This window comes from Heterocephalus glaber, unplaced genomic scaffold, assembly GCF_053883595.1.
Source record: "Heterocephalus glaber isolate CG9 unplaced genomic scaffold, H.glaber_assembly_v1.0 deba00001613, whole genome shotgun sequence".
Lineage (NCBI taxonomy): Eukaryota > Metazoa > Chordata > Mammalia > Rodentia > Bathyergidae > Heterocephalus > Heterocephalus glaber.
The window spans coordinates 16841160-16913248 of record NW_028258384.1 but is presented as its reverse complement, the minus strand read 5'-3'; the positions used below and the strand labels follow the sequence as shown (position 1 = coordinate 16913248).

At 35.8% G+C, this 72089-nt stretch overlaps 1 protein-coding gene and 1 pseudogene across 1 annotated transcript; both read left to right on the top strand.

Annotated features, from left to right (window-relative positions):
- The first annotated feature begins 27001 nt into the window (after nt 1–27001).
- On the top strand, nt 27002–27956 carry LOC147822505 (coiled-coil domain-containing protein 158 pseudogene; annotated as a pseudogene).
- A 9223-nt stretch (nt 27957–37179) lies between these two features.
- Nucleotides 37180–69130, top strand: LOC147822504 (uncharacterized). Its single transcript, XM_087196574.1, is given in 2 exon segments — nt 37180–37213; nt 61622–69130. Coding segments are annotated over 2 exon segments (4320 nt in total). The 3' UTR covers nt 65908–69130.
- The last annotated feature ends 2959 nt before the right edge of the window (nt 69131–72089 follow it).

Genomic DNA, 72089 nt, shown 5'->3' with positions numbered 1-72089 from the left:
TTTGTGTATAATTTTAGGTGTTAATTTGACCAAATTAAGGGATACTTTGGAAGCTTGTAAAGCATTATTTTTAAGTATGTCTGTACTATAGTTTAAATGAATCTCCAAGTTCATGTTTTAGAAAGTTGATCTCCAATGAATCAATAGTAAGAGGATGGGACTTTAAGTGGTGATTAGGCCATGAGTATTCATGACTAGCTTACTCTCTTTATTGTGGTGCTGTACTATCACCCACTTTTGCCTCTTTTCCCTGTTCCAGCTGCTACCTTCCTAGTGATCTTTGATAAATGTAACTACTCACTACTTACTATGAAGTGTACCCTTGGAAATTTTTTCCTCACCATACACAAGAACTTGGATGATTTTTGGCTCATTCAACTGTAACACTTGGACATTAGAACTCCATCTTCTTTAGCTTTTGAATTCTGAGACTTGTACCAGAACCCTTTTAAATTCTCAAGCCTTCAGATTTAGACTGAGCATTAAACTGTCAGCTTCCCTGAGGTGTTCACACATGGACTGAATCATGCTTTCAGTTGCCCTGGTTCACCAACTTTCATATGGCCTATCATGGTACTTCTCAGTCTCCATAATCATGTGAACTAAATCATCTAATAAATATCTTTTTACATATCTGTATTTCTTTGAAAATATATATATATACATATATAAGTATATATACATAAATATATGTGTGTATATATATATATTATATTGGTTCTATCTCTATGGAGGACCTTGACTAAGGCAGTGTTTAAAATCAGGCATGGTTCTAGAGGAACAGAATTTTACTCATGACTTTCCTGAATTAATTTTTTTTGGAATTTTGTAATTGGCTCTTTAATCTAGTTAAAATTAAAATGTTCAATACTCTACTTGCAATAGTACAAAGACTGCAAATAGTCCATTATATGAACTTTTAATAAAGACACACAAACTATCTATATATAATGCTATTGTGATAGCCAACCTGACTCCATTTGTGTACCTGACTCCATTCTGGTATAGTCCAGTGATTCCGGGTGGTCACCTTCCCCTTCCCTTTTGGCAGTCCCCTCAGTTAATGCATAACAGACCAACTCAGGATCCTGTGTGAGTCTGCAACTATGTTATCTTTTCTACCTTGTAAACAGAAGACTCCTGCACCTATGTGATATTTTGTTTTAACTGAACTGTGTGAAACTTCCCCAACCCCCACTAGCTTAGCAAAGTTCTGCCCCTGTGAAGTTCTGCTTGTGCTCTCCCACTCCGTGAGCCCTCCTGGAAAAGAAGAGCCTTTAAAAGGACCTTGAAAACTGCCTTTCCTTTGTTCAGTGTCTTTTTGGCATGAGCCACCCTGAATCAGCTGGCTATGATAATAAAGGATGCCATTTAATTCAGAGTGTGGCATATCTCTATAGTTCCAACTTACCTGGCCATATTATACTATTAATCCATGACTTATAAAAGGCCAAGAACTTAGTAACTCTCTAACTCTCTATATGATACGTTTAACTATTTACGAAAAACTAAGAAATATAATAATGTAGGCTAATTGCTTCTAATATCATTGAACAAAGTGTCCAAGAAAGAGAAACAAATATTAAAATTCTCAGCTCAAGTTATCAATAAATAACATAAAAGCTTCTACTTATGCCCCAAAGAAGAAATTATATCACATAGCTTGAGTGTTAAAGTTTCTGGAAATCAAACATCATACAATTGGCTAAATTGAAATGAAAAATGAACTGTTATCGTCACAGGCTGTCTTATAATAAATAGGGAAAGAATGGGATCCTTTATTTTGGATGGGATTATCTGGAAAGAGCCTAATGATGCTGAATAAATTGAGCTCCTGAATTCTGGTGAGACTTTTTGATCTGAAAATGTGCCTTTCTTACTCCTTGAGATACTAGCATCCCCACCCCAAGTTGTAGTAGCCCCAGAACCCACAGTAGTTTCTGCCTTTCTGCTCCTTCTGAGATTAAACCTGAATTGCCTGAGGACATGGCAATAGCCTTTACTGAGAGAGTTGCCAAACCAAACAATGGTGATTCTCCTCAGAAACCAATCAATAAATTTTCTTTGCTTCCACATATAAAACTAAATTGAAGCCCAAAAGGACCTTAGAGGTAAGGTACCAAATGTGACAAAGAAAGAGATGTGCTAAATTATGAAAAAACTACTTGAGTTTTCTGATATATACAAGTAAAAATACAGGAAACAAAAACTGCAAAACTTAGTGACATAGTAAGACCCTATCTCAAAGTAAAATATACAAAACGCCTGAAGCTATAGCTTTGGGTGAAGACTCTGGATTCAGTCCACTGTATTACAAAAAAGTAAATTGCAATAGGGCAAGTAATACAAAATTAGATCAACCTGAATTTATTGATAACAGTCCAATCAGCATAGGTTTTGTATTTATTGTTGCAGCTTAGGGAGTTCAAAAAGGCTATAAAAATTTATTAGGTTGTCTGGCTTGTTGAAACAAATCAAAAGATGACTTACTGTGAATGAGCTGAAAGTACCTAATCTCTCTTCATTTTTCATAAAAGAGATTTAAAAGCTTAGAAAAATGGGAATGGTGAAGTGGATTTCTTACATAAAATCTACTCACCCACACTAAATGTTGCAGAATATATAATTTCTCGAGTAATTTGAAAAACACTTATGTGAGTGGAGCTTCAGTGTCCCTGAATAACTCCGTGACTGCTTTTCCACTAGATCAGATGTTACAAAAGGAAATACAGTCATTCAATTAGAAAATTTAAATTAAATGGTATAATTTGAGGACTAGAGTGTCAGAGATCAAGTCCTTCACTTAATCACTAAACTCAAAACGTGCATAATTAACACAAAGTGAAGAGTCAATGAAACAGAATTTTTGATATATTGTGCTAGCTCAAGAGACTGGAGAGATCAATGAGTGAAACAGAAGGACTTTATTTTTAGGTGTACACTTACTCAGAGTACTCCTGTACAAATACTGAGCCCTGAACAAATGAAAAGCTCCAGTTTTTTTATTCATTTGGTCAAAAGTGTTGGCATGAAGTTAGACAAAGGCATTTATTCACTCAGTGACAGCTTTATAACTTAGCCTTGAAAGAAAACTGAAACCTATGAGAGCAGGATGTCATAAGACTCTGTTTACAGAAACATAGTTGCCTATCTTATCTGTAACAGAGAAGATGTCAGTGATAACTGGGAGGAGAAGTCTGAGGTAGACTTGTTCAGTGCTAGGGAGGAAGAAAAAAACTTGTTTTCCTCTAAGTTCTGCTTTATTCCCCCCTTTGATGTTCTCTATAAATGAGTTTCAATACAGAACATCACCACCATTTATTTTGTTATTGTGGGGTGGTTCTCTACTGAGTAGAAGTCATTACCTGGCTAGAGCCATCAGCCAGGTGGTGGTGTGCCTGTCCACCAGAGTCTCCATGGTTGACTGAATGTTCTTGACAAGTAGGGGTAAGAAACAAAGGAGAATGAGACAAACTCCCAAGCTAATTAGAATTATTCCTATTAGGGTCATGAATCCTCAAAAAGGGGAAAACTAACCTCCAAAGAGGAGGTCTGAAGACCATCCTTCCAACTTTGGACTGAGACATGGGCTAATTTTTGAATTCTGGCTGTAGTTTCTTAGATAACCTAGTCATTGTCATAAATCTCTAGGCAGCAGTTAGTTAGATTGAACTTCCCACATACCCCTCCTTCTTGGGTTAGGAGGTAGTGTAAGGCCAGCCTATTTTTATAGATGGTATTTCTCATCTTCGAGGCTTGCTGGGCAAGCAGCTTTAGGTCTCTCACTGTGTCATTGGTAATAAGCTCAAGTACAGCCTACAATATTATGATGCAATTAAGCATGTTATTAGGAGTGTGGTTGAAACCACATTCATCTTCTGCCCAAGTAACAGGGCCATAGTATTAAATAATTCTCTCTGGGGGCCACTTGTCATCTTTCCAATCTCCTATTTTTATGACCTTTTTGGCTCTCTTATTGGCATCTCTATAGAAAAGTACCCTAGAGTCTGTCCCTGTCTCAAAAGTATTAGAAAGAAGGATGGTCTAGTTGTCCCCAGTATGCAGGCCCCTGACTATTTAGCTGGTAGTTTGTTTCTTTTTAATTTTAATTTGTTTTCTGTGTTCATGCTTGTATATTGCTTATGGTAGGTAGCTTTATCTCTAGAATTGAGGCTTCCCTAGGAAGTATCTATTCCTCAGAGATGACTTCTAGGTGTAGCTGACTCTTGTTCTTTGTGTCTGTCCCAAGATTGTACACCCCCAGTTTATTAAAGGTGAGAAGTCACTATCTATTTGGCCCAGCTCCCAGTTCTGGACTATGGTGATGATTCTGACTCTAGACAATCATTGTGTTGTCATACAAGGATGAACAACTTATTACAACAGGTGTGGCATACTGGCTAAAGTAATAAAATTAGCAGTAAAAATTACCATCAAGCACAGCCTACAAATTTAAAAACTGTGATAACTGCTAATTTGGTACTTTCAGTCATAAGTGTTGTTATATAGTTATATAAAAACATCCAACATAAACCAAGAATTTGTATGCAGTGAGTTTCCCCTTGGTAGAGTGATTTTACTCTGTGGGGCCAGGACTTTATGAAAGATAGGGGACAAAACAGAGGGATAACTGAAGATAAATTTAACAGAAGCAAAGCTGAAGGACAGAAGTTGATCACCCAACCTTTGGGAACCTGGAGAAAAGGACAGGAAAGAAAGAAATAAGGAGAAAGCAAAAGAATATTGAAGCAAACCAATACTAGAGACAATGTTCATTCACAGGAAATTATAAAAAAATCAAGAAAGACAGTTAAGGAAAGAGAGATACAGGTCAGACAAAACAAAATAATAAAAGTGAAAAACAAAAAAAAACTAAAACATGAGACAGAAAGAAAGAAAGAAAGAAAAAAAAATTCTCTGATGACCATAATTCTGTGGTAGTGTCCAAGTCAGAGCCAAACTCTGTTGGATAACTCCACCAAGTGTGCAATAGGATTACTGTTGGGTGTGGAGCTGAATTTGGCATTGAATGGGGGGACTTGGGCCAGTATTTAGCCATCAGCTTTCTGGATGCCACACCCATATCTCCTTACTCTATTTGTCTCTGTGTTGGTCTCCCAGTTACTCTTATCCCCAGACAGAGACAGCTTGAGGCTGCTCCCAGTCCTGTGTTCAGTTGGGTCCTCCTGGGCCTTGCACAGCCCCCTCTGTTCCACCTAGCTGGCTCATCTCACATGCTGCCCTCCTTGTCCCACCACCACAGCCCAATGCTGCTTGTACTGCTATTCACAAGTCAGAAGGAGTGCTCTATAGGATATTATTGTATTTAGTCATAGAGGAAAGATCCTACATAAAATATTAACAACCTTTGCTAGCAAGAGATGAAAAATATAATACATCCTAATGAAGTGATTTATCCTCATAATGTAAAAATGCTTAATAATGAGAAAATTGTTTAATGTAATTTAAATCTTTGACTAAAAAATAATTACAGGATTGTCTCAAAAATGTATGTGGATCTTTGACATATATCAAAATTTATTTATGATATTCTAGGAACAGTTTTAAGTTGATAAAAATAACTGATATTAAACAAGCCATGGATATAAACTATCATAACTTGTATTCATCATTTACATTGCCACAACTCCAAATAGGATCAAAACATATTGCTGTAACCCTGATGGCATCATGGCAAATTTTTAGAAAAGGCATATTATGGAGCTGTGTAACACCCACGTTTATTGTTTGAGTATTTCTATGGATAAATTATTAATTTTAATGTTATGAGTTGTATTATATTAAACAATGTGTACTTAACAGAAAAATAAAATATCAATAAAATAAAATATTAAATTTTTAATATGTAATGAGTGTGTAGAATAAGCCTCAACATTTTCAACATCAGTTGTTTACCTGCATACAAGATCTAAAATATAACATCAGAAATAAATTTGTACGTGAACTACAATGAAAATACAAGCAAAACTCTACCACAGAAATAATCTTTGCTTCAATTATCATACCGAAGACATGCTTCACACATGAAAACAGCATGTTCCATGCACAAATCTCACTTACACTGACAGCATGTGTGCTTAGTTTATTTTTCCTATTGGCAGGCTATACTTGTCACCTCTCTCATCTTCTTTTGTCAGGAGCTTCCTATTGTATTATACAATGTCCCAGATCAGGAAAATAAAATATCAATAAAATAAAATATCAAGTATTTAATGAGTGTTTAAAATAACATCAACATTTTCAACATAAGCTGTTTATCTGCTTATACAATCTAAAAAATAACAGCAGAAATAAATTCCCACATAAATTACAATGAAAATACAAATAAAATTCTACTACAAAATAACCTTTACTTCAATGATCACACCTAAGGCAGCTTTCACAAATGAGAACTGCATATTCCATAGATAATTATTGCTTACACTGATAGCACATGTATTTTGTTTTCCTGTTTTCTTTGGTAGGGCACACTTAACATCTTGCTGGTCTTCCTATTGTCTTAGGAGGTTCTTGTGATGTTTCACTGGTTTACCTGTCTGTTCCAGAATTTTTTTGAGGTGTTCTTTGATCAGATAAATACTGTTCTTCCTCTGTTGTAATTGATCATTTATCAATTCCAGTCCCAATCTCTAAGAAAATTTTTCTTTGATATTTTGTGCTTGTTATTTTCTTTCTAAACTATGAAACTATGCATGATATGTTTAGGATAGAGTAAAACACAACCATTGGCCAAAACATTGTATTTCAAGTGACATCATAGTTGCTGCATAACTCCTTAATAACGCACTCTCTGCATTACTTTTTATTTTTAATTAACTTTATTGGTACATTTTAGTTATACAATATAATGACATTCATAATTGGAAATTTGGACCTTTACATAATATCTCTTTGTTCTTATTTTTTCCCATTCCCCTGTCCTCCCTTCAACCCCTCTACCCCTTCCTATTTACAAAGACTTTTTTCCCATTTTTTCATATTCCATTCCCTTCTTTCCTTTCCCCTATTTCTCCCAATTCCCCTTCCCCTTTGCACCTTTTCTTCCTATTTCACATTATCTATTATACCGTTTCATCCTAATCAACATTTTTAGTTTCTCACACCAGAGAAACTATTTGGTATTTACACATGTCTGTCTTATTTATATCACTTAAGAGTATTGCCTCAATGTGCATCCATTTAGTTATAAATGTCTGTAATTTCTCATTCTTTATGGCTGAGTAGTACTCCATTTTTATAAGAGTCATATTTTCTTTATCCAGGATTCACTTGAAGAGCAATTGGGCTGTTTCCAAGTTTAGCTATTAAAACCTGTGCCACTATGAACATGGCTGCACATATATCATTGTGGTATGATCCATTTAATTCTTTGGGGAAGATACCCCGCAGGGGAATAGCTGGGTCAAATGGAAATTCCAGTCCTAGTTCTTGGAGGTATCTCCATACTGATTTCCACAGTGGTTGCACCAGTCTATACTCCAATAAACTCCAAAAAAAAAGTGATTCCCAAACCTCTGTATTTTCAGTGCTTGCTTTAATTTAGTTCAAAATCCTTAGACCTTATTTAGTTGTCAGTCATGAGGCCCTTTTCAGAGTGAGACCCTCTGCCCTACTTCTGTGTGCTTGCTCAAGATGTAGAATGTATCTGATTATCAGCAGTTCAAGTTAGGCTCTACTGTGAAACAGTCATTGAACTAATCAATGATTAGAATAGTTTTATTCTTCTCATTTCAGATGTAGGAGGTTTGTTATGGGAAAATAAGGAAGAAAAAATTCTGCTGAATAGTGAATGATGCCAATAATCCAATATATAGAGAGATTATATAGGGAGAATGAAAAACAATGATGACTGAAACCTAAAGACAAAATTATTAGACAGAGGCTTGAATTATGAGATGTGATCAGAATGTATAGTGAATGCTTACATTAAAAATTGACACATTGCCATTAATCCTCCTCAAAATATTCCCCCTCAATTTGAACACATTTATCACATGTTCTTGCCATTTTCTGAAGCAATTTTTGAAGTCTCATTTAGTTAGTGTTTTTACAAGTTGTGATCAAAAGCACTGGAATGCTGCTGCCATGTCCCACTGACCATAAAGGCAGGCTTGTAAGAATATTACAGTGTGTTCTCATCCACCTTATTCACTGCATCTGACAACAATAACTTTTGACTTTTCCCCAAAGTCAAAATGACCACAAAGAATAAATGTTTCAAATCAACTCCCAATATAGAGTCACCCAGGGCAGGGCAACTAAAGACACAGGAAAGAGAACTTTCAGAACTATTTCAGAAAGTGGCAAGAACTAATGGATAAGTCTGATCAAATCAAGATGTATTTTCAGAGAGACTAATGGCAATGTGTCTTATTGTAATATGTTTCATTTTTAAATATTCACTGTAGTTTTAGATCACACTTTGTATTTCTAGTGCTGCATGTATTTGTTCCTATTCTCAAATATTAACTGTGCTCCAATTGCCCATTTACATAGGTTTTATAAATTGCATCCATGTGATTATATGATTATATGACTTATTGTGGTTGTAGTTCAACTTTGCCTACACATACCCATTTATGGTGCACATATCCATTTATGGTTCACATATCCATTTATGTAAATTATATACAATGAAATTAGAACTAGTCAAAATTATCTCTGGTTGTTCTTTACTTGATACAGACTCCACATTCATTTTTGTCTTTCCATAGCTCAAAAGGAAGCGTAAAATTATTTGCAGAAGAAGATGGTTCTTCCAATCACTGCTACCTCTTATGAAGCTTCACCCGCTTTCTAAGAGGCATACTTTTGAGATTTCATGATTCGTTATGTGAATAAAATTATTAAAATGCTTTATCATAATAAAGGTAAAAAATTGATATTTATAAGAAAATTTTCTGAGACATTCAATCATATATATTAATTGAACTCCAGCTGTATACCAGGTAGGACATGGAGAACAAAGCATCTTTATTTCTAAGATTTAAAATTGTAAGAAGTAACAATTTTAAGGTAACCCAACATACCAGAACAAACAGATAAGTTAAGGTCAATACCAGTTCATTCATTCCATCCTTGCTATAAGGTCCCAGAGACTTTCTCTATTTCTTCCAAATTTCTGTAGCTCTGAACTCCATCCTTTGCCATTTTTCACTCTCAAACTAATGACAGGTGCATTATATTTTATTAAGCACTTTTTTGCTGCTGGAAGAAAAATGCAACACCTCTTTCTATTTTGAAGGCTTTAATGCTAAGTTCTAAAAAGATAGAAATTAAAATAGTAAACATGAATAAAGAATAAAAATTAAGAAACAATTGAAAATAATGTGATTCTAATGGTACATGGATTATGGCCTTAACTGACTTAATTGGGCAATAATTAGCCAATCCCTTGAATGCCTTTTCCCATTTTAATTTAAACAGGAGCAATTAATAAGGTTCTCCTGTTTTAGAAAGGAGGCCTACTGATTTGGAATGGCCAGAAAAATTGGCAAAAATTAGCAATTTTAGCCATCTACATCTTTCCTGTTGATCATTTTTACTTCCAGGAAACTATTGAATAAGGAATGTTCACTTCTGTTGATATATTGCTCCAATCTCATATGATTTTTAAACTTTTTCAATTTAGGACACAAGCTATTTTATTTCTCTAAATATATTATGTGATTCATTCCAGTATATAAATATTGGAATATTTACAGTGTATAAATATTAAATTCTGAATATTTCTATTTGAAATCTGTAGGGAGTCACAATCACTCTACACTATGGATTCTAAGGCTTCATGGAACATAAAATTTATGGCCTTTCCACAAAAGCCCTCTTCCCTGAAAATAAAAATAGGCTTCATTATTATAAAATAATATTAAAAACAATGTGTCCACTTCAGAAATTTTAGAAAGTAGAGAAAATCATTTAAAAATAAACCAAGGGTTAGGACAGTAGCCAGAGCTGCTTGTCACGGACAATGGGGCTATGATATCTGTGAGCCAGATGAATGACAGGTGAGCAACAGCAATGGGACCTTAAGTGGAGACCTGGGCTTTGGCTGCCCTACAATCAGACATGGTGGCTGGAGGGGCTTTGCTGCCAGAGAATGGGAATTCTCTTCACCATGATATGGAAGTTTTTCAGTCGCCAGGAGCACAAAGTTATCATCGTTGGTTTGGATAATTCAGGGAAAACTACTGTCCTTTACCAATTTTCTAGAAGGAAGTTGTCAATACATCCCCTACAATAGGAAATAATGTAGAAGAGATAGTGATTAATAATACATATTTTCTGATGTGGGATACTGGTGGTCAAAAATCTCTTTGCTCTTCCTGGAACACTTACTATACTAATACAAAGTCTGTAATAGTTGTGGACAGTACAGACAGAGAGATGACTTCTGTAACAAGAGAATAATAGAAAATATTAGATTTTGAGGACCAAAGAAAAGCTGGATTGCTGATTTTGTTAATAAACAAGATACAAAGAATGCATGACTGTAGCAGAAATCTCTGGTTTTTTGGATTTTTTTAGTTCTTTTATTGGTACATTTTAGGTATACAATTTGTTTACATTTATCATTGGGTGTTTGTACATGTACATGATGTATCTTGGTTCTTATTTTTTTCCCCATTACCTGTGCACCCTTCACCCCCTCCACCCTTCCCTATTTACATAGATTTCATTTCCATTTTTTTTCTCATAGTTTTTCCTTTCCTTCTTTTCCTTTCCCCTTCCCCTCCCTTCACTCCTTCATCTTTGGACCTTTTTTCCTATTTCAAATTATCAATTATTCATTTTAATCATTTTAACTCTTGTTTACACTATCAGTTTCTCACACTAGAGAAACTATTCAGTATTTACACATGTGTGTCCTATTTATTTGTCTTAAGCATATGGCCTCTATATGCATCCATTTAGCTATAAATGACTCTAGTTTTTTGTTCTTTATGGCTGAGTAGTACTCCATTTTATAAAAAAAACCACATTTTCTTTATCCAGTTTCCAGTTGATGGGCACTTGGGCTGTTTCCAAGCTTTAGCTATTACAAGCTGTGCCGCTATGAACATGGGTGCACATATATCACTGTGGTATGATTCTTTTAATTCTTTTGGAAAGATACCCAGCAGTGGAATAGCTGGGTCAAATGGGACCTCTAGTCCTAGTTCTCTGAGGTATCTCCATACTGATTTCCACAGTGGTTGCCACAGTCTGCACTCCCACCAGCAATGGAGAAGGGTTCCTTTCTCCCCACACCCCTGTCAGCATTTGTTATTGGTTGATTTCTTGATAGCAGCCATTCTTTCAGGGGTGAAGTGGAATCTCAGTGTTGTTTTCATCTTCATCTCTTGAATGACCGGTGATGTTAAACATTTTTTCATATGTTTATTTGCTGCATTTACTTCTTGTTCTGAGAAATGTCTGTTCATTTCAGATGCCCATTTTGAATTGGTTCTTTGAATTTGGGAGATCTGATTTTTTTCAGTTCTTTATATTTTAATAAATAATTTAGATATATTTATAATAAACTGATTTAAACATTTTCTAAAGAAGAAAATTTAATACCACTTGTTTGAAAACAAGGATGAAGTTTCCACCTTCCAATTTGCTTTCTTATTAGTTCTTTCCAAAGTATGTTATTAAAGCTGTGATTGATATTTTTCTTATAATAAATAATTTTAGGACATTGTACAGCCTGTGGTAAGTACAAAGGGAGAGGAAGACATTTTGAACTTTAAACAGCTTTATTATCGTATAACCCTTCCTAGTTGAATGTTGTTCTCTTCTTGTTCCATTAAGTCAAAATACAAATCAGCACATACTTTTTCCAATATTTTGAAATGTAATGCTACTTACCAAAAGTATTTTGCTTAAGGCTGTGTATGTATTGTGTATATACATCAGGTTCAAGTTAATGGCTTTCATTTATGTTCTAAGAAAAGCAAATAACAGAAATTAATAATAGCCTTAGTTTTTAACATAATGTGATAAGTACTGGCACTGATGTTAAAGTGCTGTTACGTACCTTTCTCCTATGTTATCTGTATTGTACTAACCAACCCCCTAAATCATTGACCTTCTCTTAAAAAAAAAAAAAAGAAATGAAAAAGCTTGACATAGAATACTGGTTTGTTTTTTTTTTGCTCAATAGCACACATGGAAACATAACCCAAATGAGTGCACTGTCAGATAATTGGCTTGGTTTTACTAATGGATGAAAATGCACAATGAAGAGTTACCACATTATTCCTTTTATTGGTTTTCTAAATTGCTGAATAAATTAGTAATCCATTAAACAGCTGATCATAAATTGTGATTAAAACTATCCAGTGATTTCTTCTGAATTGAAAACTATTGTATGAAACATGTCAGTCCAGAGAGGTAATATATATGTCAAGCAATTAAAGTGAATTTGAGAGTATGAGTAATGCATACTTTCCAAGCAACACTGGTCATTTCTTAATTTGCAAATCTTTTATTTTAGGAGTTGGAATAGTTTGAGATTTTGTTTCTATAAGTTTTTTATATCTTCTACTACCACATAAATGCATTGCTTAATAAAGTCCAATTTTTAATGATTTTGTGAATTTGATTGAGAAATTGATTGACATGGTATATTATTTGTATTTAAAAATAACTTGACCCAAAACACCTTTTATATTAGCATAGAGTTTCTTGGTTTGTCTTTTACTATCTTAAAATTAAAAATGTTTCTGTCATAATCATAAACAAAATTAACCTGTGTGAAAGCATATTTTTGGCTACTCTGTTCATGTATCATTCATGCTCTGAAACTTTAAAGAATAATTCAAAATGGTATGTTATATAATATTCAAGAAAAGGAATAATTAGTCTTAACATCAGCTTTTTAAATTTCAATGAAGGTTTTGGTAAGGAAGGATAGTACATGCAATAAAAGCACTGAAACTTTCAAAGTGTCTTTCTTTAAAATATAAATCACTCAATATCTTAACCCAAATTAGGCAAGGAGAATATCAGTATTAACATTAGATTTTTGTGTTTTATATTTATTTTAATGTTTAAATGCAGATAAAACATTTAATACTTGTTAACATGCATTCACAAATGTAAATTTTAGTGGACTAACTTTGTTTTTATGTTCTCATACATTTTCAAATCACTGAAAGAAATGACTTGTTGTGTATTAAAAATTCCCTTAAAAACCCAAATCTATTTTGTAATTTTCTCAGAGAAAAAAATATTCAGTAAAGTAGCTCTGAAAATCTGAACCTTTTATTCTTTTTATGTTTTAATTTGAATAATAATGTGTTTAGTTTTGTGGATTGCTACCACATCAGTCTAATGTGAAGCCAGCATATTCTCTTGTCATTGAGATGTTGTCTACCATGTATTCTTTATTGGATGTATAAAGCATGTACTACTTTGTTACAGTTGACTTAGTATAATTGATTATTGACATAATATCATGAAAATACATGCAATCTTATACCATATTTACAAAACATGATTTGTTTTTTGGTTGGTTTGTTTTCTACTCTTCTAGGTTGTGCATCAAAAGTAAGATGCTGGCTGTTTACTTGTACATAAAAACCAAGATTACAGCTGGGAAAACATAATATAAGTTCATATAGGAAAATATCAAAATCATTTTAACAGTATTTTTCCATATAAAATATAGAGCCTCAGGAACAGTCATATTGGCAATTTATATGTAAATTAAATGGAATTAAGCAAAGGAGAATGCTTTTGGGTTTTTAATATGCTACTTTTGAATATAAACAAACATCTCATTTAGCATCATTGTGCTCAGCTTTGAAAAGAACAAAAATTTATACCTCTGTACATGTGACTGGATTTAAATATCCTGTTTTGACATTAACTTTGAAATTCTCTAACTTACTTAACTTTGAAAGTTAACTTTGAAAGTATAACTTGCTTAACTTTGAAAATTATAACTTCTCTTAATAATTTGGTAAAAATGATCATATTCTAAAGCATTTAAATATATTTAATTTTGCCATAATAGCATATATAAAATAGATCTTCCAATTATATAGAGTTTTCTGCTTGAAATTTTTAGCTTTCTTTATCTTTGCAGCACATCTTGGACTTCATGGTGGGCAAAACATGCAGTGAAGGTGGATGGGTTAGGGCAGCAGGGCTTGGGTATTCATTTTCTTATATGACATTTTGCCTTAAGCATAAAAATGTACTTTAGCACGGCTGGTTGGAATTTTTAATGCAGGTGGTGAATGTGATTTTTAGAAGTGTGGCACAAAATAAAGAGAAGAAGGGCTTCTGTTTTCTGGCCTTTTAAGAAGTGTGTATTAAGTAGTTACAGTGAGTTACAGAGAAGTGCAGGGAGCTTAAGGAAAGAAATGTGTGAGGTCCCTGAGATCTTTTCCTTTTATCTGAGCACATATTATTAAGGAATAGGACTCTATTGTTCCCTCTCTTACAAGCATTTTAAATTTCTTGCTGTGACTACAGCAACCACATACAGTACAGACAACTTCAAAATATGTTCACATTAGTGTAAATAGAAAAACTGTAGACAACTTTCTAGTTTATTCTGCAGTCATTTTTAAGAATGTATCTGTACCTTGCTTTACTTTGTATATAAGGGAGTGCAGCACGTCATAGATTGTCTGTGAACTTTGGGGTCTTTTTTCAATTTCCCATTTGTATCCTGTTATCAGTCCTATTTTCAAGGCTGACTAGAGACAAGATTTCTTCCAATGACTTAACTCTGACCTCTCTCACTCTTCAAATATAATCTGTATCTTCTTGCTTCAGGATTGACTTTCACATAGCTTAGCTATTCTTGTTCTCCTGTATGTTCATTTGTAATTAGTGAAATTATGTTTGTCCTGAAATCATGCTAAACTGAATATAAGCTTAGTCTCCAACTACTAGTTTCTGCATAGCTTCTCTAGTTCCTAACTATGTACCTATTACCAGCTGGATTTACTGATCTGGACTTTGCTCATTAGAGGGCATTGCAAGAAAACTAGATTGAGTCGATCAGAAGACCAGATAGTGGTATATAAAGTCTACAACTGCCAGCAGTTGAATCCTATAAATTATAATGTATTTAATATTTTAAACTTCTTAATTTTAACTTTATAAGCTGAGAGGTGGATTCAGAAGTATAGGAGAAATACCTAACTTTCCCAGCTACTTGAGCTACTTAGTAATTAGGCCTGGAGGTTAATTTATGTGTGTATTATCTTCCCTTTACCAAGAAAGTTTGTCTTGGAGATACCCATTCAATCAATTCAAATTGGAAAAAGATGCCAAACGGAATCTGTGTGTAGTGTTTAATCTAAAGACTCCCTTAACCCTTGCCCTGTTCCAATTTTTCCCTTCATATTTTCTGAAAGAACAAATGTCAACATTAGATGTCTAAAGGCATTAGTAATAAGAAGCCTATTTTTACAAAATAAACCTATTGAAATGGGTTTTTAAAGATATCAGAATAATCAACTTTAAGCATTGACTGTGTAGATGCAGATGCATTATAGAAAATGTCTTGAAGACTCCACTTACACAAAAGTAAAACTATATCAAAGAATGCATAATAATTTTAAGACCATGATAGAAGAGTAACGGAAAGCTAGTATTTAGTACTTTGAATGCTAAAATGTGATTTCTTCATTTTAACCTTAGAATGGTGTGGTGGGAGTGTGAAGAAATTTAACAGAATATTGTTAGATTGCTTATGCAATATTTCTTACAAATATTTCTTACAAATATTTCTTACAAATGTCTAGCCCTTATGTATTGTTTTAAAAACTAAAGCTTAAATTCTCATGCTATTGCCTGAGAGATATGTTATTATTTGGTAGAAAATTCCCATAGTCTGTATTCAAGAAGTACTTGAAATTGATTTGTGTTGATTTTTAAGTGTATCTATTAAATTATATATGTTTTCCAAAAAACAAGACAAAACAAAAAACCCAAAGAAACAACAAGAAATAGCCAATATTCTGTACCCACAGTACAACTACTCTTAACATTTTTCTGTATGTAGGTTTAGTCTTTATTTCTTAATGGTTTTTCTGCCTCATCCTTCTCACCTGAGGAATTTTTAATATAACTGGGACAAAGCTTAATGTAGTGTGAAGAACATGTGCTTTTGATCACACACTTCTGCAGTCAAATCTTGTTTTTAGGGAAGCAAATTGCTTAACTTCTATGTGCCTTAATTCTGGCTCTAATCCCCTTGTTTTTCAAGTAGACAAAATCTTCATTAAAATGTTGCTGTTAAAGTTAAAGTGATAAATATGCAAAGTACTTTAGACAGCTTTGACAAAACAATTATCCATCTCAAATCTAGTTCTGTTCCTTACATAAGTAAATAAATAAATAATTGACTACATTAAAATGATGGAGTATCAGATAGTTGGTGGTTGAAACAACTTTTTTAACAGAGAAAATTTGGGTTAAGAAGGGTTGTTTCTTTCATGTTCTCTGAACTCTCATTTTGTGGATCATGTTTGCTATATATGCATAAAGATGAGCTTGGACTATCCTTTGAGTCTCAGTGAAAAATGACTACTACATGTCAATATAAACATCTATCCTGCTTGTGCTCACCAGAGTAATATTCATGGATAGGTCTCATATAAAAGCATAAAGGTTAGTATTCAAATTCTAGCATTTTTATTTAATAGCTCTATGACCTTGGAAAATAACACTTTTTAAACTATAGTACCCTCTTGTAAAATGAAGATAATATATGATAATATATGTAAAGTATTTGGAATCATGCCAGCAACACAGAAAGTGCTAAATGACTATCATCAATCATTACCAAATTATTGTAAACTTTAGTATAAATTCACAGATGGCAAAGGATTGTATAATGTACATTTAGCTATAAGAGATCTATTTCTAAGTGCTGTAAGTAATAATGATGACATTTTATGGTTAAAAATATATCAATAAGTGAAAATTAGTCAAAAGAAATTATAATTTCAATCACAAGAATAACAAAAATCAACCTGAATACTACCTACTACATAAAAGAATTTTTTTTTATTTTTTTGAGACAAGGTACTTAAGGCTGGCTTTGAACTCACTATGTACCACAGGTTATACTTGAACTCGTGGAAATAGTCCTGCCTTAGCCTCTCAAGTACAGATATTACAGGTGGACACCACCATGCCTGGCAAAAAAAGAACTTATCTTAAAGAAAGTGACAAATGGAATATTCAAAATCAAACCTGAGATCACTGCCACTTAAAAGTAATTTAGTTCTATTAACTGAGAAATGCTTTTGAGATTCATTACAAAGCATCATTTATGAAAAAAACTCTACAAACTAAACCTATCAATTCTGGAATGCACACCTGGATCAATTTAATCAGTTGCTACATTTTCTCTATGACACATGGTCTGCAGAAATGCTCCTAGTAATTGTGTCAAACATCTACAGCTAAGAATAAAATACACATACTTTTGAGGCCACACATAGCTTTGAAACTCTCTGGCCATTATGACTTACTAGGCTGAGTTTCAAGGCTTTAGTATATGATATAATTCTGTGGTATATTCTTATATATACCCTGAAAACAGCAGGGGAGAAGTTTAACCTAGCCATTATCAATACATTTCTTCAACACTGTTATAATTTGACACATTCAAACTTTAGTGTGCATGCAAATCATCTGGTAAAACCAGTTGAAAATGCCAATTCCTACGAACATCTCAGAATTTTGTGCATTTTTGGTTTTATTAATTATTCCAAATGATTATTTTCTTTAAAAATCATTGACCTTGGTAAATTGCATTATATATATTTACAGGGTGCCCATGAAATGTTACTGGAAACCTCTGCAGTAAGCTGCAGTCTCCTTCTAAGAGTATGACACAAGCCTGAGAAAACATTAAAAGAGAGAAATAAGAGAGACAGAAAGTGGGGGCCAGGATGACCAATGCTGGTGCAACCCACAAATGGACTGGTCAGTCTAAACTACTGATTTTTATTAGTGATCCATTCAGTTAAAAGTGAGCTATGTGCAAGAGCAGAACTATGTGCAAGGATATTCAATTGTTTGCTTGCTATGGAAACTAATGTAAGCAAGACTCATAAAGGACAAGACAAATCATTCTCAAATTAGGAACAGAATAGACAAAATATATGGACATAATTAGAACATTGTCCTTCTAGTTAAGAAAGTTTCAATTGTGAGAACGGAATTTGGGTGTGAGTTTCTCTGACCTTGGTACATAGGCTTTAACCGGACTCACTTCTATAACCAAGCCAATTGTGACATTAACTATTTGCAGCCTGCAGTGCTTACAGCCTGCTATGGGGCATAATCAGTAACACACTCTCCCATATATTAATCTCTCAGGTTTCTCAAATTTTTGAAGTATTCAACTTTGTGTATGAGTAGATAATTTTATGACATAATGATTACATTCATTGTGGGGAGTAGGTATATGTACACAAAATATCTTAATTTTTAAAATTCCCCTTCTCTCCTCCACTTTCTTCCAACTCTTGATCCCCTTAAAATTTATAAAAGTTCTAGTTTCTAACTGTCCATCTTCTCTTTTGCTTTTCAAATTATTTACACTTTGCCTTTCTTATATCAGAAAAGTTTTGTGATATTTAAGCCTATGTGTCTAATTTATTTTATGTAACACTATGTTCTCATAATGCATTCACTTTACTATAATTGATTCAAATTTATCCTTCCTTATGATAGAGTATTACTCCATTGTGTATAAACACCACATTTTCTTTAATTAATTCATCTGTTGATGAATATAAAGGTCACTTCAAAGTTGAGCTATTATGAGCTGTGTGGTTATATACTTGGCTATGCATGTATCACTGTGGTATGATGTCTTTAATACTTTCAGAGAGATACTTACAAACCTGGGTTGAATGGAATTGTTAATTTTTGTTTTTTGAGGAATCTGATTTGCATAGACAATGTATTAGTTAATATACTCACAAATAATTCGGAAGAGTGCTTTTCCTGCAACTTCACCAGAATGTTGTTTATTTTTTTGAGGACAGACATTCCTTCTGGAATAAAATGAAATCTCAATTTGCATTTATCTGGTGGCCACAAATGTTTAGCACTTTTTCATGCATTTATTGGCAATTTGCATTTTTTCTAAGAAGTGTCTATTCGTTTCAGTTGCCCATTTCTAACTGGGTCTTTTATTTAGAGGAGCATTTTTTTTTACTTCTTTATAGATTCTATATATAAGCCCTTCATCAGAAGAGTAGCATACACATACATTTTTCACATTCTACAGGCTTTCTGATCACTTTTGTGGTTGTTCCTCTAGTCTGTTCACTTTGTTCCTCAGAAGCTTGTTAATTTGACATAATCCAATTTGGTGATTCTTGTAATTATTTCTTGTGCAATTGCTGTTTCGTTTAGAAAGTCTTGTGTCTATGACTTCAAGACTTTTATGCACATTATATTACAGGAGATTAAGTGTGTCTGTATTAATATTTAGGTCTTCAATCCATTTTGATTTTATTTGGTACATGGTGATAGATATGGATCTAGGTTCAATCTTTGGCATGAGTATAATCAATTTTCCCAATACCCTTTGTTAAAAGGGCCTATCTCTCCTACAGCTTATACTTTTGGCACTTTAGTCAAAGTTCAGATCTCTGAATGTGGCTGTGATTATTTCTGTATATTCTACTTAGTTCCACTGATATGCATATCTGTTTTTGTTCCACTAGCATGCTATTTTTATCATGATAGCTTTGCAATATAACTTGAAATCCAGGATTGTGATATCTCCTGTTTCTTTTTGTTGTCTAGGATTGCTTTTGCTATCCTGGATCTCTTCTGGTTCCATAAAAATTTAATTGGTTCTTCCTGCCTGCTGGATGCGGTACCAAGTGCTTCAAATCCCACAACTTGGGAGTTTGAGGAAAAGGATCACCACAAGTTTTAGGCTAGCCTAGGCTTTATAATGAGCTCAATGCCTACCTGAACCATGTAGTGAGACCCTGTCTCAAAAATATCCCAGAAAAACAAACAAGCAAATAATATTGAGTTTTGTCTAACCAAGAACAGGGAATATCTTTATTTTTGGATGCTGTCTTCAATCCCCTTTTTCAGTATAATGTAGTTTTCATTATCAAGCTTTCATTTCCTTGGTTTTGTTAATTCCTAAGTATTTAATTTTTCTTGAGGTTATTGTGAATTGTATATTTTCCCCTAATATCTTTCTTGGTTACTTGATTATGGATGTACAATAACACTAATTTTTTTCTGTGTGTTGATTTTGTATCTTGCTATAGTGCTGAACTTGGTTATTAATTCTAAGAATCTTTTGGGTTTTCTATGTAAAAATTCATGTAATCTGCAAATAATAATAGCCAGACATTTTTCATTTCCTATATGTATTGCTTTTATTTATTTCTCTTGCCCGATTGCTCACACTAATGTTTTGAGTACTATACTGAACAGGAGTAGTAAGAGAGGGCATACATTTCCCAATTTTAAATATAAAGCTTTCAGGTTTACTTCATTTACTATAGTGTTCTCAGGTTTGTCATTAATGGCTTTTATCAGGTTGAGATAAGGTCTTTCTATACCTATTTCCTTCAGTGTTTTTATCATAAAGAGATGTTAGATTTTGTCAAAGTATTTTTCTATGTCTATTTTGATGGTCATGTGATTTTTTTTCCTTTCATTTGTTTATTTATTTATTTATTTCTTATTTTTTTTGTTTATGTGATATGTTATATTTACTGCTATGCATATGTTGAATCATCCCGGCACCCCAAGATGAAGCCTATTTGGACATGATGTATGACCTTTTGATGATTTTCATTCTGTTTGTCAGTATTTTTTTATGAGGATTTTTGTATCAGTGGTCATTAAAAAGACTTGAATGTAGTTTTCTCTTTTATTTAGGTATTTCTCTTTTATTTAGTATTCTCTTTTATTCATTCCTTGTATAGTTTTGAAATCAAGATAACATTAACTTCCAGGAATGAGTTAGAAAGTACTGCTTCCTCTTCAATTTCAATAAAGAGCTTGAGGAATACTGCCACTTGATGCACTCTAAAGAATTCATCAGTGAATCCACAGGGTTCTGGGCTTTTCTTAGTTGGTAGGATTGCTATTAGGGCCTGAACATTCATTGCCTGTTACAGGACTCTTGGAGTTTTTATATCTTCTTGGTTCATTTATGGTAATTCATATGTGTCTATTTCTTCCAGATTATCCAATATGCTGGAGTGCAAGTTTTCATAGTATCCACTAATAATCATCTGATTTTAGTGGGTGTCCTTGGTGATTTTATCTTTTTTATTTCTAATTGCATTAATATGGATCTTTTCTTTCCTTTTTGGTACATTTGGCTATGATTTATCTATTTTTTAATTCTTTTGAAGAACCAACTCTTCATTCACTGCTTGTATTTTATTTTTAGTCATAATTTCATTAATTTCAGCTATGATCTTTATGACTTTCTTCTTTATAGTTGGTTTAGTTTTAGAATTTTCTTGTTTTTCAAAGACTTTGAAGTCCATTATCAGGTTATTTGTTTGAGCTCAATCTTTTTCTAACAGAAGCATTCATAGTGATAAATCAATAGGTGAGAAGAAGAGAGAAAGTGAAACTCATTTAGATTTAGTTTTATAGCTGGATTAAAGGGCTAATATTGAGGGGCCTTGAGAAAATATTTGTGGAGGCAAGAACAGGCATTCAGAGGGATAGAAATATAGTCAGAGATTGAGAGAGTCTGTGAGATTGTGAGAACCTATTAATATATTTGTAGTTAGTGTCTTAGTTACTCTTCTCATTGCTGGTACAAAATACCCAACACTCAAAGTTAAAGGGAGGTGGTATTTAGCTCAAAGTTTGTAGAGGTTTCAGTCCATAGTTGGCTGGCTCCAGGGCAGTGTGGCACATGGGAGAGGGGCAACAGTTCAATCGTGGGTGGAAGGTAGCAAAAGCAACATGAGACTTTAACAGCATCTTTCTGCCCCTTTTATCTTATTTGGACTATTGGGATTAGGGCAGTGCCAAAACAATCAGTGGATTGATTTAGTAATCACCCACCCTTAATCCCAGTGTCACACACTCTAGATTCAGACATCTCTGGAAAAGCCCTATGACTGCATTAGGCTTTGGAGGGACATCTAGATAGACACAAACCATAACAGTTTTGTTTGCATTCTAAGTACACTTCATTAAGGATTACTATGACATCCCCATGAATGGTATTATTTAAGATAAAGCAGTTGTTAATTCTTACTATATTTTTCACCTGATATATATATATATGTATATATACATATACATATATACATATATATGTGTGTGTATATATATATATATATATATCCTATGAAACATAGAGAGGAAGAGAGAGAAGTTAAAAGAGATCTTAAAAAATGAGGATCAGAAAATAAAAAAGAATAGGAAGCACATAAATTTTAAAAAAGAAAAAAGAAAGAGAGCAAGTTAAACATAAAATAATAAAGAACCAAAAAAAAAATAATAGAGCAAACAATAACCAACAAAATAAAAAGAATTCTTCACACAATTACTATAGCATTAACCTAGATTGTACACTCAGCTCCCTTTATGCTAGCCTGATTGAGAACAGCCAAAATAGTTTCTTCCCATGGACTGCTCAATTTCCTTCCTGGGAGATGTGAGAGCCGCTGATCTCTCTGAATCTGCCTCCTGGCTGCTAGCCATGCTCTGGGCAAGGCTAATCGCAAGCCTTCTTCTGTGCAGTTACCTGTTATATCCCTTCACAGTCTTTAAAAAAACTTTTTTTTGCCTAGTATGTTTCCAGAAGCCCTCTGATCCAAGTGCTTTTTTCCTTCCCTCTAACACTTCTTTATTCATTCCCCGTCTCAAGAGGTCTGCTCCACCTCCCACTCCCCCGCAGAATTTGGTGCAGTCCCCTGGCTCTCCAGAACTCTTTTGTCAGCACAGAATGGTGGGTGTTTGGCACGATTTCATGCTGTTTCAGAACTTTCTTGTGTTAGAGGAAACAGTAGGAGAGTGCCTACCCTGGTGTGGCTCCACTGAATCTTCATTTTCTCCCTGTGTCTCCAGAGATGTGATCTACAGTTCTCTGCCATGGAGTGCTGGTTGCCTGCAGTTCACAGAGTTCAGATGCTCTATGCTTAAGTTGGGAGAGGGGGTTGGAAGGATGTTTCCACAGGCCTCCACAAACCTTTTGACTAGTTCAGTGCCAAAATCCCTCTGAGCAGCACCAATCTTTGTCCCTTCTCTCATGGAAATATTTTGATCACTGTCCTGAGAGCTTCACTATCTGACCCACGATATTGGTGCAGTCCTGGGTCTTCCTGCCTCCCGCAGTCCCCATCAAGGGGATTCTAAGGGCTTCCTCAGGATCTCATCAGCAAGCATGGACAACGTACTGAATGTTCCACAAACATAACCTTCCCATAGTACGTAGGAGAGATGAGCAACTAATTTTTTTTTCTGAGTCAGGAAAGCCTTCTGTCTCCTCACGATCCTGCCACTTGCAGGTGCTGCTTGCTAACAGAGCTCCATTATTTTCAAAACCCAGGTGTGCACTAGTGTAATTTCTTATACTCTGACTTTCAGCTGCTCTGAAGCACTAGCTCTCAGTATCGCACTTGCCTGATCCTCTTTCCAGAGGGGAGGTTAGAGTGAATGTGAGCCTATTCCATCAGCCAGGCTGCCATTGAAGAGCCATATCCCTTCCTCAATTAGCGCGATCCTTTTCCAAGCTGACACTTAGAGTTGACCTGAGGTGGGATGCAGTAATCCAGGATTGGTTTGGTTTCCCCTTACAAAACCTCAGACACTGTATGTTTGGTCCAGCAAGTTTCTCTTTTCATTTATATTCTTGTATCAGGCTTTCTCTTTTAATCTTGCTTCAGGGTGCCTGCTTTTCTCCAGTGCAGGATTCAAAGACTCTGACCCTTGCTGTTGACACCTAGATGCAAATGATTGAATCCCTCTGTACTCGGTTTTGTAAGAATATATATGCATATATAATAATTATGATATAATGTACAAAAATTGGTGCTGGTGAAAGAACTCGGGACTTAGCACATGCTAAGCATGTGCTGTACCACCAAGATACACCTTTGGGCCCTGGATTTATGTATTCGAATATGCTTTGTGGAGGCCTCAGCACTTTTCGCCAGCTTTGGAGGACATACACATAGCTCACATGGCACATTTTGGAAAAGGAACATTCATTATTTATTCTTAAACAAGGGTTGCAAAATGTATATAGCTAATAAGGAAAATGCTAAGTTAACTCAGATCTCTTTTCAATTCTATGCACCTAGTCACTATACTTGGGATAATTTTCAATCTCATTCAAATGAAAATTCATAAAATTCCAATGATGGACATTCTTATTCAACAAAGGTAAAATGGGAGCACATGTGGTTATGATAATAGAGAAGTTTGTAATTGTTAGAATCTACTAAAACTCTGTTAGTAGTCCTGTTTATGCCTAGGGAATATGGTTCAAGATATGAAGTGGTTACTTAAAACAAGATAGTACTGAAACCTATATATCCCATGCTTTTCCCTATATGTTTTCTAGGATGTGGGGCTACTTTATACCCCAAACTAAACTTCTTTCATGAAGAACATTCAAAATAGAAGTAGTTTATTTTCTTTCATCTATGTAGTCATAGACAGGTGCTTACTTAAGGTATATAGGTGTTTGTGATTTACAAGGTAACATAGACACCTAGATTCCTTCTATATGGATGGTCTGCCATATCCCAAACATTGTCTTTGTTGTGTTTGAGGACGTGGTAAACAGTTGGTCTTAAAAAGGAAGGTTTGGAAAATGTTAAGTGACAAGACATTTTCTTTCCAGGAAGTGACATAGCAGTGAACACATCATTTTGTGTCATATAACATTTATGAAATTTTCACAGCAACCTATGAGTTGAGATGAAGACACTTTGATCCCTGTGAGGAACTTGACTGGCAATCTCACAACAAAATATAATTGTATCTCACTTCTTAATTCAATTTAAAGATGTCTTATGGCTACACTATTCCCAGATAACATTGTGTTACAGTATTTATATAACCACCAGCATCTCTGAAATGACAACTATTGTGAATTTTTAAATAAGTTATGGGCAATGTTATTTTCTAGATTTTTTTCTTTCTTGGAGGTGGGAAATAATTTTTATGTGTTGATCCAATTATATATATAGACAATTCAATTAAAATCTATAGATTAGCAGGGTTGTTGCACTCACAATTGGTTTGCAAAAATCAGTTATATTCTTGTCAATGAAAGCATTTTAACAGTAGAATAAAAATGTTGACATACCTAAGAATAACTCTAACAAAAAAAATTGATGAAATTTATAACATAGCCATATCAAACTGCTGATGAAGTACAGAAATGTAATATGTAGATAAACCACCACATGCTTTGTTAAAAATTCAGAGGATATTAAATGAAAATGAAAGAAAACAATAAATATTGGTGTATAGCTGACAATTTCTACTGTAATGGAATCCACTTTTTGCAAACACTGATTGCTTATTAAATATCTTATAGGAATTGAGCCCTGGTATAACAGATTCTGTTAAAAGGCTAGTTGTTAACAGAGGCCCTGAGAAAACCTGTAAGGACAGCTTGCTTTCAATAGAGAGTACAGAAGGGGAGTTCTAATGATTAAGACTGCTACTAAAGTAAAAAAAGACAAAGGGACACATTAGTTTATGTGACAGGTTCAAAATCCCACTCCTTAAGCTTTCATGTTGATGTGATTTCTTTCCTAATTTTCTTCACACTGGAAAAGGGATTAGATGCTACAGAAATACGAAAGAAAGTGAGATCATTTCCAACTGGGGAACTTGAAAGGAGTTTCTTGAAGGAACTGACATTTGAAATAGATTTTGAGGAATTGGTAAAATTTTGACAAGTTTGGTTAAATGGGACCGTGTTCCTCCCAGGTTCAATTCAAGAAAACAATGTAACAATGTGAACAGAGAGAAAAAGCAGAAAGAAAATATAAGGCATTCATAATAAATCTGATTAACTCAGATGATTTTTAGAATAACTGCAACAAAAATGTGAGTCTATGACAAGACAGAAGAAAACTATTTAAAAGCCTACCTAGCTACATTTCTTCTATTCCTTTATTCACTTGCATATTAACTGAATTTTTTTTCATGGATTATGAATGATACTACAGATTTGCAGCTAAACTCAGCATTTGGCTGTCTTGACACTAAAAGACATACATGCTTTAGCAAATTAAGGGAAGAAAGGTTAAATATATCAGAGTGCTCTATATGCTTCTCTTAAATTTTCATTAAATGTTTCCCTTGAGCCTCTAAATTTATGCAGTGAACGTCAAATCTAAGGGATTTCCCCCAGATTTTGATGCTTTTTAATCCATATGGTAACATTTTCACATTTTATTTTTGTTAAATGAATGGGCAATTTTTCTTTATTAATATTTCTAATCACTCATTGAAGAGGCTTCATAGCGGAAATAGCTGCATTTAATCTGACTGTACTGATAGTCTGACAGTAGCTTGGAGCAAAGCCAAAACGTGTTGCAGAAATTGTCAACTTCTTTAGTTTTCATTGATAGAAGATTCAAACACCACCATTCAAATGTTATTCTAGCTCCCCAAGCCCCAAGGGTCGCCTACTCCGAGCTATGCGAGCGTCACAAGGGGGCGTGGGGGGCGCGGCGGGCTCAGGGTGGGGGCAGCCATCTGTCCCTGCCCCTAGTTGCCCGCGGAGATGCGGCGCGTCTCCTAGGACGAGGTATTAATAGAATAATTGAAAATAAGAATATCCAGAAACTAAGTTAAAATAGTTTGGATTCTACATTGCCTTGCTGTGGAGACAGTTATTCATTCTGTCATAGTCACAAGAAAGACCCACCTTCAGTAGCAGCACCAAGGGAAAGAATCAAGACAAGAACAACAGGAACCAAACAGGGAAGCACTTATAACTCAGGATCTCTAAGAAGAGATAGAAGTAGTTAATATGGAACCGAAACCATGTGAGTCAAATGCTGAAGATCTTTTATCAAGTAGTGGCATCACATCCAACAGAGTAATTGAAAACACAGCTTCAACTGGGACTTTGACACAGATTCCTATTTTCCCAAAATATGAAGTGGAACTTGATTCTCCTAGAAAAATCATTGCTTATCCAGGGAAGGAGCATATTGAATGTGTTTTGGAAGAATAGTCACATCAAGTCAAAGATTTGCAGAGAAGACTAAATGAAAGCAATGAACTGCATGAGAAACAAAAGTTTTACCTAAGGCAATCAGTCATTCATTTGCAGACAAAATTTCAAGAGATGCAGATGGAGAGAGATGCCATGGCAGACATCAGAAGAAGGGAGAGTTAGTCCCAGGAGGATTTGAGAAATCAGCTTCAAAACACAGTTCATGAACTTGAAGCTTCCAAAAGCCTTAAGGAGGACATGATGAAAGACAGCAGCACACAGATAGAGCAGCTCAGAAAGGTGATGCTTAGTCAGGAGGAGTCCTGCAGGAAATCCAGCCCATCCTAGTTGACTTTGAAGAAGCCTCAGGCAAGAAAATACATGAACAGGACAACAAGTCTACCATGCCCTTCCGAAGCTTGGGCACAGCTGTTAGTAAAATGCTAAGAGAATTAGACACAGAAATTTCTTATCTGAAAGGAAGGATATTTCCAGTAGAAGATCAACTTGAAACACTGAAAGCTGAATCACAGAACAAAATAGAACTACTACTGCAACAACATCAAGACAGGAGTTGATAAGTGAACATGAAGTTGAAATAACAGGACTTACAGAGAAAGCTAGCAGTGCTCAGAGCCAAGCCAACAGTATTCAGAGTCAACTAGAAATTATTCAGTATGTGTGTGCTGAGGGTTTGAAATTGAACTGATAATGGAAATTGATCTTCATTTAAAAAATATTATTTTGACTAATTTTCTGTCCTAATATCTTTTAGCCATTGCTTAGTAATTGATTTCATAAGAAAGAATAGCTTTTCTAATACTTAACTGAACAGAAAAGATGATTTAACATACATATAATATTATCGGACCATATAAGAAGTATTATTGCAAGTACTTGGACTTCCTGGAACTGGATGTCTTAAGATTTATTAAACTTCCTAAAATGTACCAATAAAATAAAATTTTTAAAAATGTATTAAACTAATAGGATAAAGCAAACAAGTACAACAAAAACAAAAAACAAATGTTATTCTATTTTTTCTAATATTGATCTTTACTCATTTGCACAGAGGACATTGCTCTATGATCTTTTTTATATCACAAAATTATTTTATGCTTATTATAACTACTTTAAAGTTAAACATTTTATCACATCAATCTTCTCTATACATAGTGTGAAATAAACTGATTAGTTTGAAACTCTGCCTTAATATTCTGAATCCAACTCTTCTGAATCACTTTTCATATTAGTCTCAATATCTACATTTTCCCATAAAATGCATCATTGGTTTCATCAAGAGTATCCATGATAGCCCTCTTAAAAGAGCTCTCCATTGGGCTGAGGATTTAGCTCAGTGGTGCTATGCATGCCTCACAAGTGCAAGGTCCTGAGTTCAATACCAGGTACCAGAAAAAAAAAAGGGGGGTTCTCCATTTCTCTCTTGTACTTTGAGTGGGAAGCTTTACACAAAATGGTGTTTTATGTCTTATTGTTTAAAAGTCTACTATAAACCTTTGTCACTCACACACAAGGATTAAGAATAGAAAACATGAGCTATGTATATTAAATTTCTTTCTTTTTTGTGAAACAAATTGGCCATGTCTTTCATCAAATATGGCCTCTTATCTGACAAAGTTATTTCTGCAAATGCAAAAAAACTTGTATTATTAGATAGAAAAGATTGGTTGTGTGTGTGTGTGTGTGTGTGTGTGTGTGATACTGACATTGAACACAAAGCCATTACACTGAGCTATATACCCAGTCCTTTTTTATTTTCAATTTCAGATAAGCTAAATTGCTGTTTTCCAGGCTGGGCTCAAACTTCCAATTCTCCTGCATCAGCTTTTTAGAGTGCTAGGATTACCGGTATGGGACACAATGCCTGATTTAAGTTTCTGAGATAGTTATATCTGAAAAAATCCATACTTACTAACTTGTCAATTCTTACATAGAATGATGACACTGACCATCAACTGACGTGTACTGTATCTGTTTTATACCATAACATGAGCTTTGGAGTCACAGAAATTGGAATTCCAACCTTGTGTCTATCACCCACTTGATATATTACCCTGAAAAATTACTTAAACTCTGGAGAAATAATGTATGCAAAAGAATTTGCACTTTGCCCAATACATAATAAAGGCTGAATAAGCAGTGATTTTCTTTGACAATTTATATATCATGTGTATGAAATAAATGACAATCATTTTATCAAACGTGGTTTATAAACATGTGTATGACTAATTTTTTAGCACCAATGTTTTGGAAACTCTACAGGCAGTGAAAGATCTTGACATCATTTTCAAAATAGCTAAAGATGGATTCATAATATTTTTCCCGAGGGACTGAATTTTACTTGAATCAGATGTCTGAAATAATTCAAATTAAGTCATTTCTCATTATAGTTAGAAATAAAGTAAATCATTTGAAGCATTGACTTCTCTTATGGAAAGTGTAAACATGAAAAGGGTCTTTCTATTTTTTTTTACTTTTTTCAAATTGACTATTCCAGATTTTTTGGAACATGGATTCTGTCACTTTGTCTAAGACAATATAATGTATTATACTATATTAAAATTTCAAATAGTATTGAATATTTGAAGTAGAATACCTTACAACATAGAAAATTTTAGAAATAATCAAAGTATAAGTTTGATAGATTTTTAAATTCCAAAATAGTTTCAACAAAGTGTAATACTTGAATAACCCCTTGTTCCATATTAGTAGCTATGTATACAGAAAAATATGTTTGTTTTATATTTTTCCTAATAAAAATCTTGTTCTTATTCAATTCATCTATTTTTATCTATATAAATATTATTAATTTATTGGTGTAGCAAAAATAAAACATATCTTTTTCCTGAAAACCCCAAAAGAAATACTACATTGAACACTCCTTCATGTTTAATTTTTTTTTTTTTGCTTAAATTCTTTTATCAGTACATTTTAGGTGTGTAATACATTTACATTTATCATTGGGTGCTTGTACCTGTACATAATGTATCTTGGTTCTTATTTTTTCCCCGTTAGCTGTGTGCCCCTCACCCCTCAACCCTTCCCTATTTACGTACTTCGTTTCCATTTATTTTTTCTTTTCTCATAAGTTTTCCTTTCCATTCTTCCCTTTCCCCATCTCCTCCCACCACCACTACCCCTTTGGATCTTTACCTATTTCAAAGTATCAATTATTAGTTATTAATCCTTTTAGTCCTTATTTACACTCTCAGTTTCTCACACTAGAGAAGCTATTTGGTATTTACACGTGTGTCTTATTTATTTCACGTAAGATTATGGCCTCGATATGCATCCATTTAGCTATAAATGACTCTAGTTTCTCATTCTTTATTGCTGAGTAGTACTCCATTTTATAAAAAAAAAAACCCACATCTTCTTTATCCAGTTTCCAGTTGATGGGCACTTGGGCTGTTTCCAAGCTCTAGCTATTACAAACTGTGCAGCAATAAACATGGGTGCACATATATGTCTCTGGTATGATTCTTTTAATTCTTTTGGGAAAATACCCAGCAGGGGAATAGCTAGGTCACATGGGACCTCCAGTCCTAGTTCTTTGAGGTATCTCCACACTGATTTCCATAGTAGCTGCACCAGTCTTCACTCCCACCAACAATGGAAAAGGGTTCCTTTCTCTCCACACCCCCGCCAGCATTTGTTATTTGTTGATTTCTTGATAGCAGCCACTCTTTTTGGGGTGAGATGGAATCTCAGTGTTGTTTTCATCTGCATATCTCAAATAACCAGTGATGTGGAACAGTTTTTCATATGTTTCTTTGCTGCTTTTACTTCTTTGTCTGAGAAACGTCTGTTCATTTCAAATGCCCATTTTTGAATTAGGTCTTTGAATTTGGGGTGTCTGATTTTTTCAGTTCTTTATATATTCTAGATAGTAGCCTTTGTCTGAGTTACAGTTGCTAAAATTTTTTTCCCACATTGTAGATTGTCTGTTAGCTCTGTTGGTGGTTTCTCTTGCAATGCAGAAGATTCTTAATGAGATGAAATCCCAGTTGTTGATTCTTTCTGCTAGTTCCTGTGCTACTGAGGTCTTTTCATAAAGTCTTTCCCTATGCCAATATCTTCAAGAGTTCTTCCTAACTTATCTTCCAGCAAGTTTGGTGTTTCTGTCTTAATATTTAGATCTTTAATCCACTTTGATCTTAGTTTAGTGCATGGTGATAGATATGGGTCTAGTTTTAATCTCTGACAAGTTGAAATCCAGTTTTTCCAACACCATTTATTAAATAGGCTATCTTTCCTCCAATGAGGGTGGTTGGCTCCCTTGTCAAAGATGAGATGGCTGAGTATGTCTGGAGTTGTTTCTGCATCTTCTAGTCTATTTCACTGATCCTCAGGTCTGTTTCTTTGCCAGTATCATGCTGATTTTATCACAGTAGCTTTGTAATATAGTTTCAAGTTTGGTATTGTGATACCCCCAGCCATGACTCTGTTGCCCAGAATTGCTTTTGCTATTCTAGGTCTCTTCTGGTTCCAAATGAATTTTTGGATTTTTTCTCTAGCTCTGTGAAGTATGTTGTTGGAATTTCTTTTTTTTTTTCTTTCCCATTAAGTTTATTGGTACATTTTCGCTATAAAATACAGTTACATTCATCATTGGGATCTTGTACCATTACATGAGTATCTTGGTTCTTTTTTTTTCCCCTTCCCTTGCCCTGCCTTCACCCCCTCCACCCTTCCCTATTTGCAAAGATTTGTTTCCATTTTTTTTCCTTTTCTCATATTTTTAATTTTCTTTTTTTTCCTTTCCCCTAACCCTCCCACTTCCCCTGCACCTTTAGGCCTTTCTTCCTGTTACTCAATATCAATTACACATTTTTACATTACAATATCAAGATCTAGGAGACATTACCACAGATTTCACAGAATTTAAAAGGATATATAAAGCATATTTCAAAAATCTGTTTTGAAATAAATTTGACAACTTCTAAAAAGTACCTTGGAAGACAATTTAATGAAACTAACTCTGGAGGAAATATAAAATTTGAATAGCACCTATTAAAGAAAGTATATTCCTAGCTTGAAAACCTACCTATATGGTAACAATAGGCTCATATACATTTTAACTGATAAATTATATCAAACAATTAAAGCAGAAAAAAGAAGGAACACTTCTTCCCTCATTTTGGGAACTCAACATAGAAGAAAAAGTGTGAACATAGATAGAAATTTGTTTAACAAAACAAACTCTTAGAAGTCAGATCTGGCAGTATGTAGAAAGTGGTTTTGTTATAGGGATGGCAGTGTGGGTTCAGCATTGGAAGATCCACCCCCAAAACTCATCCTTTTAACAGATGAAAGGAAAAATCCATATGATCCTGTCACTAGTTGGAGAAAAAGTATTGAACTAAATTCTACAGCTATTCATGAAAAGCTAGCAGGAGACTAGAAGTAGAACAGAACCTTCTCAGCAGATTGAAGACATGTACTCCATACTTCCAGCAAGAACGCCTTATGTGAATGGAGAAGATACAATACTTTCTCCTTAAGGTGGGTAACAAGGACAGATATGCCTACTCTTTATCTGTTCATGGAACTTTGAAACCTAGACCCCACCAAAATAGTCTGGCAATAAAATGACACGATTAGGATAGGATTGGCAAGGTAGAAGCAAAATATTTATATATAGATGAAATGATCTTCTACAGAGAAAATACTAAGAAATCTCTAGGAGCCCCTAGAACTTGTATTTGAATTTAGCAGGATTAGAAAACACAAGGTACATATAAAAATTTGGTTCTGTTTATACTTGCTATAAATGAAGAATTGGAAATTGAAATTTAAAAGTTATGTAGGAGTACAAAGGACCTAGAAAAGTTAAAAACAAAAACAGTGTTGGAAGACGTTTAGTACCTAATTTTAAGAATTCTTCTAAAGCTGCAGTAATCAAGGCAGTGTAGGAAAGGACATATAGATCATTGGAACAAAACAGAGAACATTCTCTCTACCAAAAGACTTCTAGACTTAATTGACAGATTCAGTAGAGTAGCTGGATACAAGGTCAACACTCAACAAACAATAGCCTTCTTATACACGAATAGCAGACTCATTGAGAGAGAAATTAGGGAAACAATTCCATTTGCAATAGCATCCAAAAAAATGAAATATCTAGGAATCAATCTAACAAAGGAAGCAAAAGAACTCTACACTGAAAACTACATCACCCTGAAAAGGGAGATTGAGGAGGATATAAGAAAATGGAAAGACATACCTTGTTCTCCACCTCTGTCTGGGAAGTTTTCTACTATTATTTCTGTGAACAGTTTTTTTATGTCAATTGTACTTTCTCCTGTTTTTTTTGTGGACTCCTATCAGTCTTATGTTATTCTTTGCATCATCTAGCAGCTGTTGAATTGATTTCTCATGGTCCCTTACTATTTTTAAGAAATCTCTATTTTCATGGTCCTTCACAGCATTCCTGTCTTCTATAGCTGATATTCTATATTCAGATTCTCTTAATCTGCTCTGCATGCTTTCAATGGAGTTTTTAATCTCCTGAATATCTGTTTGAATCTGTTCCATGGATTCCATTTCTTTCTTATGTTGGGTGATCGTGTTTTCCATTTCTTTCTTATGCTGGGCATTCATGGCTTCCAGCATGTTTCTGACCTCATCTACTTTTTTATCAGTTTCTGTTCTAGAGCCTCTAATCATGTCTTTCACTCTGCTCACCATGTCTGTAGTTATCTGGGAGATTATTTCTGCTTTGAAGTTTTCTAGAGCCTCATTCATCTGTTTTGTTACTTCCTGTACTATCAGTTTAGTGTGTCCAGGTAGTTGATTATCAGAATTTTCCACCTCATTTCCCCCCAGAAATTGCCTTTTGTGGGGTGGAAGTCTGGGTTTATGACTTGCTTAAATATCTTCTCATTTTTGTTTTTGGTACTGTCCTTGGTTTAGTTCCTGGGTTGATATTTTGAAGTTGTTTATTGTAAGTATCTTTGTTGATGTATTTAAAACCCTTATGGAATGATTGCTTCTCAGAGGTGTCTTCCAGATATAGCTGGTCTTTAGGTTTTGAGTCTCTAATATCTCTGAGGCTATCTCATTTTCATTATACCAGGAAGGAAAACTGTTTAGATCAATCACAACACCTTAGCCCAAGTGATACAATCAGCAACACCATAGCATCAAGCACAGCTTAGAAAATGACAATTTGTGGTAGTTATTAATCTATCACCTTTAAAAAATAATGGGCCTCCTTCAGTGTATGCCTCTGCTGTCACAATAGACAACGTGGGCAGCAGTGTGCAGTTGTAAGTCAATGAGTCTCAGTAAGCTAGTCCCAGACCTGTGAGATTCAGGCAGATTTCTGGTTGCAAGTCCCAAGTTGAGCTCCCTGTCCTCCTGTAGGGTTGCACTCTGCAAGTTTCTACTGGAAGTTTCAGCTGCTTTTCCCCTAAAGGAAGTCCAGTTTCCAATGGGAGCTGATGATCCCTCCAATTTAACAAGCACGGTGGTCTGGTGTGCCTTTATTGCAGAGATTCTCTTCATTTTTCCAGTGGGCTTCTTTTCATCAGGGAGCCTGAAAGAGGCCCTCTCTCTGTTGTTCACTTCTGCAGCTCAGGACAATGGCTTTTATGTCCCCCTGTGCCTCTGCAATGTGTAACCAAGTAGCTGCACAGCCAAAAGGGGCCTGCCTGGGGGGGGTCCTCCTCACCTTGTCCTAGTGGCAAGCTGGTGGAGCAAGCTGGAGCAAGCAGGTCCCGGTCCTTAATTTTTAAATATTATTCCATAATCAAACCAATTTGATAACATTATATGTAGGAAGCATATAATGCTAAAATCTATATAATGATTAAAAAGACACAGCTAGTATGATGTAGTAGAAAAAGATTGCCTTTTATTATCTCACACTTTTGTTTTTTGTCCTGGCTCTTACTGTTTATATAACTTTGCAAATTTCATGAGAACAGCTTAATTAACCTTTCAATCCTTCTGTAATAACATCTACTGACAGTAATTATTAATAAATGAGAATTTTATTTTATGAAATGAAGAGTGGCAAATGTGGAGTAAATACACATGAAAGCAAGACTAATGGTCACAAAGAAAGCTGAGACAAAGTAGCCTAAATCTTTGCCATTGCTCAGATGTTGTTAAAGGGCCTAATGGAGCAAGATCAAAATGTTCCCCATGATCTACTGGACCATATGATTAGATTGTTATGGATAAAGAAAATTACATATTCTACATTATAACCCATAGCATTCCCCCAAAAGTTCACAATTAATTGCGAGAAAAGACAATCAGTTGGGCATTATCGAACACTCCTGTAATTCCAAAACTCTAGGAGACCAAGGAAGGATAATTCAAAGTTTGAGGCCAACCTGGAGAAATTAGCCACTTAACAAGACCTGTCTCAAAATAAAATACAATAATAAAAAATACGTTATGTAGCTCAGTGAACTGTCCCTTATTTCAGTTACTCAAAACACACACACATATACACACACACACACATAGTCTTTTTCTATGAAATACAAATTTTTTTTGCACTGGCAGAATGAAGAGTTTCTCAAAGAGGCCATATTTGGTCAAAGACATGACTAATTTGTGTAGCAATTGGAAGAATTTATTAAATAAAGAAACTAAAAATCCTAAATTTGAAAAAAAGTAATACATATTTTTTCTTAGGTTAGGTCAAAATTTAATTTAGATCAAATTTTATAATTTATTCCTCAAATTTTATAATTTATTCCTGAAGTTTGTGCAGAAATTCTCTAGATATATAGGAAATAATGTTATGAGTGATTATCCCTTTGATATATTATTATGAGTTTAGGAGGAATGTGAAAAAGAAAATTGCTTTACTATTTTCACTTTCTTCTTCTTTTACTATAAGCTTATATTATTCTCATTTAAAATAGTTAACAGAAGTGGCATGCAAAATCAGTGGGAAAAGAAAGGTGATTTAAAACCTAGTTTGGAAACAACACACTATAAGGAAGTATACTAGTAGATCTCTTGATTACACAACACAAAAAAGTGAAATTCCACACAGATTAAACATCTGAATTCAAACTTTTTAGATTATTTAAAAATTATATAGAAAACCTTATTTTAACACACACTACCTACAAACATCATAAAGGAGAATATATTTAAGTATAGAAAATTTAAAACATTAAGAAAGCAAAAAATATTGTTAAAATATTTCCATTTCTAATCATGATGGAGTAATGAGCAAACCTATCAGTTCACCATATACAATGATAAAACTGAACTAAATATGTGAAACAATTATTTTCAATTTGGATAAGAGGTAACACAGGAGTGTCACTGAGAAAAAAGGATGCTAATAAGAGCACCATTATTACTGTCTACCTTCTAAAAGGTACATACCAGACTATGTTTCAAGAAAAACAAATCTAAGTAGAACCTGTAGTTGCACTGAGTTAAAGAGACAGAAAATAGAATTCAGGGTGGTGGTTACAATATCTTGAATTTATGAGTACAGGAAATGAAATATGCAGAACAAATTTCCAAAAATTTGTATAGAATTTGTCACTAGTCTTTTTCTTAGTATTAAATTTGCATAAAATGAAGTTCTAGGTAGTTGAACAAAGAATAACTATAGAGCTGAATCTGAACAATTTCCAGAACACATACAGTGATAAGGGGCATTTGTGTTCTATTCTCCCAGAAGGTAAATGTCTTAGTGAAAAGCCAGGATAATGAATAAATACTCCAGAAGGGTTATAGCTTAGAAATAGGGCTACACTACCTATAAAATCATGGCACCAAAGTTTAAAGTCATACTTCAAATGATCAAAATGGTGCAAAGGTAAATTAAATACCAGTAAAAATGAAGTTCTATAGTCTGAAAACTTAAATACCAGCACATCATGATGTAAACTTCTTGAAGCTTAGCATCTAATAAAAAAATGACTTCACATTTGTGTAACCAAAGCATTTTTACCCATAATCAGAAAAAAAATCGCTCATTGAAAATGGATCCAGAATTGACAAAAGATGATGGAAAAGGTACATATTGATTTTAAGCAAACTGTTACAGTATACAGCAACAGGATTTAAAGAAAAGCACAAATATAATGAGGAAATTAATGGGAAATACAATAAATAAGCAAACTGCTGGAATCACAGTAAAGAAACACAATGCTTTGTTTATCTATTCACATACTGATGGACATCTGCCATAATCCCAGTTTGTGGCTATTGCATAGGTTACCTATGAAAATTTGTGGATAAGACTTTTAGTATACTTAATCTCATTTCTACTAGAAAAATAACTAAGGAAGGAATTTCTGGGTCATATTTCACCATATGTTGAACTTTGTAAGGACCTGCCAAACTGCTTTCAAATTTGCATTCTCTCCAGCAATGTATGAGTAAGTCACCTTACTCAGTAACAGTTTATATTATTATTATTTACAATTAAATTTTCCAGCAATTATATAAAGTCTTTATTTATCATTTTAGTGTACAATTCTCTGGTGGCTATCAAAGTTTATATATTTATTGGCCAGTATTAAATCTTATTTTTTGAAACATCTATACATCTTTTACTTATTTTAATTGAATTGTCCCATTATTGAATTGTATGGATTTTTGTATCATATAGATAGAAGTACTTTGTCAGATCTATGCAGAGCAAATAGTTTTTATTCTAATTCAGTTGTTTGCCTTTTTATTTATTTGTCACCTAAATAGCAAAAGTTTGGCATTTTGAAGTAGTCTTTTATCATTTTTATCTCTTTTGGTTCATGTTTCCTATGTCATATCTGAGACATTGCCCCTTAAACAAAAGTCACAAAAATGTTTATTATCCTAGAATCTTTATAGTTTTGCTTTTTTAAATTTAGGTTTTATATTTTAGTTCATTTTTGTTTGTAGTAAAAGTTATATATTGTTGTCCCTTTTTACATGTGTATTCAAATTTTCCAACATCATTTCTTTAAAATGACTATTCTTTCTCTGTTGAATTACCTTAACATTATTGAAAAACATCAATGTGGGGCAGATTTTGTGTTCTATTTCATTTCATTGAACTATATATATATGTCTATCCTTAACCCATGACACATTGTTGTAAATACTATAACCTCTTCATAGTAGTTTACAAAATTAGGTAATTTGTCTACCAACTTTGCTTTTCATAATTATTTGGCTACTCTGACTCCTTTCCTTTTCTATATACAATAGAATGAAGTTGCCAGTTTCCATAAATTACCTGCTGAAAATGTTTGAGATTTAAGTGAACCTAAGAATCAATTTAGAGAAATTGAGATCTGAACTATTTGAATCACAGTGCTCCTATCTTAACACTGTTTACTTCAATTTCTCTCAACATTGTTATATAGTTTTCAATATATAAATACTAAACATTTTGATCAATTAATGTTTTTCATGTTTTATTTTTTTAAATTTCAAATGAAATTATATAAGAATTCAATTGATTTTTATATATTGACTGAATACAACAAAATTGCTAAGTTCACTTATTAGTTCTGAGTTTTGTACATTTCTTAACTGTTTTATATATTCAATCATATCATATGTGAATACTTTATTTTTAAGCATAGGCCTTTTATTTCCTTATTTTACTGGCTGACACTTTTAGTAGACTATTAAATAAAAATAGCAAGAATAAACATTCTCATCTTTTTCTTGAACTTATGGGGATAGATTACATTGTTGCACCATCACCTATATTGTTCTGGAAGAGATTTTATAGATAGATGTTCTTTACTAGGTTCAAAAATTTGCCTTTTATTAGGTAGTTCTGTTGAATTTGCTGAATGCTCTTTCTGTATCTGTTGGAATGATATAATTGTGTTTTCTCTTTATTCTGTTCCTGTGATAATTCAGTGATTATTATATCCAAAATAAATCTTATGTTGTGATATCAATCTCACTCATTCATATTTTATTAAAATATATTTTGACAAAATTTGATAATTTTATTTTACTTTTTATGATTTCATCTGGCTTTGATTGCTGAGTAATTTGAGAATAAAAAAAGTTACAGTACTATACTTAGGAATTATTACCTCTTCTATTTTGTGGAAAGAATTGTGCATGACTAGATTTTTTTTCATAAGATTTACCACCAAAACCAGTTGTTCCTATTCTTTATAAAAGGTTTTAATTACAAACTCAACTTATTAAAAATATAGTGATATATGCTGAAGCTTCAATCTGAAACCATGCCTCTTCATGCACTAAAGTAAAATCAAAATAGATAAAAAAATCTACATATTAAAACAGAAAAATTTAATCTACTGGACGATAGAATAGGCAAAACTTTTGAAGATATAGGTGTAAGTAAAGACTATGAATAAAACACCAGCTGCACAGGAAATATTACAAAGAATCAACAACTGGGATCACATCAAATTAAAAACCCTTTGCTGAGCAAAAGAAACCACCAAGAGAGTGAAAAAATAGCCCACAAAATGGGAAATTTTTTTAACAAGTTTCACCTCAGACAAAGGACTACTATGTAGAATATAAAAAGAACTCAAAAACAATAGAGTCCCCCAAATTGAAAGACTCAATCCAAAAATAGCCATTTGAAATGAATACACTTCTCAGATGAAGAAATATGAATGGTAAATAAGTATATAAAAAATGTTCAGCATCACTGGCCATTTGAAAGATGCAAATTAAAATAAAACTGAGATTCAAGCTCATTCCAGAAAGAATGGCTATCATCAAGAAATCCAGTAATAACTAATGCTGGCAAAGCTGTCAGAAAAAAAGGATTCTTCTGCACTGTTAGTGCGAGTGTAAAATGGTATAACCACTATGGAAATTAGTATGGAGATTCCTCAAAAAACTAAAACTAGAGGTTCCATTTGACCCAGCTATTCCCTTTAGAATTATATTCTCGAAATGTTCAAGACATTAAAAAACAATGATATAAAACATACCCATGCTTATACCAGCACAATTTCATAATAGCTAAATCTTGGAAGCAGCCTATATGTCCATCAATGGATGAATAGATCAAGAAAATATGGTTTCCATATACAAGGTAGCACTACTCTGCCCTGAAGGATAGACTTGAGACATTTTCAGGTAAATAAATGCACATCAAGACTATAATTTTAAGTGAAATAAATCAGACAAATTTAATTTCACGATTAAATACCACATTACCTCTCTTGTGTGAGAAATCCAAAGGGCAAATAAGGAGCAAAATGGAGGATAGATATTGGAAAGTAGTAAAAGCATGTTTAAATGAGAACAGGAACAAATGACAAGGGGAATGGGAAAGGAAGGAAGAGAAAATGGATTTTAAGAAGAATGGAAGGGGAAAAATGGAAACAAGGCTTTAATAAATGGAGAGAAGAAGTGTTGAAGGGAGAGGAGGAGAAGGAGAAAAAAATTAAGATATATACAGGGACAAATTCTCTATAATGAATGTGATCATTAAGTATGGCAAACATGTACCAATAACTAAAATATAATCATATTCACATTATCTATTTCTCCTCAAGCAATTTATAGAAGATATAAAAAGAAAGTTGTTTCAAGTATTTTACTATCCTTCTGTTAGATGTAAGATACCTAATGATATCTTCTCTTTCATATTGATATTAGTAATTTGTGTATTCTCTATGTTTTCTAAGAACTACCTTTATGTGTTCTTAATTTGTTTTGTTTTTGTCTTCAATTATATTGATTGTGTTCTTTAGTCTTGCTTCTTTATGTTTAATAACATTTATTTTCTAGTGTTTTAAAGTGGAAATTTAGATCACTGATTTGGAACTTTCACTTATATGCATTTTGTATCCTAACTGAAACCACTAAGCACTTTTTTATCTGTACCCTACAGTTTAAATATGTTTGGTTTTCATCTCTTTCAAAAATTTTTCTATATTCCTTTGAATGTTCCTAGATCCATAAGTTACTTAGACATGTAGTTTTTAAATTTTCTACTATTAAATATTTTCACATATTTTTATAGAGTGATTATTATTTGAAGTTCTTTTTCAGTCAGAGATCATCCTTCTAATGAATTAAATTCATTTGGGTTTATAGAGATTTGTTTTATTGTCAAGCAATTGATAAATCTTAATGAATGCATCATGTGTATGTAAAAATAATGTTATAATCCATTGTCTAATGAAGTCTAGTATAAATGTCATTTAGCTTAATTTGGTTGATAGTGTTGGTTAAATCAAACATAAGTGAACATTAACATGGTGACAATATTTTATTCAGCAGCTACTGGCAGTAGGGGAAAGAACTGAGCTCCATTAATTTTTTTCCTTGCTTAGTCTAACTAAAGGTTTGCTGTTTGCAAAAAAAAAATTAATTTGGGGGGCCAGGGATTTAGCTTAGTGGTGCTGTACATGCCTTGGAAGTGCAAGGTCCTAAGTTCAATCTCTGGTACCAGAAAAAAAAAGAAAAGAAAAAAAATTAATTATGGTGCTTTTATTTTATGCTTTTCTATTCTTTATTCTACTAATTTCTACTCTAATCTTAATGAACTTCCTTCTTGCTATGGCTAAATGTATTGAGCTTACTCTATGTCACAGGATATTATACAAAACTTTTATAGCTTTTGATTATTCAACTAAAAGTATTTTTAACTTTATGGTGTTTTGAAAGCAAGATATATTCAGTAGAAGATATCCTTCACATTTTGAATTTTATTTTATTTTACTTTTTTTTAGTTCTTTATTGGTACATTTTAGGTATACAATTCATTTACATTTATCATTGTGTGTTTGTACTTGTACATGACATATCTTGGTTCTTATTTTTTTCCCTATTACCTGTGCACCATTCACCCCCTCCGCACTTCCCTATTTACATAGATTTCATTTCCATTTTTTTTTCTTTTCTCATAGGTTTTCCTTTCCCTCTTTTCCTTTCCCCTTCCCCTCCCTTCACTCCTTTGTCTTTGGACCTTTTTTCCTATTTCAAAATATCAATTATTCATTTTAATCATTTTAGCCCTTGTTTACACTATCAGTTTCTCACACTAGTGAAACTATTCAGTATTTACACATGTGTGGCCTATTTATTTCACTTAAGAGTATGGCCTTGATATGCATCCATTGAGCTATAAATAACAATAGTTTTTCATTCCTTATGGCTGAGTAGTACTCCATTTTATTAAAAAAATCACATTTTCTTTATCCAGTTTCCAGTTGATGGGCACTTGGGCTGCTTCCAAGCTTTAGCTATTACAAAATGTGCCACCATGAACATGGGTGCACATATATCACTGTGGTATGATTCTTTTAATTCTTTTGGGAAGATACCCAGCAGGGGAATAGCTGGGTCAAATGGTACCTCTAGTCCTAGTTCTTTGAGGTATCTCCATCCTGACTTCCACAGTGGTTGCAAAGCTCTGCACTCCCACCAGCAATGGAGGAGGGGTCCTTTCTCCAAACAACCCTGTCAGCATTTGTTATTGGTTGATTTCTTGATAGCAGCCATTCTTTCTGGGGTGAGATGGAATCTCAGTGTTGTTTTCATCTGCATCTCTTCAATGACTAGTGATGTTGAACATTTTTTCATATATTTGTTTGCTGCATTTATTCCTTTGTCTGAGAAACATCTGTTCATTTCAGATGCCCATTTTTGAACTGGGTCTTTGAATTTGGAGGGTCTGATTTTTTTTCAATTATTTATATATTCTTGATAGTAGTCCTTTGTCTGAGGTCCAGCTGCTAAAAATTTCTTCCCATATTGTAGGTTGTCTCTTAGCTCTGTTGGTGGTTTCTCTTGTAGTGCAGAAGCTTTATAATAAGATGAGATCTCAGTTGTTGATTCTTTCTGCTAGTTCCCATGCTGCTGAGGTTTTGTTCATGAAGTCTTTTCCTATGCCAATGTCTTCAAGAGTTATACCTAACTTATCTTCCAGCAAGTTTAGTGTTTCTGTCTTAATATTTATATCTTTAATCCACTTTGATCTTAGTTTAGTGCATGGTGATAGGTATGGGTCTAGTTTCAATCTGGCAGATTGAAATCCAGTTTTTCCAACACCATTTATTAAATAGGCTGTCTTTCCTCCAATTAGGGTGGTTGGCTCCTTTGTCAAAGATGAGGTGGCTGAGCATGTCTGGAGTTGTTTCTGCATCTTCTAATTTATTCCACTGATCCTCAGGTCTATTTCTTTGCCAGTACCATGTTGTTTTTATCACAGCAGCTTTGTAGTATAGTTTCAGGATGAGGATTGTGATACCCCCAGCCATGTCTCTGTTAGAATTGCTTCAGCTATTCCAGGTCTTTTCTGGTTCCAAATGAATTTTTGGATTGTTTTCTCTAGTCTGTGAAGTATAATGCTGGAATTTCAATTGGCATTGCATTGAGTCTTTATAGTAGTTTTGGAAGTATGGCCATTTTCACTATATTGGTTCTTCCCACCCAGGAGCAAGGGATGTCTTTCCATTTTCTTGCATCCTCTTCTATCTCTTTTTTCAGAGTGCTGAAGTTTTCAGTGTAGAGGTCTTTTGCTTTCTTTGTTTGATTGATTCCTAGATATTTCATTTTTTTGGATGCTATTGTAAAAGGAATTGTTTCCCTAATTTCTCTCTCGGTGAGTCCATTATTTATGTACAAGAAGGCTATTGTTTTTTGAGTGTTGACCTTGTATCCAGCTACTCTACTGAATCTGTCAATTAAATCTAGAAGTCTTCTGGCAGAGCTTTTTGGGGTCTTCTATGTAAAGTATCATATCCTCAGCAAATAATGACAGTTTAACTTCTTTTCCTATCTTTATTCCTTTTATTTCTTTCTCTCTTCTAATTGCTGTCGCTAATGTTTCTAGAACAATATTGAACAGGAGTGGTGATATTGGGCATCCTTGTCTTGTTCCTGATTTTAGAGTGTAAGTTTTCAGTTTTTGACCATTTAGTATGATGTTGGCAGTTGGTGTTTCATAAATAGCCTTAGTCAGGTTAAGATAAAGACCTTCTATTCCAGTTTTCTGTACTGTCTTTATCATGAATGGGTGCTGGATTTTGGCGAATGCCTTTTCTGCATCTATTGAGATGATCATATGGTTTTTGTCCTTGACTCTATTAATATGGTGTATTCCATTTATTGATTTAAGAATGTTGAACGACCCTTGCATCCCTGGGATAAATCCGACTTGGTCAGGGTGTATGATCTTCTTGATGACCCTCTCTATACTGTTTGCCAGTATCTTGTTGAGGATATTTGCATCTATGCTCATTAGGGAGATTGGCTTGTAATTTTCTTTTTGGGTTGGGCCTTTCCCTGGTTTTAGAATCAAAGTAACACTTGCTTGCAGGAATGAATTTGGAAGTATTGCTCCCCTTTCAATTTCCTTGATGAGTTTAAAGAGTAATGGCATTAGTTCTTCATTAAATGTCTTGTAAAACTCAGCAGTGAAGCCATCTGGACCTTGACTTTCTTTGTTGGTAAATATTTTATTACATTTTCAATTTCCCTCATTGTAACTGGGGCGTTTAGAATTTCTATATCTTCTTCATTTACCTTTGGCAATTCATATGCATCTAGGAATCTGCCCATTTCTTCTGTGTGTTCCATTTTATTGGAATAGAGGTTCTTTTTTTTTTTATTGTATTCAATCCTTTTATTGGTACATTGTAGGTATACAAAACAATTACATTTCTCATTGGGAATTGTACCTTTATATAATGCATCTTGGTTCTTATTTTTTCCCCATTCCTAGCCCTCCCTTCAAGCCCTCAACCCTTCCCTATTTACAAAGACTTTATTTCCATTTTTTCCATTTCTCAGCATTTTTCCTTTCCCTTCTTTCTTTTCCCCTGACCCTCCCACTACCCCTACCCCTTTGGACCTTTTCTTCCTATTTTACATTATTGATTATTCATTCTAATCATTGGTACATTTTAAGTATACAATATAATGACATTCATCATTAGAAATTTCCACCTTTACATAGTCTCTCTTGGTTCTTATTTTTCACCCTTGCCCAGCCCTCCCTTCAACCCCTCCAGTCCTCCCTATTTACAAAGATTTTGTTCCTATTTTTCCATTTTCTCATATTAATCCCATTCCCTTATCCCTCCCACTTCCTTCCCCTTTGCCCCTTTTCCTCCTATTTCACATTACCTATTATACATTTAGTCCTTATTTACACTTTCAGTTTCTCACACCAGAGAAACTATTCGGAATTTACACATGTGTGTCCTATTTATTTCACTTAAGAGTATTTCCTCAATGTGCATCCACGTAGCTATAAATGCCTCTAATTTCTCATTTTTTCTGCCTCAGTAGTAATCCATTTTGTAAAAAAAACCACATTTTCTTTATCCAGTCTCCAGTTGATGGGCATTTGGGCTGTTTCCAAGTTTTAGCTATCACAAACTGTGCTGCTATGAACATGGGTGCACATATATCACTGTGGTATGATTCTTTTAATTCTTTGGGAAAGATCCCCAGCAGTGGAATAGAGGGGCCAAAAGGGACTTCCAGTCCTAGTTCTTTGAGGTAGCTCCATACTGATTTCCACAGTGGTTACACCAGTCTACACTCCCACCAGCAGTGGAGCAGGGTTCCTCTTTCCCCGCAGCCATGCTAGCATTTGTTATGGCTGATTTCATGATAGCAGCCATTCTTTCTGGAGTGCGGTGGAATCTCAGTGTTGTTTTCATTTGCATCTCTCGAATGACCAGTGATGTTGAACATTTTTTCATGTATTTATTTGCTATTTCTACTTCTTTGTCTGAGAAATGTCTGTTCATTTCAGATGCCCATTTTTGGATTGGGACTTTAAATTTGGGAGATCTGATCTTTTTAAGTTCTTTATAGATTCGAGATAGTAGACCTTTGTCTGAGGAAGAGCAGGTGAAGATTATTTTCCACATTGTGGGTTGTCTCTTCACACTGCTGGTGGTTTCTCTTGCTGTGCAGAAACCTTTTAATAAGAAGAGAGGCCATTTGTTGATTGTTTGTGCTAGTTCATGGGAAATTGAAGTTTTGTTCATAAAATCTTTTCCTACACCGATGTCTTCAAAGGTTCTACCTAACCTCTGTTCCAACTGGTTCAGAATTTCTATTTTAATATTTACATCTTTAATCCATTTTGATTTTAGTTTAGTGCATGGTGAGAGATATAGGTCTAGTTTTAATCTTTGGCAAGTTGAAGCCCAATTTTTCCAGCACCATTTATTAAAGAGGCTATCTTTCCTCCAGTGAGGGTGTTTGGCTCCTTTGTCGAAAATGAGATGGCTGAGTGTGTCTGGCATTGTTTCTGCATCTTCTACTCTGTTCCACTGGTCCTCAGGTCTGTTTCTTTGCCAGTACCATGCTGTTTTTATCACAGTAGCTTTGTAGTAGAGTTGCAGGTTGGGGATTGTGATACCCCCTGCCATGTCTCTGTTACCTAGAATTGCTTTTGCTATTCTGGGTCTCTTCTTGCTCCAAATGAATTTCCGAATTGTTTTCTTGAGGTCTATGAAGTGTGCTGCTGGGATCACAATTGGAATTACATTAAATCTATATAGCAGTTTTGGAAGTATGGCCATTTTCACTATATTAATCCTTCCTACCCAGACGCAGGGGATGTCTGTCCATTTTCTGATATCATCTTCAATCTCTCTTTTCAGAGTGCCATAGTTTTCAGAGAAGAGGTCTTTGATTTCTTTCATTGGGATGATTCCTAGGTATTTCAGTTGTTTGGATGCTATTGTGAAAGGAATTATTTGCCCTATTTCTCTCTCAGTGAGTCTGTCATTGGTGTAGAGGAAAGCTATTGGTTTTTGTGTGTTGACCTTGTAACCAGCTACTTGACTGAATTTGGTTATTAAGTCTGGAAGACTTTTGGTGGAGTCCTTGGGGTCTTCTATATAGAGTATCATGTCATCTGCAAATAATGACAATTTGACTTCTTCATTACCTATCTTTATTCCTTTTATTTCTGTTTCTTATCTAATTGCTGTGGCTAATGTTTCCAGAACTATATTGAACAAGAGTGGTGATAGTGGACATCCTTGTCTTGTTCCTGATTTGAGTGTGAAGGTTTTCAGTTTTTGACCATTTAGTATGATATTGGCTGTTGGTTTTTCATAGATGGCTTCTATCAGTTTGAGGTAGAGACCATCTATTCCAATTTTGTGTAGGGTTTTTATCATAAATGCATGTTGGATTTTGTCAAATGCTTTTTCTGCATCTATGGAGATAATCAAATGGTGTTTGTCCTTGGCTCTATTGATATAGTGTATTACATTGATTGATTTTCGTATATTGAACCATTCCTGCATCCCTGGGATGAATCCCACTTGGTCAGGGTGTATGATCTTCTTGATGATCTTCTGCATTCTGTTTGCAATTTTCTTATTAAGGATTTTTGCATCTATGTTCATTAGTGAGATTGGCCTATAGTTCTCTTTTTCAGTTGGGTCTTTCTGTGCTTTGGGGATCAAGGTGATGCTTGCTTCCAGGAATGAATTTGGGAGTATTGCTTCCCTTTCAATTTCATTGAAGAGTTTAAACAGTAGTGGCAGCAGTTCCTCTCTAAATGTCTTGTAGAATTCAGCAGTGAAGCTATCAGGGCCCGGGATTTTCTTAGTTGATAAGTTTTTTATTACATTTTCAATTTCATTGGTTGATATTGGGTTGTTCAGAATTTTTAGGTCTTCTTCGTTCAACTTTGGTAATTCATATGTATCTAGGAATCTGTCCATTTCTTCTATGTTGCCCATCTTATTGGCATATAGGTTCTGGAAGTAAGTATTGATGATCCTCTGGATTTCTGCTGGGTCTGTTGTAATTTCACCCTTTTCATTCCTAAATGCATGGATTTGGGCCTTTTCTTTCCTTTTTCTGACAATTTGGCTAAGGGTTTGCCAATTTTGTTGATTCTTTTGAAGAACCAACTCTTGGCTTCATTGATTTTTTTGTATTGTTCTCTTAGTCTCCATTGCATTGATTTCTCCTCTGATCTTTATAATTTCCTCCCTTGTATGAGCTTTGGGGTTGTCCTGCTCTTCTTTTTCTAGAAGCTTGCACAAGCTTTTCAATAAGAAGAGATCCTGCTTGTTGATTCTTAGTGCTAGTTCATGTGTAACTGAGGTTTTATTCATGAAATATTTTCCTATGCCAAAGTTTTCAAGAGTTCTACCTGACCTGTCTTCTAGCTGGTTTAGTGTTTCTGTTTTAGTATTTAGATCTTTATTCCATTTTGATGTTAATTGAGTGAATGGTGAGAGATATAGGGTTAGTTTTAATTTTGGCAAGCTGAAACCCATTTTTTCCAAAACCATTTATTAAAGAGGCTATCTTTCCTTCAATGAAGGTGTTTGGCTCATTCATTGAACATGAGGTGGTTGAGTGTGTTTGGAGCTGTTTCTGCATTTTCTAATCTGTTCTACTGGTCCTCTGGTCTGTTTCTTTGTCAGTACCATGCTGTTTTTATCACAGTGTCTTTGTAGAATTGTTTCAAGTTGGAAATTGGGATAACCCCCACCTTGTCTTTGTTTCCTAGAAATATTTTTACTCTTCTAAGTCTCACCTTGTTCCAAATCAGTTTTGGATTGTTTTTTCAAGGTCTGTGATGTATGCTGTTGGAATTTCAATTGGGATTGCATTAAATCTATATAGCAGTTTTGGAAGTATGGTTATTTTCACTATATTGGTTCTTCCTGCACAGTGGCAAAGGATGATTTTCCATTTTCTGATATCCTCTCTAATCTCTTTTTTCAGAGTGCCATAGTTTTCAGGGTAGAGGTCTTTGATTTCTTTTGTTAGGTTGGTTCCTAGGCATTTCAGTTTCTTGGATGCTATTGTGAAGAGAGTTGTTTCTCCAGTTCCTCTTTCAGTTGTTCTTATAGAGGAAAGCTATTGATTTTTGTGTGTTGACCTTGTATCCAGCTACTCTACCAAACTTGGTTATTAAGTCTAGAAGACTTTTAGTGGAGTTCTTGGGATCTTCTATATAGAGTATCATGTCATTTCAAATGTCAATTTGATTTCATGTCCTATCTTTATTCATTTTATTTCTTTCTATTGTCTAATTGCTATGGCTAATGTTGCCAAAACTATATTGAACAGCTATGGTGATAGTGAACATCTTTGTCTTGTTCCCAATTTTACTTTGAAGGCTTTCAGTTTTTGACCATTGAGTATGACATTGGCTATTGGTTTTTTATAGATGGCTTTTGTCAGATTGAGGTAGAGGCCATGTATTCCAATTTTTTTAGGGTTTTTATTATGAAAGCATGTTGAATTTTGTCAAATGCTTTTCAGCATCTATTGAGATGATCATATGGTTTTTGTCCTTGGCTCTATTAATATAGCATATTGTATTTATTGATTTGTGTATGTTGAACCATCCCTGCATCCCTGGGATGGAGCCCACTTTTTCAGGGACTATGATATTCTTGATGAAATTCTGCATTGTTTGTCAGTATCTTATTGAGAATTTTTGCATATATGTTCATTAGGTAGATTGGCCTATAGTCCTCTTTTTTGCTGGGGTCTTTCTCTCCTTTTGGAATCAAGGTGATGCTTGCTTCCAGGAATGAATTTGGGAGTATTGCTTCCATTTAACTTTCATTGAAGACTTCGGTTTTTTGTTGTTTTTTTTGGTACTGGAGATTGAACTTGGGTCCTTGCGCTTGTGCAGCAGGCGGCGAAACCACTGAGCTAAATCCCCAGCCTCACTGAAGACTTTGAAGAGCAGTGACAATAGTTCTTCTCTAAATGTCTTGTAAAATCCAGCAGTGAAGCCATCAGGACCCTAGCTTTTCCTTGTTGGTAAATGTTGATTTATGTTTTCTGTTACATTAATTGATATTGGGTTGTTTAGAATTTTTAGATCATCTTCATTCAACTGTGGTAATTCATATGTATCTAGCAATATGTCCATTTCTTCTGTGTTTTCCATCTTAATGGCTTCTAGGTTCTCAAATTAGGTATTGATGAGACTCTGGATTTCTGGGGGGAGCATGGTAATTTCACCCTTTTCATTACTAATTGCATGGAATTGGGCCTTTTCTTTCCTTTTGTTGATAAGGTTGGCTAAGGGTTTGTCAATTTTGCTTATTCTTTCAAAGAACCACCTCTTGGCTTCATTGATTTTTTTGTATCAGTCTCTCAGTCTCCATTGCATTGATATCTGTTCTGATCTTTATAGTTTCCTCCTTTGTATGAGCTTTAAATTTGTCCTGCTCTTCTTTTTCTAGAAGCTTGAGGTTCAGCATCAGGTTGTTTAATTGACCTCACTGTGTTTTCCTAATATGAGTATTCACTGCTATTAATCTCCCTCATAAAAGTGCTTTCATTGTGTCCCATAAATTCTGATATATTGTACTGGCATTGTCATTTAATTGTAGAAACTCTGTGATTTCTTTGTTAATTATCTCTGTGTCCCATTGTTTATTCACAAGTGTGTTGTTCAATTTTCATGTGTTTATGAAATTCTTGCAGTATCTTTTGCTATTGATCTTCAATTTTATAGCACTGTGGTCTGATAATATACAGAGGATAACTTCAATTCCTTTGATCTTAATTAAACATGCTCTATGAGCTAGTATATGGTCTATTTTGGAGAATGACCCATGTGCAGCCAAAAATATGTGCGTTTTGATTTTTTGGGGTGGAATACTCTGTAAATGTGTCTTAAAAACATTTGTTGAAGAATATGATTGAGTTCTAATATTTTGCTGTTTATTTTTTGTCTAGTTCATCTATCTCTTTGTTATAGTCAGGTATTGACATCCCCACTACAATTATATTAGTGCATATTATATTTTTCATGTTTGTTAGTATTTGTTTTATGTAGTTGGTTGCAGTAGTATTTGTTGCATATATATTTGTGATTGTCATCTCTTCCTCTTGGATTTTTCACTTTACAAGGATGTAGTGTCCTTCTATGTTTCTCTTAATTAGTGTTGTTTTGAAATTCACTTGATCTTCAAAGAGGTTATCTACTCCTACTTTTTTTTTAAGGTTCCTGTCACACGGAGTATTGTTTTCCACCACTTAACTTTCAGTCTATGAGTTTCTTTTTTAATTAAGTGTGTTTCCTGTATGCAGCATATTGTCAGATCTTGCTTCTTGACCCATTCTGCCAGTGTATTTCTTTTGATTAGTGAATGGAGATCATTAACATTGATTGTTATAACTTATATGTGTTGACTTACCCTTTTTATGACTTTTTCTTTTTGTTGGATTCTCCCCCTTTGCCTTTAATTTCTTGTTGTACCCAATGGATTCTTTCTGCTGGGCTTCCTGGGGTTATAATCATTGTCTCTTCCTAGGATATTTAAGAAAAAATTTTGGAGTGCTAGTTTGGTATTCATGAAGTTCCCCAAGTGTTCATGAAATTTGAAAGATAGTTTTACAGGGTATATAAATCTGGCTTGGAGGTTGTTTTCTTCTAGGGCCTGAAATAGTTCACTCTAGGCTGCTCTTACAGGGTTTGTGTTGAGAAGTCTACTGTGATTCTGATGGGCTTTCCTTTGTATGTGATTTATTTCTTTTCTCTATCTCCTTGTAGAATTTTGTTCTTCTGTTGGGTTTCTGGAATCTTAAGTATTATATGTCTAGGTCTAGATTTTTTTTTATCATGGCTACTTGGAGTCATATATGCCTCATTTATCTTCACATCAAGTTCTTTTCCCCTGCTTGGGAAGTTTTCTGCCATTACTTCTGTGAAAAAATTTTATGTATTCTACACTCTCCTATTTTTTCCTGGACAATGATCAGTCTTATGTTATTCTTCTTTGCATCATCTGGCAGCTACTAGATTGTTTTCTCATGGTTCCTTATAATTTTTAAGAAATTTTCTTTTCCTAGTCACTAATTGCAATTCTATCTTTTCTTTCTGAAAGTCTGTCCTCACATTGGTTCATCCTGCTGTGCACACTTTGAATGGACTTTTTAATCTCCTGGATATTTGTTTATATCTGTTTTATGTACTCCATTTTTTTCCTATGTTGGGATTCCATCGTGTTCCTCAGCTCCTCTATTTTTTTTTCTGTGTCTACTCTAGAGTTATTAATCATGTCTTGCACTATGGACACAATCTCTGTTCTTTTCTGAGAAATTATTTCTGATATCATTTTTTCCAATTCCTCTTTCGTTGCTAGTTCTGGGTGTCCAAGTGGTTGAGTATCAAATTTTTCCATCTCATTGCCTTTTGGAGTTGCCTTAGGCCATCTGGAAGTCTGGATTTGAGACTTGTTTACATGTCTTCTCATTTCATCAAATCCAGCCTGCTTCATCTTTTTTCAAGTGACTTTTTGTTTGCCCAGTGGTCTTCAATTTTCAGCAAGCTACTGAGAGGCCTTTTCTCTGCTGCTCACTACTGCACCATTTCCTCGGTGTAGAATGGTGGCTTTCTGGATCCCTGCATTTCCCTGTTTTCCTGGCAGCATTCTGGCTGGGGCCTATACACAGTTGAGATGGTATCTGGGCATCATTCTGCTTGGAGCCTTCCTTCCTGTGTAGCTGTTATCAGTGAGAGCCTTTGGCTTGGGGCTGTGCACTGAAGTCACTGGTGTCTTAGTGGTCTTCTGGCTGTGTCTGCACACTCCTACCAGTGGTATCTGAGTGGGCCTCTGGCTGTTGTTTGCCTGCCTGTGTAGCTATTTTCCAGCCAGGCCTTTGGCTGAGCCCTGTTACCCCAAGCTGCTGGTGTCTGGGAGGTGGGGCTGGCTGGGACCTATGCACACCTGTGCAGCTGTGGTCCACATGGGCTTCTCGCTGTGATCTTCACTCACCCATGGAATGTGGGTGGGCTTCTGCAGATTAATGAATTTTAAACAGAGGAATACACCCTGTATTTAATTTTTTCCATTAAAAAATGTCATTGCTCTTGTCACTATTAATAAAACTTCTCTTGCTCTTTATTCCTTTCTTATACATTATCTTTTAGGGACTTAGTTTAGAATTTTAAATGTTTTCATAGTCTTGGTTTTACTGCTCATGTACTCACACAGTTCAACCATTTCTGCAAATACTCAGCTTGATTTACAGGCATGATCTGAGGTAGGAGAAATCCCTATGGCATGGGCTTTGGTGCTGTTCTTATATCAGGAGGTTATTTCATCAAGATGCATGTGACTGCTTTTTATACTTTTTTTCATTTTTAGCAAAGTTTTATCTTCAACAAATATACATGCTTTGAGGGATAAAAAATGGCAATTGTCTTAGTTATTTTTTTCTCACTGCAGAGACAATATACCTGATACCCAGAGTTAAAGGAGGAAAGGTTTATTTGGTTTATTTCAGTCCATAGTTGCCTAGCTCCAAGTGAGAGAGGCATGGAAGAGGGGCATCACAGAGGAGAAAGTCATGGTAAAGCAGGGCAGCCAGAAGGCAGATGGAAGAATGGACCAAGGAACATGTGACAAGAGACCCTCTTTCTGTTTCTTATATTTTATCCAGGCTACCTGTCCCAAGAGCAGATAGCACTCACACCCTTAATCATAGCATCACATTGTGAACCAATCTCAGCATCATATCCTTGATCCCAGCAGCACACACCCTAGATTCAGCCCCCTCTGAAAAGCTCCACCTATGACCACATGAGGCTTTGAGTATACATCTAGAAACAAGCCATAACAGCAATATTCTAAATTTATCATTTTATTTTATGATCTGGAATAATTCTATGAAGAGGCACTCCTCATTTAATACTTAAATACCCAGTGCCATAGTTTACATAGGAAAGACTAAGTAAATGAATTATTCTTTCATTTTATTTACACTTTCTAAATAATGAGATGGTTTTATGGTTTCTTTTAAATGGTGAACAATTACTTTTAATGCTATTAAAAAATTGTGGTCTTAAATGAATTTAATGTTCTCTTATTGTTTCAATTCTTACATTTATTAAATTTCAAATGTCATATTTTTGGCCAGAGGAGTCTCTAACTTTTCATCTTCATTCTTTTGACATGACCTTCATAGTCTGTGGTAGATCATTGCTCAGTGACATGTCAAGGTTTCCCACATGCATCTTGTATGTAATGTGGTCCATACCTTTAATCACCATTTCTCCACAATGTCCAAATTCTGTAATTAGGTATGGTATTTGTATATCACAGTCTTTGCACTAGCAATGTTTGTTGCTAATGGATTACCCATTGTTTCTAGACTTTTTACATAATGGAGTTTTAATGTTTCTCATATTTGGAATGATTTAATCCCTGTTAAGGAATCATCTTTTAAGAGTGAATGAGAATTGCCAAGCAGAAAATATTTTCTGTTTTTTGTTTTTTTGGTCATGATGTCTCAATAAAGACAATCTAGTCTGTATTGTACAAAGAAGTATCTTCTAAACATACATGTGACACAGATGCTTCTCAATCTGAACCTAAAGATCACATTTCTCTTTCTTCTGGAACTGACAGTAAATTGAAGTATTTAGGTGTATATTGAAAAAGAGGAACATAACCCTCATAGGTTGATTTAAAATTTTTTTCATAAAAAACACATCTTCTTTATCCAGTCACTTGGGAAGGAGAATGGGGAAAAAACAAGAACCAAGATATATCATGTACAGGTATAAATTCCCAATGATGAATGTGATTATAATGTATTTCTAAAATGTACCAATAGACTTAATGGGAAAAAAGTTTTTCAATAAATAGAAAAAATTGTGAATTATGAGTGATAATTACTTTCAAGGAAATTTATCTGCAAAAACTTCCACAAATTTGGTTGCCATAGTCAAATTAAGCATGTTATCAGAAAAAGAGACTATAATAAGATATGAGTTCTTCTTTTTTTCTACTTACAATAAAAATTCTAGTGACCTCACCAGATCATTCCTGCATAAAGAGGGAGAAAAATTTAAGTAATAGGAAATTTAAAAGGGGAGATATTGAAGAGCTAAGTTTAGTTTGGAAAATTCTGGTTCACATTTGGCCTTAAAAATGGAAGGCTTTTTTTAAACTGAGAATTTAGTTAGGTCATAAAAAATCAGCTTTGGAATAGGTGGGATTTTATTTTTTACAACAGTCCAAAAGACTCAGAGATACCCTAAGTTGTCTGAGTAACTGGCCTAGGTGTTCTTTGCATGGCTTATAGTTCATTCCAGATCAAAGACCTCTCTCTGAGATAAATGGTGCTCCACATAATGAAAGTTTGTTGAAAGCAATTGTAATTTTTCCTTTGAAATCCTCTGCCTTTTATGGAAAAAATATTTTAAATGTATATAGAACTCATTTTAGAGATTATGTTTTAATTTTTGGAACCCAGTAAAATATCATCCACAGTCTACACATTGTATACATTTATTGAATTATCACTCTGTGTAATATAAATAAGTATAACTATTATGTGTCAACTAAAACTTCAAAAAAATCACACAACAAGAAGTCACCTTCAGATTGTAAGAGGGGAAAAATTACAAAAGTTCTTGATATCCTCAACATCCTTTATATCCTTGACATCCTATTTAAGAACTTCTAAAAATAAACAAGAATTTCAATGAATTGTTGGGTAATGGTGAAGTATTCATTATCTGAAAACATGGGAAAACTAAGGCAGACTGCCTATCCTTAACTGTAAAATAGAGAATAAAGTGTGATATCAAAGAAAGAACAGCATTGTCCTTGATACCACTAGAAAACAGGTTATAAGCATATTCTGTAAAGGCTTAACATTTTGAATGAATCTCAACATTTGTTCTTTGGTTTTTATTAATTTGCTACAGTGGGTCACAGAACTCAGGGAAGCAGTTATGTTTACAAATTTACTATAAAGAATATTACAAATGATGCAGAAGAACAACTAGATTAAAGGGATGTAAAAGCAAATGTATGTAAGAAAGGGAGATAATTTTCCATGCTGTTTCTGGGTATAGAAGGCTCCAGGAAACTGTGCATGTGCAGTGATCTCAAAGCTTTAGGTCTCAGCTGTTTGGAGTTTTGTGGAAAAATCAACTTAGGCAATGAATTTCAAAAGGATTTACCATTGATAGTCAACTCAACCTCTATCCTATGTATGGGTGTGGGTGGCCTCTGATTTTCTTTATCTTATTTTGTCCTGGATTTGTCCTGGGTGGGCTGGAGATCTGGAGTAGCATTTTGCTTCTGTGCCTTGTCATTTCATTGTAACAAAGAGACAGATCAGCTAGCCAAAACATCAGCAAGGAAATATTAGAAATGAACCAAACCTGTAAACAAATGGACTTGGTAGATTTATTTCTACCTAGTGCTCCACCCCAGAACAACAGAACACATGTTCTTCTCAGCTATACATGGCATGTTCTTCAATATAGACTACACACAAGCTCATAGGACATGCATAAGTAAATAATGCAATTGAAATTATACCATGCATATTATCAGACCATAGTGCAATGAAATTGGAAATCAATGGCAAAAGAAACTACAAAAACATCAGAAACACATGGAAATTAATAACAGCCTCCTTAACAACCAATGGGTCACAGATGAAATTAAAGAAAAAATTAGACAGTTTCCACAATTAAATGATTAAATAAAATAAATAACACACTCACTGAGAGAGAAATTAAGAAAATCATGCATTTCACAATAGCATTGGAAAAAAGAAATATGTATTAATTAGTCAAACAATGGAAGTAAAATATCTTTACATTGAAAATTACAGTGCTCTGTAAAAGGAGATCAAAGAGGATATTAGAAAATGGAAAGATATCCTTGCTCTTGGGTAGGAAGAACCAATATAGAGAAAATGACCATACTTCCAACAATTCTATACAGATTTATTGCAATCCCAGTCACAATACCAATAGCATACTTCACACAGCTAGAGAAAACACATATAAAATTCATTTGAAATCAGAACAGACTTAGAATAATAAAAACAATTCTGGCAAACAAAGGCAAGGGAGGGGGCATCACAACACTGACTGGAAATTATGCTACACATCTACTGTGAGAAAAAAAACAGTATTGGCAAAAATCAGGCCTGAGGGTCAGTGAAGCAGATTAAAAGATGCTGGAACAACTACAAAGACACTCAGCCACTTTATCTTCAACAAAGGGGCCAAACACCTTCACTGGAAGAAAAAGTACCTCTTTAATAAGTTATGCTGGAAAAACTACCCTTCCACAAGCCAAAGACTAAAAACTAAACCCATGTCTTTCATCATGCACTAAACTAACATTGAAATGGATCAAAGAACTATTTATTAAAACAGAAACATTATATGTACTGGAAGTGAGAATAGGTGGAACTGTTGAAGACATTGGTGTAGGCAAAGATTTTATGAAGAAAATTCCAATCATATGAGAAATATTCCAAAGAATCAAAAACTGGAATCTTATCTAATTAAAAAGCTTTTACACAGCAAAAGAAATCATCAACAGAGTAAAGAGACAACCAACAGAATGGGAAAAAATTTTTGCCAGCTGTTCCTTAGACAAAAGAGTGATATCTAGAACATATAAATAACTGAAAAACTCAACCACCACAAATTTAAAGAACCAATCAAAAAATAGGCACCAGAGATGTATAAACATTTTCCAGATGAAGAAGTACAAATGGCCAATAAATGTATGAAAAAATGTTCAACATCACTGGTCATTTGAGAGATGCAAATTAAAACAACACTGAGATTCTATCTCTAGAAAAAATGACAAGTATCAAGAAATCCACCAGTAACAGAGGCTGGCAGGGCTGTTGGGAAAAATGAACCCCTCTCCACTGTTGATAGGAGTGTATACTGATGCAACCACTGTGGAAATCAGTGTGAAGTTTCCTCAAAAAACTAGGACCAGAGTTTGCATTTGCCCAGCTATTCCCCTTCTTGGTATCTTCCCAAAAGAATTAAAAGCTTCATACCAAAGTGATATATGCACACCCACGTTCATAGCAGCACAGTTCATAATACCTAAATCTTGGAAACAACCCAAATGCCAATCAACCAATGAATGGATAAATAAGATGTGGGTTTTTTTTTAATGCAATGGAGTACTACTCTGCCATAAAGAATGATAAACTTCAGATGTTTATAGCTAAATTAATACACCTTGAGACCATACTCTTAAGTGAAATTAATCAGACACATATGTATATGTCACATTGTTTCTCTGGTGTGAGAAACTGAACATGTAAATAACAACCAATATATATAATAGATATTGTAAAATAGGAAGAAAATATTGAAATGGTAAGTGGCACAATGTAGGAGGGAGAGGAAAAGAAAGGAAGGGAAAAAATGAAAAAAGAAAGACAAAATGGAAGCAATGCTCTTATAGATAAGAAGCAGAAGAGGGGTGGAAGAGAGAGGAGAGAAATTGGAAAAAAAATTAAGAATCAAGATATATCATGTATAGGTACAAATTCCGTATGTTGAATGTGAATATTATGTCCATTTAAATTATAAAAATAAACTTAACTAATGATTAAAATTGTCAAATTCTTCCATTTGTGAACCACATTATTCATTCACATACAGAAATGTTCATGAACTGATATATATAATATATATTATTATATATATTATATATAATATATTATTATATTATATATAATAATTTATTATATATTATATATTATATAATATATTATATATAATATATTATTAATAATATATAATAATATATATTATTATATATTATATAATAATATATATTATATATATATCAGTATATCTACATATACTAAGTTTTTTGAAAGTTAGTTAGACCCCCTCACTTATGTCCTTCCTGTATTGCATTGGAGGTGGTGAGGGATAGCTATTTCAGCTTGGATTTATGCACTTGAATTTCTCTGTGCTGTCTGTCACTTCTTTCCCTCTCTGGTCTCTTAGTGCATGTCTCAAGGCCATTTGGTACCTCTTTTACCTGTTTTTTTTTTCTTTCTCTACCCCCATCCTTGACCTATTTCCCAGGGCAATTTCTCCAGTTCAGTTTGTTTCTACTTCCTTCTAGTTAAGATTAGCTAGAAGACCTAATGAGGCCCCGGTCTATTTTCTTATCTATAGACCTCTGTACCTACATTATGAATGGCTTTATTATAGTTATGAGTTAGGCATTCTGTATTAGGATTTCCATCTATATTACTTCTGCTCTTTCAAGTGCAAAAAAAGGTGATTATTATATTTTCTTTTGAAATATTTCTATTCCACATAAAATTTTTGATTATCGCTGTTCATTTGGACAAACAAATTTTTTGCTTTCTAGCTTTCCTGAGGTGATCAGCTTTCCTCCTCCATGCCCTTTCCCCATGCAGTTTCTGTCTTGCAGTGACCCAACCATCAGCTAAAACCACTAAAACTATGAGCCAAACTAAACGTCTCTTTCTTTAAGTTCAGGTTGTCAAATATTTTGTTCCAGAAATGGGAAAGTGATGAATACAGTAAAAGGAAAAGCTTTTTCCAGTAACACAACTTATTGCAATATTACTAAAGCCTTGCTTGCCTCAGTTCCATTACCAAGTACATCACATTCACTTTTCAATTAAAAAGATAATGATATACACAGGTAAAATTAAAAGATTGAAGAGAATTAACAGATTTATAACTAGTTATGGCAGAGTTGTTATAATTATCAGACAAGGAATTTTTATAAAAATGCTGCATTAATGTGCTAAAAACTTTATTGTAAAAAGTGGTCTATATGCAAAAGTTTATGGTTAATGTAAGCAGAAAGAAATTTTAAGAAAACAAGCATTTTAAAAACTATTAATAGTAATGATGGGTGCTTTCAATAGACTGAATATTAAACTTAACATGATCAAGAAAATGAGCTCTGTGCTCCATAGTATAACAATAGACAGTTCAAAAATTGAAAAATAATGACAAAAAAACAGGAAAAAAAGAACAAAATATCTGATAACAACAAATATGTAACATGTGGTTAATCATAATGCCAGAAAGAGAACTAAGAGAGAAGAGGAACAAGAGATATTGGAAGCAGTATTGACTGAGAATTTGCCCAAATTAATGCCATTCATAAAACCACAAATCAGGAAAGAGAGAACATTAAGCATGATAAATGACAAAAATATAAACTTAGGCATATCATATTTAAACTGCTGAAAATTAAAGATAAAGAATAATTATTAAAAAAGAAAAAAGTGAAAGAGAAAAACCTTGAAGAAAGGTTGGGAAAATACCTTATTTATAGAGAAGCAAAGACAACAATTGCATCCAAAGTTTTCCTAGAAATGATGTAGCATGAAGACAGTGAAATATACATAGTGTTGAGAGAAAAATATTAACATCTACAATTCTATATTCTGTAAAATTATCCTTTAAAATTGAAGGACAAATGAAGACTTTTTCAGATAAACGAAATCTGAAGAAATGTATTGTGGGACCAAAATGACTCCATTTTGGAGCCGTCTCCTTTGTTCTCTCAAATTTGTGCTTAAACTAGGAATTCACCACTTGAAATTCCTGAGTTTATTACCCAACCACCTGTGTACCCGGGGAGAGAGCGTTCCAGGCACACTATCTGTAGGATAAGCAGTTAATGAGCTGACTGTCCACACAAGATAGATGCGGCTATTAGTGGGTCTGCTAACGATCAGTATGTAACAACCGGCCGTTAATCTTTGCCCCTTTTCTCCCTCACAAAAACCAATACGTAATCCCCTTCAACCCCCAAAGCCTAGCCAACCAAAACCCTACACTTCATATGTATTAAGTATTAACCAATCACCTGGCTACTAATAACCAAAGCTTGTTGTATTCTCAATAAAAACCCTGCTAGTTAGAGACTCAGGGCTCTCAATCTCGATCCGCTGTGTCGGTGACAGTTGAGAGTCCCTGCTTAAGCTTGAATAAACGACCCTTGTGTGCTTACATCGGAAACGGCCTCCTGGTGGTCTCTGGGACTTCACAATCTGGGCACAACATTTGGGGGCTCGTCGGGGATCCCAAGACCTTCAGGACTCCCGTACCGGAGGGTCAATGCTGGCTGGTGAGTGTTTTTTGTGTTTGTAAAGTCTGGGCCTATTTTCTGGGAAGGTCGGCAGACGGTCTAGGCGGACGTGCTGCAAGGGCCGCCGACCCGGGATCCTGGAAGACGTTCCGGATTCCGCTGGTGGGGATGGAGTGCCCCAAGAGTACGAGTCAGTGAGACTCCTGGAGGGATGGTGCGGGTCGCTCCCGCGGCACGGCAGGAGGCCGTCGTCCCATTTGCATTGCCTCCGATCAGGCGGAGGGCGGTTTTGTCTCGCGTGTTTTTTTTCTGTTGTGTTTGTCTGTGTGTTGTACTGACTTGGACTGAGACGATGGGACAGACTGTGACTACCCCTCTTTCCCTCATGAAAGATCATTTCGAGGAAGTTAGGGAGAGCGCTCGTAACCTAAGTTTAAAAATTAAAAAGGCTAGGTTCATCACCCTCTGTAGCTCGGAGTGGCCCACCCTTGGGGTAGGATGGCCCCCCGAGGGAACTTTTGATTTGCAAATTATACGCAGAGTTCGTAAAGCCATCCTTCATCCCGACCAGGTACCCCACATTGCCATTTGGAAATTTCTGATCTCTAACCCACCCCCATGGGTTAAGCCTTTTTTTTGCCTTCACAGCAACAGCAGCCAGAGTTAATCCTGACAGCCAGTAAGAAGACTCCTAGAGGGCGCGATGACGAGGAACAGACTGAAACCAAGCCGACCGCGCCACTCTACCCTGTCCTCCAGGGAGGGACCGAAGAAGATCTTATTTTCCCTCCCCCTTACTCTCTCCCCTCTCTTCCGCAACAGCAGGCTAAAAGAAATGACCCAGTCCCAGCCGGGGCTAGGGAGGAAGAGCCCGCCCCGGGTGCTGGCAACTGTAATGGTCCCGCCCAAAATACTCGTCACCGGCGCGCCGCCTCGCCGGCAGGACCAGCAGACTCTACTGTTTGTCCGCTGCGAGCGATAGGGCCCCCTGATGAGCATGGAAACCAGCCTCACCATTACTGGCCCTTTGCTACAAGTGATCTTTATAATTGGCGCCGACAACATGCCAATTTCTCTGATAACCCTAGAGATTTGATTAACCTGTTAGAAACTGTTTTGTTTACCCATCAGCCCACTTGGGATGACTGTCAACAGCTTCTGCAGGTCCTGTTCACCACTGAGGAACGAGAGAGGATCCAGAATGAGGCCAGGAAATTGGTTCCTGGTGACAATGGTCAACCCACCACCAATGCTGACACTATCAACACTTCTTTTCCTCTGTCCCGACCCAACTGGGACTTCAACACGGCGGAAGGTAAGGAGAGGCTTTGGGCCTATCGCCAGGCTCTATTAAAAGGTCTGAAAGCAGCAGCGAGGAAGCCCACAAATTTGGCTAAGGTAGGGGATGTACAACAAAAGTTAGATGAAAGCCCTGCTGCTTTCCTAGAAAGAATTCAGAAAGCTTTTTGTAGGTACACTCCTATGGACCCAGAAGCAATTGAGACAAAGGCAGCTGTAATAATACATTTTGTCAACCAGGCGGCGCCAGACATTAAGAGAAAGTTACAGAAAGTAGATAGGTTAGGAGAAAAGAGTATTCAGGACTTAGTGGCAGTGGCAGAGAAAGTGTATAACAATAGAGAAACCGCAGAGGAGAAACGAGAAAAAGCTGATGACCGCCAGACCCGAAACTTAGCTCGGATCCTTCTGGCTGCCACTGCGGGAGAACAGAAGGAACGTGAACGTAGACTAAGAAAGATTGCGGTGGAAGGAGAAAACAAAGAGAGACGCAGAGAGCGCCCCCAGTTGGGGAAAAATCAATGTGCTCATTGCAAAGAGTATGGACACTGGGCCAGAGACTGTCCCAAAAAGAAACAACAGGAAGGATGCCCCAAGGCCCCTATCCTGGCTATGGATGAATTAAATGATTAGGGGGGACAGGGTTCGGCACCCCTCCCCGAGCCCAGGGTAACCCTAAAAGTGGAGGGGAGACCTATCGAGTTCCTAGTGGATACAGGGGCTCAACATTAAGTCCTACTTGAACCATGTGGCCATGTTTCTGATAAGACCTCCTGGGTTCAAGGAGCTACAGACATGAAAAAGTATTCATGGACAACCCAAAGAACAGTAGACTTGGGAGTGGGCCAAGTAACCCACTCATTTATGATTATACCAGACTGCCCCTACCCCTTATTGGGAAGAGACTTACTTACTAAATTAGGGGCTCAAATTCATTTCCAACCCGGGGGCACAAAAGTCCTTAATCAAGAGGGAAGGCCCATTCAGGTACTAACCATAAACCTAGAAGATGAATATCTGCTACATCAGAAGAGGGCCCCTCCTGATCCTGACATGGAACAATGGCTCACCATGTTCCCACAAGCATGGGCAGAGACTGGAGGCATGGGGTTAGCTACACACAGAGCACCAGTGTTTGTGGAAATAAAACCTGGGACAGATCCTGTACAAGTTCGCCAATATCCTATGCCCCTAGAGGCCCAGAAGGGAATAACTCCACACATCAGGAGGTTGCTTGCTCAGGGGATTCTTAGGCCTTGTCAATCAGCCTGGAACACCCCCTTGTTGCCAGTGCGAAAACCTCATTCTAATGACTATCGGCCAGTGCAGGATCTCTGGGAAGTGAACAAGAGGGTTATGGACATCCACCCCACAGTGCCTAATCCATACACCCTTTTGAGTTCACTTCCCCTGAGCCATCGATGGTACACAGTCTTGGATCTCAAAGATGCTTTTTTTAGCCTTCCGCTAGCACCCAAAAGCCAACACATCTTTGCATTTGAATGGAGTGACCCAGAACAAGGCCTCAACGGACAGCTGACATGGACCCGATTACCCCAAGGATTCAAAAACTCTCCCACCATCTTCGACGAGGCCCTACATGAAGACCTGGGTGAGTTTCGTCTCCAGAACCCCCAACTAACTCTGTTACAATATGTAGATGACCTCCTCATAGCAGCTAAAACGCGGGAAGACTGCCTAAGTGGAACCAAGAGACTCTTGATAGTCATAGGAGAACTGGGGTACCGGGCGTCCGCCAAAAAGGCCCAGATCTGCAAACCCGAGGTAAGCTACTTGGGGTACATGCTTAGGGAAGGGCAGAGATGGCTGTCGGATGCTAGAAAAGAGACAGTTCTTAAGATACCCACACCAGATTCTCCTCGGAAAGTCAGAGAGTTCTTGGGATCGGCGGGCTTCTGCCGCCTATGGATACCGGGGTTCGCAGAGCTCGCAAGGCCCCTTTACGAGGCAACCAAAGACAATCAGGCTTTTCAATGGACAGAAAAGCTACAAAAATCTTTCGATCAAATTAAAACAGCCTTGCTGACGGCACCAGCCTTGGGCTTGCCCGATATTACTAAGCCATTCCACCTTTACATTGATGAAAACAAAGGAGTCGCTAAGGGCGTCCTGGTCCAGCATCTAGGGCCATGGCGCCGCCCAGTGGCGTACCTATCAAAAAGACTTGATCCAGTTGCATCAGGATGGCCCCCGTGTCTAAGAATGATTGCAGCAGTGGCTCTAATGGTCAAAGATGCTGACAAGTTGACATTAGGCCAAGAACTGTGCGTGACCACCCCTCACGCTATTGAGGGAGTCCTAAAACAGCCTCCGGATCAATGGCTCAGTAATGCTCGCCTGACCCACTACCAGAGCTTACTCCTAAATCCAACCCGAGTTGTCTTTCAGGCCCCGGCTGCTTTAAACCCAGCCACACTGTTGCCAGACCCGAACTTGGAGGCTCCGCTTCACGACTGCACAGACATCCTAGCCCAGGTACATGGAATTCGAGCAGATCTGAGCGACCAACCATGGCCAGATGCAGATGATACCTGGTACACTGATGGGAGCAGCTTTGTTCGTGATGGCCGCAGGTATGCAGGAGCAGCAGTGGTGACAGAGACCGAGGTCATTTGGGCAGAACCATTGCCCACCGGGACCTCAGCACAACGGGCGGAGCTCATAGCTCTGACCAAGGCATTGACTCTAGGATGGGGCCAAAAGTTAAATATATACACAGATAGCCGGTATGCCTTTGCCACTGCACACGTCCATGGGGCCATCTACAAAGAAAGGGGACTCCTGACAGCTAAAGGAAAGACTATTAAAAACAAAGAGGAGATCCTTGCCCTCTTAACAGCCCTCTGGCTACCTAAAAAATTAGCCATTATCCATTGCCCAGGACACCAAAAAGGCAACACTCCAATTGCCAGAGGAAATAATTTAGCTGACCAGACAGCCCGAGAAATAGCCTTAAAGATTAATCTGACACTGGCCACTCAGCTGCCCGATCCGGGAAGTGCAGCCCTACCAAAAAAACCCCAGTACACTGAAGAAGATTTAAATTGGATAAAACAATTACCTATGCCTCAGTGCCTCAACGGGTGGTAGAAATCTTCTGATTATAAAGTCATCTTGCCTAAAGCGCTGGGAGAACAAGTTCTCTCCAAGATGCACCGGACCACCCACATGGGCACTCGAAAAATGCAAGATCTCCTGAGACATGCTGAAATTAAGATCCGTGATGCTAATTCTAAAATTGAACATATTGTTGCTACCTGCAAAGCCTGTCAATTGACAAATGCCACCCACAATAGGGCCAACCCAGGAAATAGGCTGAGGAAAAGCCGACCTGGAGCCTATTGGGAATTGGACTTCACCGAGGTAAAACCTGAAAGGTATGGTTATAAATACTTGTTAGTTTTTGTAGACACTTTTTCAGGATGGACAGAAGCGTTTCCTACCAAACATGAAACAGCGCGAAGTGTGACTAAGAAACTGCTAGAAGACATCCTGCCAAGGTATGGTTTTCCAGTAATGCTAGGATCAGATAATGGACCCGCCTTTATTTCCAAGGTGAGTCAAACCCTAGCACAGATATTGGGGACGGATTGAAAATTACATCGTGCATACAGACCCCAAAGTTCAGGACAGGTAGAGAGGATAAATAGAACATTAAAAGAGACCTTAACTAAATTAACCTTAGAGACTGGCGGTGACTGGGTGACTCTCCTTCCCTTCGCCCTCTATAGGGTACACAATTCACCCTATAAGATGGGATTAACTCCCTTTGAAATCATGTTTGGAATTCCCCCTCCCATTATTCCCAACCTTCAATCAAATGTGCTTGTTAAATTTGATGACCAAAAGTTGTTACTTTCTTTAAAAAGCCTCCAAAGTGTGCACGAGGATATCTGGCCTAAATTAGAAGCCTTATATCAAACTGGACCGCCTCCCGAGCCCCATCGCTATCGACCAGGAGACTGAGTCTTCGTCCGGAGACACCGACAAAAGGACCTTGAGCCCCGTTGAAAAGGACCCTACGTCACAGTCCTGACCACGCCCACCGCTCTCAAGGTCGACGGGATTGCCTCGTGGGTGCACTACACCCACGTTCGCCTTGCAGATCCTCACGCTGTCCTAGAGGACTTCGTTCCATCATGGCAGGTGTCCAAAGACCAAGACAATCCCCTCAAACTCAAGCTGCATCGTCAAAGGTCATGATTGTGGTAACTGTACTTTTGACACCGATTTTAGGAGGACAGAACCCACATGCTCCCCTAAATTTAACCTGGATGATCATCAATACCGCCACAGGTGACATTATTAACAGCTCGTCCAAAGTGAGCCCACCATTAACCTGGTGGCCTGCTCTAGAGTTTGATCTCTGTCGGCTAGCCACTGGCAGCTGGGATATCGGACACTGGAGCCTAGAGTCACGGGGAAGGCCTGAATGTGGGGAAACAAAAAAGGGGTGTACCCTCCCCCCGGTCGATTCACGAACACCGGGTTACAACCATGTAATTCGCAGGGCAATATTATGAGACACCCCCTTCTACAGGGAGGACTCTGCGTTGCCTTAGGTAAAAAATGTTGCTTCTATGTAGATCATTCAGGAGTGGTCAAAGAGTCCATGGCTAAAGTTAGGGAGGGCATCGCCAAACGTAAGCGAGAAAGAGAACTATCTCAAAACTGGTTCGAATCTTGGTTTAATTCTTCCCCTTGGCTAACTACCCTAATCTCTACCCTGCTAGGCCCCTTGCTTATCGTGTTACTACTGTTGACCTTTAGACCTTGTATACTCAATAGACTAGTTTCGTTCATCAAAAAACGAATTAACGCTGTTCAGTTAATGGTGCTCAGGTCCCAATACCAGCCAATTCCTACCGACTTGATAAAATTAACCCCCAGAGGCCCATGATTGGCCCTCTATAGCATCATGAGAAGGGGGGAATGTGGGACCAAAATGACTCCATTTTGGAGCCGTCTCCTTTGTTCTCTCAAATTTGTGCTTAAACTAGGAATTCACCACTTGAAATTCCTGAGTTTATTACCCAACCACCTGTGTACCCGGGGAGAGAGCGTTCCAGGCACACTATCTGTAGGATAAGCAGTTAATGAGCTGACTGTCCACACAAGATAGATGCGGCCATTAGTGGGTCTGCTAACGATCAGTATGTAACAACCGGCCGTTAATCTTTGCCCCTTTTCTCCCTCACAAAAACCAATACGTAATCCCCTTCAACCCCCAAAGCCTAGCCAACCAAAACCCTACACTTCATATGTATTAAGTATTAACCAATCACCTGGCTACTAATAACCAAAGCTTGTTGTATTCTCAATAAAAACCCTGCTAGTTAGAGACTCAGGGCTCTCAATCTCGATCCGCTGTGTCGGTGACAGTTGAGAGTCCCTGCTTAAGCTTGAATAAACGACCCTTGTGTGCTTACATCGGAAACGGCCTCCTGGTGGTCTCTGGGACTTCACAATCTGGGCACAACAGTATTGCCTGCAGAGCTTCCTTACAAAATGTATTAAAAGAAATTATTCAGAGAGAAATAAAATTATGTAATTTGGAGCCTCAAATTCACATAAAGAAAAAAAGAGCACAAGAGATGAGAAAATGGTGGTAAAATAAAAGGTTTTATTATCTTATTTTTTTTATCAAATAGATGACACTTTAAAACAGAAAAATATATTTTAGTTTAAACATGTGTTTGTGTGTGTGTATTTGGTATTATTGGTATCAGTTATATAAGGAATGGAAGGACAGAACTACAAGGAACAAATACTATCTGTGAAGCAGTGTTCTGTTATTTGAAAATAAAATTAGGTTAGTCTATGCAAACACCAAGAGAAGCACAAAATATTTACAAATATATAATTGAATAAAGGAGAGAAAATAGAATCCTGAAGAATACTCAAATAAAACCATAAAATGAGAAAAACTTTAGAAAAATAAAAGTTCCATAACAAGGGAGACAAAGAGAAAATAACAAGAAATGTTACTATAAATTGTGCAATATTAAAAATTACCTTAAATGTCAATGGTTTACAGCAATTTAAAAACAAATACTCATAAAATTAAAAGTACTTAATACAAAATGTAAATTAATTCTGATATAGGGGGAAGAGATATAACTCCCAAACCTACTAGATAGCCAAAACGTGAGTTCGTGTTCTCTAAAATCAAAGAATGAATTCTAGGAACAACAGATGTTGAGTAGGAAAAATTTATTCAGAGAAAGAAAGCTTCTGCCTAAGAGAGACAGAATGGGGACCAGAAAGTGGGTTGCCCGGGACCCTATTTCCCAAGGGATATTTATAGAGCAAAGCCACCAGGTGAGTCTGGCTTAAAGTGGGGCAAAACCATAACCAACCAATAAGATTATGTGGGACTGTATGATTCAAAAATTCAATTACTCCCCTAGCCTCTGTTGTGTTTAAAATTTAATGGTTAAAATGTGCTTGTTAGTCTTGGGATAGTAGATAAAATCTGTAACAAAACAAAGTTCCTAAGTAAATCATTCAACCCCTTGTTTGTCTGGAGAACGAATATTCCCGGACCATTGGTAGAACAATCCATCACTGTGTCTGCTGACCATCAGTACGTGATGGTCGTGACCATATGGTCGTGACCATTACTGTGTGTGTCTGCTGACTGTCAGTACGTGACAGTCGACCACTAACCTTTGTTCCTTTTTTTCCGTGAATCTACATGTTAACCTCCCCCTCAACCCCCTGTAAAACAGCCTTGGACTCTGAGCCAGTTGCCTCTCTTAGCTACTTTGCTTTGGGAGTGCCGTCTGGCTAGACTAATAAAGGTCTGTTTTATTTTCCAACTTGTCCGGTGTGTTCCTTCCCGGGTGTTCGTCGCTGCAGTCAGCTCCTCGGAGCGTTTGGTAAGGCCCTCGGTCTTACAATTACAAGTAGTCACCCAGGTAATAGTGATTAAATGGGAGTCAAATGGGGCACCAAGTCATATAGCAAGAGTACAAGGATTTTAAGTAAGGGTGGGCCAGGGATATTTCCTGGAAAGGCTGGGTAAGACCTTGGCCCCCCATTCAGGTGATTGATACCTATTTAGAATATCAATTACTACTGCTCTTCCCCAGGGGCAGCACTAGGGTGTAGTAATTTTTCCTCTTTTATAATGTTGGCCTTTAGTGGATGTGTCTTGATTGTTTTTTAAATTGGCTCTTTGACTGTCTTCACCTTGGCTTTTTGAGGGCCAGCCCTGTCTAACTGCCTACAAGATACCTGATTAACTTACCTATCTACAATATTACCATTCAATAATAACTTTCAACTTCAATAGCCTCAACTACCCAACTAAAAGACACAGATTGCAGACTTGGTAAAAAATAAAACACAAAACCTTATGGTTTATTGCATACAATAAACTAATTTAATCAAAAAACAAATCTCATAGAATAAAAATCAAAGGATGGAAAAAATATTCCATATAACCAGGACCCTGAAGGAAAGCAGGGGGTATCAATTTTATTTTCAGAGGAAGCAGGCTTTAAGCTAAAACTGATCAGATGATGCAATGAAGGTTTCTATATATTAGTTAAACAGTTCAAAAGGAAGAGATAACAATTAAAATTTATATGCACCAAATACCAGTGGACCAAACAACATAAATCAAACAATACTAGTGTGGGACCAAAATGACTCCATTTTGGAGCCGTCTCCTTTGTTCTCTCAAATTTGTGCTTAAACTAGGAATTCACCACTTGAAATTCCTGAGTTTATTACCCAACCACCTGTGTACCCGGGGAGAGAGCGTTCCAGGCACACTATCTATAAGATAAGCAGTTAATGAGCTAACCATCCACACAAGATAGATGCGGCCATTAGTCAGTGGGTCTGCTAACGATCAGTATGTGACAATCGGCCGTTAATCTTTGCCCCTTTCTCCCTTACAAAAACCAATACGTAATCCCCTTCGACCCCCAAAGCCTAGCCAACCAAAACCCTACACTTCATATGTATTAAGTATTAACCAATCACCTGGCTACTAATAACCAAAGCTTGTTGTATTCTCAATAAAAACCCTGCTAGTTAGAGACTCAGGGCTCTCAATCTCGATCCGCTGTGTCGGTGACAGTTGAGAGTCCCTGCTTAAGCTTGAATAAACGACCCTTGTGTGCTTACATCGGAAACGGCCTCCTGGTGGTCTCTGGGACTTCACAATCTGGGCACAACAGTATTGCCTGCAGAGCTTCCTTACAAAATGTATTAAAAGAAATTATTCAGAGAGAAATAAAATTATGTAATTTGGAGCCTCAAATTCACATAAAGAAAAAAAGAGCACAAGAGATGAGAAAATGGTGGTAAAATAAAAGGTTTTATTATCTTATTTTTTTTATCAAATAGATGACACTTTAAAACAGAAAAATATATTTTAGTTTAAACATGTGTTTGTGTGTGTGTATTTGGTATTATTGGTATCAGTTATATAAGGAATGGAAGGACAGAACTACAAGGAACAAATACTATCTGTGAAGCAGTGTTCTGTTATTTGAAAATAAAATTAGGTTAGTCTATGCAAACACCAAGAGAAGCACAAAATATTTACAAATATATAATTGAATAAAGGAGAGAAAATAGAATCCTGAAGAATACTCAAATAAAACCATAAAATGAGAAAAACTTTAGAAAAATAAAAGTTCCATAACAAGGGAGACAAAGAGAAAATAACAAGAAATGTTACTATAAATTGTGCAATATTAAAAATTACCTTAAATGTCAATGGTTTACAGCAATTTAAAAACAAATACTCATAAAATTAAAAGTACTTAATACAAAATGTAAATTAATTCTGATATAGGGGGAAGAGATATAACTCCCAAACCTACTAGATAGCCAAAACGTGAGTTCGTGTTCTCTAAAATCAAAGAATGAATTCTAGGAACAACAGATGTTGAGTAGGAAAAATTTATTCAGAGAAAGAAAGCTTCTGCCTAAGAGAGACAGAATGGGGACCAGAAAGTGGGTTGCCCGGGACCCTATTTCCCAAGGGATATTTATAGAGCAAAGCCACCAGGTGAGTCTGGCTTAAAGTGGGGCAAAACCATAACCAACCAATAAGATTATGTGGGACTGTATGATTCAAAAATTCAATTACTCCCCTAGCCTCTGTTGTGTTTAAAATTTAATGGTTAAAATGTGCTTGTTAGTCTTGGGATAGTAGATAAAATCTGTAACAAAACAAAGTTCCTAAGTAAATCATTCAACCCCTTGTTTGTCTGGAGAACGAATATTCCCGGACCATTGGTAGAACAATCCATCACTGTGTCTGCTGACCATCAGTACGTGATGGTCGTGACCATATGGTCGTGACCATTACTGTGTGTGTCTGCTGACTGTCAGTACGTGACAGTCGACCACTAACCTTTGTTCCTTTTTTTCCGTGAATCTACATGTTAACCTCCCCCTCAACCCCCTGTAAAACAGCCTTGGACTCTGAGCCAGTTGCCTCTCTTAGCTACTTTGCTTTGGGAGTGCCGTCTGGCTAGACTAATAAAGGTCTGTTTTATTTTCCAACTTGTCCGGTGTGTTCCTTCCCGGGTGTTCGTCGCTGCAGTCAGCTCCTCGGAGCGTTTGGTAAGGCCCTCGGTCTTACAATTACAAGTAGTCACCCAGGTAATAGTGATTAAATGGGAGTCAAATGGGGCACCAAGTCATATAGCAAGAGTACAAGGATTTTAAGTAAGGGTGGGCCAGGGATATTTCCTGGAAAGGCTGGGTAAGACCTTGGCCCCCCATTCAGGTGATTGATACCTATTTAG